The 72089-nt window shown below is 33.3% G+C and overlaps 3 protein-coding genes across 3 annotated transcripts in view; all 3 read right to left on the reverse strand.

The window, feature by feature from the left end:
- Nucleotides 1-10938: 10938 nt before the first annotated feature.
- On the reverse strand, nt 10939-24596 carry LOC142338197 (uncharacterized). The gene is made up of 5 exons (XM_075387843.1): nt 24221-24596; nt 16607-16736; nt 15940-16091; nt 11848-11978; nt 10939-11559 (listed from the first exon to the last, which is right to left on the reverse strand). The coding sequence occupies exons 1-5, from the start codon at nt 24285-24287 to the stop codon at nt 11290-11292; spliced, it is 750 nt and encodes a 249-aa protein (XP_075243958.1). The 5' UTR covers nt 24288-24596; the 3' UTR covers nt 10939-11289.
- Nucleotides 24597-28038: 3442 nt separating this feature from the next.
- Nucleotides 28039-30491, reverse strand: LOC142338198 (uncharacterized). The gene is made up of 3 exons (XM_075387844.1): nt 30326-30491; nt 29896-30026; nt 28039-28700 (listed from the first exon to the last, which is right to left on the reverse strand). The coding sequence occupies exons 1-3, from the start codon at nt 30459-30461 to the stop codon at nt 28401-28403; spliced, it is 567 nt and encodes a 188-aa protein (XP_075243959.1). The 5' UTR covers nt 30462-30491; the 3' UTR covers nt 28039-28400.
- Nucleotides 30492-66124: 35633 nt separating this feature from the next.
- Nucleotides 66125-72089, reverse strand: part of LOC142338199 (uncharacterized) — a 15286-nt gene continuing 9321 nt past the window's right edge. The window contains exons 3-5 of the mRNA XM_075387845.1: nt 71086-71237; nt 69996-70126; nt 66125-66594 (exon numbers count right to left, since the gene is read on the reverse strand). Coding sequence (XP_075243960.1) covers nt 66328-66594; nt 69996-70126; nt 71086-71237 — 550 coding nt within the window. The 3' untranslated portion in view covers nt 66125-66327. The remainder of the gene's footprint in view (nt 66595-69995; nt 70127-71085; nt 71238-72089) is intronic.

Raw genomic sequence — 72089 nt, forward strand, 5'->3', positions numbered from 1 at the left:
ACTGTTGGTCGTTGCGAAGAGAAAAATCATCCAAATTACCACTCAATAATCTGTACGCAGAGAGTCTGAAAATAACCCGTACGGAACACCAAGCGTAAATCAGTACGGGGCAATTGTAAATGCAAGTCCTCCATGTAATATATTTTGCTCGCTTTGTCGCTTGAAAATTGCTTCTTTCAAGCGTATATATTAACGGCCCAAAAGACTAACGTTTAAAGGTCTTGGTGGCACAGAAAGGAGAATAAAGGTCGAGGGAGCTGTAATACTGGATCCGTCGATATCTGAATATCATACGGTGCATTGAAGGGCACGTTGTTAACTTAACACCAGCTATTTAATCCTTACTACTATAGTGAATACTGACAATATTCTAAATGAGTGTACAAAATTGAGTGTCATTGAAATTGCAATTAAGACAGGTTCAGCATATAGTTGTCATTTAGAGGTATCACTAATAATTTAGACTGTGAATTATTTACTTACTGCAGTTTTTTATTGGACAAGAAATTAAGGAAAATTGGTTGGGGAGATTAGAAAGTTATAGAAATAATCTGTTTTGCTATATCAAACTGTACATGAAAATACGTCCATATCCTCACCTACGATGCAAACACTGTGCGCCTAATTTGTCTCCAGCGTCTGGCAGAACAAAGTCCAGAGATTGACGATCTGCTTCATTTCCGTGCAAAGCGATTAAAGAGTTTGAGATATCTGGAAAAATACGTCTCTTCAAATTGGATGTTTGACCGCCGTCGATTATATGAGATTATTTTATTGAATAAATAATTCACGTTTGAATGTGTGTGTGTGTGTGTGTGTGTGTGTGTATGTGTGTGTGTGTGTGTGTGTGTGTGTGTGTGTGTGTGTGTGTGTGTGTGTGTGTGTGTGTGTGTGTGTGTGTGTGTGGTATGTGTGTGTGTGTGTGTGTGTGTGTGTGTGTGTGTGTGTGGTATGTGTGTGTGTGTGTGTGTGTGTGTGTGTGTGTGTGTGGTATGTGTGTGTGTGTGTGTGTGTGTGTGGTATGTGTGTGTGTGTGTGTGTGTGTGTGTGTGGTATGTGTGTGTGTGTGTGTGTGTGTGTGGTATGTGTGTGTGTGTGTGTGTGTGTGTGTGTGTGTGTGTGTGGTATGTGTGTGTGTGTGTGTGTGTGGTATGTGTGTGTGTGTGTGTGTGTGTGTGTGTGTGTGTGTGTGTGTGTGTGTGTGTGTGTGGGGTATGTGTGTGTGTGTGGTATGTGTGTGTGTGTGTGTGTGTGTGTGGTATGTGTGTGTGTGTGTGTGTGTGTGTGTGGTATGTGTGTGTGTGTGTGTGTGTGTGTGTGTGTGTGTGTGTGTGTGTGTGTGTGTGTGTGTGTGTGTGTGTGTGTGTGTGTGTGTGTGTGTGTGTGTGTGTGTGGTATGTGTGTGTGTGTGTGTGTGTGTATGTGTGTGTGTGTGTGTGTGTGTGTGGTATGTGTGTGTGTGTGTGTGTGTGTGTGTGGTATGTGTGTGTGTGTGTGTGTGTGTGTGTGGTATGTGTGTGTGTGTGTGTGTGTGGTATGTGTGTGTGTGTGCGTGTGTGTGTGTGTGTGGTATGTGTGTGTGTGTGTGTGTGTGTGTGTGTGTGTGTGTGTGTGGTATGTGCGTGTGTGTGTGTGTGGTATGTGTGTGTGTGTGTGTGTGTGTGTGTGTGTGTGTGTGTGTGTGTGGTATGTGTGTGTGTGTGTGTGTGTGTGTGGTATGTGTGTGTGTGTGTGTGTGTGTGTGTGTGTGGTATGTGTGTGTGTGTGTGTGTGTGGTATGTGTGTGTGTGTGTGTGTGGTATGTGTGTGTGTGTGTGTGTGTGTCTGTGTGTGTCTGTGTCTGTGTCTGTGTCTGTGTCTGTGTCTGTGTCTGTGTCTGTGTCTGTGTCTGTGTCTGTGTCTGTGTCTGTGTCTGTGTTTGTATATGTTTGTAAGTGAGCGCGGAGGAATCATTGCTTCATTTAGTGGATGTTAAAACATTTTGCGCAGTTCAACTAAAAATGCTCAGCAATTATTGCAACAGACCCTGACACTGTTTTTGAAAAAAAAAATTATTTTTAAAATCATGAAACTGCACTTTGGTTCTTCCAATTTTTACCAAAACACTCAAAAAAAGAGCTAATAGGATAACGATAAGAGAAAGATTTTGCCAACAAAACTGATTGTTTGTGAACAACTTCACTTAATTGTGAAGACTTTCGCAATTTGCATTTTGTTCCAAAAAATAGATCGTCACGATACTGATACTTTTTGATAACAAAAATAAAGTAACAAATTTCATTTGTTTTAATAAATTTGTTGTTTTGAACATCAAGCACTCTCTGCAGATAATAGAAACACTTGATGAAATACTTTTGGTATAAATTTACTATAAATGCAAATTTTGATTGCCTCGAGTGCAGAATTTTTCAATTTTTCATGACAATTTTTTTTTGCGAAATATCAATCAGACTAAAAAAAAGCGGATCTTTTATCAGCGCATAACTATTTTCATATAACAGCATTTGAAAGTTTGAATGAATTGAATACGTAACAACATACACATAGATCAAAAATTACTGTTAAGAACAGATTTTTCTATCCTCATTGCTTTTTAGCATATCGGGAATGACCAAAAACACATTCTTTTGATGGCCGTAGAATGGAAGTTTTAATAACAATTTATTGTCATCCTGTACTGGCCGGGACTGTCTTAGGAACAACAAAACAAACAAAAATGAGCCACTTCATATTAAAAGTTGTTCCTAGCAAGTTAAACAATTTTAACACTTTTTGAAATTAGATATCAGAAAATTAGTATATATATATATATATATATATATATATATATATATATATATATCCCCAATGCTGGCTAAGATTCAAGCTTGGCCCCAATTCCAATTGTCCCCAATTCCTAGGAGAGCTTCTTTTTTTATTAGATTATATGCAGAAGCCAACTGGATCAAGTTGCGATCTTATGCAAATTTCGCAGACAATTGAAAAAATTGTAGGCATGAAAAAAGAGGCTTCTGAAAAACTTTGCGCAGTTTTTTGTTGTTGTGGGGATTTCAGTATTCGATCTTATTCTGCAAAATAGAAGTTTTTTTGTGTTCAGCTATATGTTGGCATTTTACAGACCATGACTCAAGAATAGCTAAATTGTCAAATATCCCTCATTTACCATACATAACTTCAACTGACAGTTAGAAACTCTTATTCTTCTGTAACAATCCTTTTTTGTTTTTATGTTATTAAGAAACTCCCAACTTCCTATTCGTGATAGAGTGTTCATTAGGTTACTGTTCACAATTTGGCATAATATTTGGTGATTTTGCGTAATTGAAGAAATGCAGAAAGAGGCAGGGCTGAGCTTGCTTTATTATATCATCTGAAAAACTCGATCTTAAAAACTTGAATTGTAAAAGTTCTTCTTTGTCTTTTTTTCAAAGTGATACAAACGATGTCTTTTTTTAAATATTTCATATGATTTCTCTTAATTTTTTTGAATATTAGATAACTTATTGGTAGAGGTTTCAGTTTTGCATCATGTTGGCAAAAAAGTTTTGCAAATCTTGAGCTTAGCTCGAGTGGTCCAATGAAACATTGGATACTACTGCTTTAAAATTGCTCATGTCCACAGATTAGAAGTTTTCGATTAGTTTATTTTTATAATTCACCAAAACACTCTTTTCCGTCTGGAAGTGTGCTAGTTTTTGTTGTAATCATGATTTAAATCTTTTTTATGATACTCAAATTAATGTGAACTGACGCCAAAGTTTGTAAATTAAGCACATTTGATCCAGAGCTTTGAACCTGAACACCCCAATTTCTTGGTCTTCGTATTTTTCGTAGTATAAAAGAGACAGTGTGCGAATGCGAGAGACAAATTTTGACTAGAAGTTGATATGAACTTCATGATTTCTATTGAAACTTAAGCATTCAAATTTTTGCACTTCAATTCTAATTAAGTAAAAATTGTTGGTGCAATGGTGCAATGTAGCAATATTGGTCGACGAGGGTTTAAGCCGACACAGAAAAGTGAGAAGCTTTACCGAGCGCTCAATTACGATTGATTGACAATTGTGATCGTCAGCAAATCTGATTGGTGGAAAAATCTGAAATAACCTAAGTATCGCAGTACTTCGTCCGGCCGGATTGTGTATGCTTAAATTCTCATTTTTTGGTTGTCGGCTAAACCCAAGGTCGCCCAATTCTGTTATTGCCTTTTTCTCGTGCATTAAGATAGGAGAACGGGTCGCACTTATTTATTGGGCTAGTTTACCTGCCGCAGTTTGGCGCCCCATCTGCTGAGATATGATTAAAGAATTGATTATTAAAATTAGTTATTTATGATTTTAGTTAAGCAGTCGGTCTTCTTTCAATCCATGGGGATTTCACCGGTGATTTAATCTAAACTGGCAGAGGAAAACTCACCGTATGCATTACAGCCATACTTCACCCCAGTAATAACAGCCAACAACTCGATAAACTTCATTTTTGTGTGAACAAAATTATTGTGTCTGAATTTATTGCTTCAGCAAGTATCAATAGGTTCCCAAGGATATGTTGATAATTCAATTGATTCGTTTTATAACTCAAGGTTTGCAAATATTTGTCGCAAAACCTGTCAAGATTTAATTTTAGATGTTTATTTTGCTCTTAGGTACACTTAACCTTGTCGAATAATTTATATTAAATTTATTATTGTTTGTGGAGAATATAGATCGCTGGTCCTTGCGTTTTGAATGTTCGTTAGGATATTAACCTATTGTCACAAGCTATCGAAATGTCAAGAAAAAAAACAGAGTTCCTAAAAATAAGCCACGATAACGCTCCTACAGATTATCCTTATCCAAATCCGACGGTTATTTTTCAAGATTTTACAAGTCTTACGAATATTGTCGCAATTCTGGTCTCACAAAATAACCGTATTCTTCCGATGTCTTGTCTTTATGCTAAACAGTTTTAGCAAGATTGTGCAGGATAAAATTTTGCGTGATAACTGTCATAGGCCGGAATCTTGCAAGATAAACGTCGGGGTTAGACTACGGCAGAGTTCGAATTTTTTTCTGACAGAAAGGTCAAGAACCCAGTGTGAACACTCACATTCACATTGTTCACGTCAATTCCACGCCGAATCTTTGTGTAAAGATGTCTCTGATATCTCACGAAGTACACTACAGATAAATTTTATATGGTAATGTTTTCTGCCGAACCACGGAATAGAATTCTTTTGTGAAAACCATTGACACTTTTGTCTTATATAATGATAGAGAGATGTTCGAAATAATTTCCGAGATTATTTGGACAACCGTCATCATGCATCTAGTGCAAAAAATGCTGAATTTTGCAGATTTTCCGGAGAATATACTCGTCAAAAAATTTTTTTAGAATCAAATGTTTTTGGGTGCAGCATTTGGGTGGAGCATTTTTGTTTGGTGTGCTCAGTCTCCGAAATCAAGAGTACATTTTTTAGCCCATACTGACATGTATTTCTGACTGCATTACTCGCCCGCTTTGCTCATAGTATCTTTACCAATTCATTTTAACCTCGGTAGTAACTTAATTGAACGAAATGCATCATTGCTTGGTACTTTTCAGGATCCCAGTTAAAAAACATTATTTGTTAATCTTGCCCAAAGAAGGCATTTAAACTCTAAAAGTTAAGCATGAAGAACTTGGACTTTAACAACATCTATACCATAGTCTTGGAACCCCCCAAAAAATCTCAACAAGCGCGAAAAACAGTTTGAAACTTTGCTATATATGGATCGCTTCATAGAACAAAAATGTCATTCTGAAGCTGCTCTGCAGCCCCAATAGAATAATTTAGACTCGTAAATAGAACAAGGCGGCTCGGTAGTGTGCGATGGCACATAAGGTTCCGACCCCGCCCATCCACAATTTTGGCATAATTGTCTACCAAATGAGGAACAGATAGATGAACCCAAAAATTATTTTTTGCGAATCCCAAAAAAGCCCAAGTCTTTTTCAAAAAGTTCTGTATGAACGATAAGATAACCTCCAAAACACATAACTCAGTGGAGTAAAAATTGATGCATATATGTCAATATTAAGAAAGCGAGTCAAGACCAACAGCAAAATCAAACAACAACAACAACAACAACAAACATTAATCACATCAAAAAAATTATGTCCCTCTTAAAAACTAAATTTAATAACAAAGTCAACATACCGTCAGATAAACCTGAAACTAAACAAAAATAACTTATAAATCACCAGAAAACATATGCGACCAGTCCATAAAAAGGTTTGGTAACAATTATACAAGAAAGAACAAAAACAGTAAAGTAAAAAAATTAATTTATTTTTTTGAAACAGTTAACTTCAAAGTAATAAATACCATTAGGAATCAATTAATATTACCACAAATTTACGATTACCACTGCTTCTATAGAAGGGCATTAGGACCTGCCCTTATTCATTTTTTAAAGCGTCTATAAAGAACAACAAAGAACAAACAAAATTTCAATTGAAACTTGCCAGAAAACGCTGTCAAATCCGTCAAGCCAAATTTTGGCACTCAAAATATATTTTGATTGCGCCTTGATTGCGCCTCCAACAGCTATTATGTAGTTCTTGGCCATTCATTAGTAAGACTAGGTAACAAGTAGGCAAAAAAGCGAAGTGCTAAAGTATGTAATACTTTTAATATTTTTTTCGAAACAAAATTACATTCAATGTCATGAAAGGCATTAATTACAAAAAAAGCTATTTAAATAGCGTCGTTTATTCATGAAAAGGAAACCCTCGAGACCTGTAATTATCTAAAATATTTCTTGCATCTACAAAAGAACGTCAAGTTTGACAAAAATCAAATTAATTTACTTTTTTTTTGTGAAAAAGCGGTGTCGAAGCCAGTAAGATCATAACAAATTCTTTAAAAAAAAGATTTTGGGACACCAATCCCTTTTATTCCCTTGACATACTTAATGTCATATTTGACCTGTAATTAACTAACGAGATTAGGTAACAAAAAGAAACATAAAAAGAACAAAATTGCGAAGTTAAAAAGTTTTTTTTTTAATTTTGGAAAACGATGGGTTTCAAAGTCATGAAAGCCATCAGCTATCTGCTAATATCAGAATATCGGTTCTTCTATTCTTCCATGAAAAGCCAATGAAAGCTATCACTTTACAGGAAGTTTCATACGACCAAAACGACAAATCATAAATGACAGTCAAGACAAAATTAAAAAATTCAATTGATTTCTTCAAGAAAGAGGCGTCGAGGCCGTTAAAACGATGATTTATATCTTTCAGGATTTTAATATGTTCAATTGTGCTTTATTTTGAATGCTAATAAGGTGACATGAGAACTGTCAATAATGTGATAATGTGACAAAGTTAGAAAACGTGAAAAACTGGCAAATATCAAAACAAACAAAAATCTAAAATCTTGTAGTATCAAAGCCAGAAAACAATAACTTCAGGCTTAAAACTGCAACCGAGAATAAATGTTAACTCAGTAGAAAGAAGAAGCAGTCTTTTTTTGCTGACACTAAGCTGGAAGTTGAACAAATTAAGAAAAAAATAGAGGAAAAGTTAATTAAGCCATTATTTATTGAAAAGTCAATTATTTTTAATAAAGAAACGACCATAAAATTTCAATTAAAAAACTAAATGCATTAGCCTCCTGGAGCTGCTTAGCAAGCAAATTGGTTGGACCTATCACTCCTGAGCTTTGATTTGATATGTTCTGTTCTTTATTATTAAAAAAAGTTCTTTTTTTTAAAAAAAAAAGACCGACTGATTACAACCCGATTTTTTTTGGATTGTAACAGTCCAGGAGTGGCCCAAAGCTAGCCCTGTTAATATTTTTTGTCCGTTAAGAACAATTGATTTTTCGAATGTTGTAGATATAGATAATTTGTGAGTTGAAACTCAAAATAAATTCTGCATTTTTGATAATCAACGAGTAAAGTTAGCAAAAACGGCAAAATTTTAACTACAGTGCACTCTCAGCGGACTCTGAAGTAAAAATAGCCCCCCCAGTGAGTCTACAAAGATTGTATGAGTGTTGTTTGGGGGTGTACTGTCGGCAAATTTAATAAAAGTGGACTAAAGTAGCTTATTTCGTGCTGTTTTCGATGAAAAAGGCTAAATTTTGAAATGTTTATCCAGATTTTTTGATCAAAAAAATTAAATCAAAACAATCAACAATGCTTGTTCGTCTTCAAAAATAAAATCAACGACACTATTCTTAAAAATTATAACAAATTTTAGCAAAATTGACGAAAATTTAGGCAAAAATTCCGGAAAATGTGAATAAAAACAACGTGAATTCACTTTTCTTTGCTCAGAAGTTTAAACCTCGATAACTCCCTGTAGAAAGCGAAAATGAAAAAAATCTTTTTAATTCCATATTCTACGCTGGACGAGCTTTCTAATGATACCAGTCTCAACTCTCTACGATGAATATATCGAGCGGCGAAAATTCACGGAACAAAAAAAAAACCAGTTGAGTATATAGTTCCCCTCCCCTCAAGAGGGTCGGAACAATAATTTCATGAGATTTCGGAAACCCATCTGTAGCATATCCAAGTTACTGTAAACCGTCAACACCTTTCGTCAAATCTTGGCCAGATGAGATATAATTTGATGTGGAGCTTTCCAAAATCCTGGAGAAGTTTCTTTATCTATTTGCTTTGATATGCCTCTAACACCAAACAAAATGTTTACATGAAATCCTGTAACATCAAGTCACGCAACATGTAAAACCTAATAAAATGTCTCGTTAAATGAAGAGAAATAACTGCATGTTCATGTGTTGAAAAGTGTATTTGTTATAGAATTACAATACCATAGAGATTTCGTATCTACAGCTTCTTTGTAATGAAAGCGGGACATATTCATGTAAAATTAAATGATAGATCAATTTGTCTGACAATTAGACATTAAATAATTAATTTTGAAATCAAAACAATAGATTCATTAATACAATTTTTATTTCATATCAGGTCAAATGAAGTATTAGACTTGAAAAGCTACTTGAAAAATATGTGATTATTGATAAATATGTAATGTTGTTAGAAGTTTTTCGAAGTTTTTATAATGTTCAGAAGCTATTTTGTAAAAAAATTTTATTTAGTATTTGAAACTTGTGCCATACATAACAACGTTTTCAAAAAACTTGCTTTGATTTTCGGAAATTACACAAAAAGAACTAATTTGCTCTATGTTTACTTTTTTACCTGTCGTACCTGTACTACCCCTTTTTTAGTTACAAATCCAAGGACTGATAAAATTGATGTTGATATGACAGGGGCAGCTTTTATGGAGGCAAATTAAAGCAAAAAAGTGAAACTCCAACAAATAATGTAAAAAACAAGAGAATTTTAAAAAAAATTTATTCCGATAAATGGATTTCGATTCTTCGATTCTGAGAGCTGACCTTGGTTTTAGACCATTTACTTCAGAACTATTGTACTGGTACATTGAAAAAGTGAATAATTTCATGTGGTTTGGCAAACGTTTTTCCTTTTCTAATTCTAAAACTTATAAAAATTTTATCAGACCTGATTGCCCCTTTTAGGGGGCCTCATTTTAAGTTTTGAATCACAACTAACAAGTTCGCATGCACCTTGCCACAAAATTTAGTCACAACCACGCACAGTTTAAGTTTTTGTTATTATTTTCTTCCTGATATGTGCCTAATATCTGTTTCTTCTATTCGCCCTAATTAAATGTAGTTTTAGTAAAATTATGTTAGACTGACAATTTTGGTTGTGTACAATATCAGCAAAGCAATTTTTATTTGGACATATTGAAACGTTAGTGTACTTCTCAGTTGATACTTGATGATACGCATTCATTTTTGCCACCTCTGGCAGCAGAATTTACGCCAAATTTTTTCACTTTTTTCAGTCCTTTTTAATTTATAATGCACTTACTTCACAAAATTTCTAAATGGACGCTTTATTCAATATATAATATGAAATTGCATAGAAAAATTGTGCCAATATTATGAAAACTTCATCAGCTGCTCACTCTGAAACCATCACACAACAATAAAATTTGAGTCACAAAAAATTTTAAAGACATACTCTTTAAAAAAGGACAAGAATTAATTTCCATCGAGGGTACTTAGGCATACTTTTTAAGAGAAAGATTACCTACAGCCCTAAGCGCATACGATTGTAGATAAAAGGATTTTTACTACTATGATATAGATTACTTTTCACAACTATTTATGAGTAAAATTAAAAGTAAACTTTTTATGATTCGTGCGCAATAGAAAATGAAGCTTAGCGTTTATAAATCAGTTTTGCTTTTGAAAATTGGAAACCGAATTTTTTGAGAACAAAACAAGCATTCATGCAAATCTTGTGTATAAATAAGGTCACCATTTTTGGTTAGGATCCCACCGAGTCGTTTAAGGAACCCACTTGTTTTAGGATTCAATTTTTGCAGCATTTTTTTTAGAACCGAAAACAAAAGCTCCTCAGTAGTTTTTTTGGTGTTTTTCAGGTTTAAACGCAAGAATTTCAAACAGCGCGCAAATTTCAGCTTTCTTCTGAAGGCAATGAATTTTGGATTTTAAACTGCGCACTATTTATGTGCAGCTCATTTCTTGTTTATATGGTTTGTTGCTATTGAGAAAAAAAATAAAAGAAATCGTTGCCGTGGTTGGTTGTATTTGGTTTCATATAAAATTTTGACATATTATATCATCAGTTATGAAGATTGAGCTGTCAGTTTTAGCACCTTTGGACTCAGCCTTTAGACATATAAAAGAACAAAAAAATTTCGAATATTTTAAAGTTTGTGCAAACTCTTCGTCAGACGTACAGACCAGTTGCAAATCTTCAGATATGATGACACAGAGACTCAGATATTTTTCAACTCTTACCGTTCATTGCAAGGTCATACTTCGTGCGTCGTGCGTTGCATAGGATGGAAGCTGCACAAAATTACATCCAAAAACATGCAGGATAGTCTGAACATGAATGCATGAAATTCTGAACATAGACCTTTTCCGTCGGGGAGGGTCTAGACATACTGGAGTCCGTCTGGCATATAAGCCTGGGCACCCCTCGTTGAGTTATTTTGATCTTACCATTCTATGTTCTGGCCCTGGTTCCGAGTTCAGCCGACTTGAGGTTCCAACACAATGACAGTTAATATTTAATTTTCGCTGTATTCAAAAATTTTAGTATTGAAATATCGTATACATTTGTCATTTTATGCCAAATAAAAACAGAGGAATTGAGCTTTGCTCCACATTACTACACATACCATAATGAAGAGCTGACTTTCATTTTTTTGTTTTTATTTTTGACTTTTATTAATTTCCACTACTGGTCGCACGTTTCTCAACAATCGGTTCACAAAGCTCTGGTTTTTCCAGACACAGAATGTTTATTATAAACCAGGAGAAAGTCAGTTTTGCCTCAATAGTTTCTCCGTAGAACACCGGCACTGCTGTACTGTTTCCTAGAGCTGGGAATGCAAATTTTCCTTTGATTCCGTTGCGAGATCCAATAATTTTGAGATCCCCATTTCCAAATCCGATTTGGCTGATGACATTCATGCACGTTGGCCGATGAAATCGGACCTGAAATTATTTTTTGAGAAAAAATTTGTTCGAAGTCAGAGCAATTAAAGGTATAGCTTAGTCATTTTCAATAATGCCATATTTTTGTTTAGTATTCTTCAATTTAGCTATCTATCATTTTAAAAACCGAACACTTTAACGTGTTTTGATCTGTGTCTTTACATACCTAGGGCAATAAAGCAAGCTTTCTCACCGATTTTCAATTTTTCATGATATCGAGTTATAAAAATTATTATAACGTCAAGATAGTTTATTATTAATCCCTTGATAACAAAATATTTTTGTCACCTTGAGGAACACCACTTTCTTGTCTCCGACTCTCTGAAACTTGAAGATCTTATCCAAATATTCTTCGGGAGATAGACCATTCTTTTGTCCATACTCGACGTAAAGCTTAGTCTGATATGTACAGCAGCCATCTAAACACATTAAACTCCATTAAAACCAATTTATAGCTTGTTTCAACTTTGCATCTCAATACATCGTACAATTTAACTCCCGGACTTTGGTCGCAGTGAGTTTCATTGCTGTATCATTGACTTTCAGTTTTAACCAGTACTGAACCAGACAAATAGAAGTATAAAACCTTTTGTCAGTCTGCCCAGACTACATTAAGAAACATCCCCCTCTGTCCCTCTTCTTCGCGGCCTCATTTACATTCTTGGTCAACACTGCACAGAATGTTTCACATTTCTCTCATCATCAGACTGTGCATACAAAGAACTGACAGACTCAATAATAAACTAAAAATTTATATTACATTTTTATAATTTGAATTGGTCTGTAAGGTGCAGCCACTTTCTTTTAAAGCAGTTTGGTCTATTTTGGCATACCGGTTGACTCTTATTAATAAATACTAAACGCTCTATGTGTATCGCCGCAGAACATGAGTGCTACAGTGGCCTGTTCTCGACTGTCCTTTTTCTTCTTATTCCACACATTTCATGTTCTTTTGATGAGCAGCATTGCAGTAATTATGGTGACTTTGACCCTTTTCGTAAGTCTGAAACTTTCACGTGGTATCATCATTGCTGCCAAGATTGGTCAGACTATGGTGAATATCACATAAACGGAGATTATTCGGTAAGTTGAAAATATATCATTAATGCAACCGGTTTTCCCTGATTTCACTACACCCTTTCACACTTACTACGTAGTGATGGAATGCTTCTCAAGGATTGAAACTAATTTTAAGTTTTCTCATCTAATTTAAATAGCACAAAACATTGAATATGTCGTGAATAATGTGATAGTGGTAATGTAAGATATTCATTTTTGCTCAAGATGATGGTTTAAGTTTGAGAGGTAAGAGGGAGAGAATAATGTGCAAGCAATAAGTTTTCATAAGGACCTCCGTTACCTTAAGGTGAAAAGTTGGCACTTTTCAGCGTACAAAATTTACATAATTATTCCCAAATTACTAAAACAAATTGATTTTCTCTTTAATTTTAATCGTGAAGATATGTGACTTCTCAACTTTGATTGTGAATATTTCACCACTTTTAGGAAGCCAGTTCTTTTCTAATAGAGCTAGTTGCAAAATAAACAAATGGTTATGGCTAATACCCTGGACATAAGTTTTAGAGCATTTCAACGCTGAATCAGCACATATCAAGTCTGAAATTTTAATTCAGTTCTGAAACATTGCATCTCCAGATAATTTTAATTTTTTATGTGCAGTTCTTCTTCATTGTGGTTATATTGATGTCATAGAAATGGACCAGGCTAAACTTATCCTGTTCAGTCTAAAAATTACTAAAACCCGAATATTAAGTCTGAGCAGAGCAATGTCATACTTTTGTAGTTTACAACTGGTAATTACTACATTAGTATAAACCTATTTATATATAAGCTGGTTTATAGGCAATTACCACAAAATCCACTTAGCTTAGTGGTTACAGCTTGCTAAGCAAATTTAAAGTTACAAGTATTCTCGCGGAAGTTCGAATCGCATATAAATCAAAACTTGAGGGCGGGAGTTAAGCTGAGCATATTATTTTTCATGAAGTAAGTTTTACTCAAAATCAAGACTAGCCAGTGTAATTTGGGACACGAACAGAGTACTGGCCATCCTAAAAAACAGAACGTCTCTATGCTGATTCAGCTCTGATTTACTCTGCCACCAACCTTCGGGACTGCTTAACACAGTCGATGAAGATTTTTGTTCCTACTTAGACATTGAGGTCTTCAGCTTGTTTTTTTTGTTGAACATGATCATGGTAAGTCTAGTAAGAAGTCACAAAAATCGTATATAACCTAGTTTAATTACTAGCAGTCATATATGGCCTAGTACTTAAATCAATAAAAGTCGTACGATGGGTAGGTAACCTGGTTTGATTTACCAATAAAACAAATTTGGGATCTGTTCTGTTCCCCCGTGCTTTTCATTATCCCCAAATACATTTTATTTGTTTTCATATAGCACGTTACTATGAAAGAATTGTAAGTGCACCGGGGGCGTAAAACATATGCCCACTAAGCTGTGAGGGGACGACAGAATTCATCCCAAATTTGTTTGCTGGTAAAGAAAGAAGAAAAATAGACGAGTAAAACAAAAATGAGCAACCGATACATGATGTCGGTAACATACTCCAACTTCGTTTTATTGTTTAAATATGGTTACACCATTGTATAGCATAATATGGTATCACATAACGGCTCTTTCCGAGTTGAAATCTCCAAGTTGAAACTACTTAGTATGAGAACAAAGAAATCAAACACCCTACTAGTATGATAACAAAGATTCATACATCTTGCTTGCTTTTAATTTACTCTTTTTTTACTTTATATTGGTAGGGATCACTTATTTAAATCCCCGGCATCACTATGCGATTCCATAAACGACTCCGAAGTGCAATTATAAAAATTCTGGGTCTCAAAATTTTTATGATTCCTGTATGGCTTCCGTGAAATCATGTATAATTTTGTATGAGTTTTAAGAAATCACACAGATCAAGTATGACTTAGTATGATTCTCAAGAATTATATATGATTTAGTTTGAAATCGAAAGTTGTACGATGCGTGACGCGGGTTTTACGTGACAAGTTGCTGTACAACAACAAAAAAATTGTAATGGGGATGTATTGTAATTAAGGTAATTGTAATTGTAATGGTAATTAAGGTTGTATTAAGTTTAAAATTTGTCTCGGAAAACTTTCTCGAAACAATCTAACCACAAGACGATATGTGGCACCATTTCTGCTGTTGATCCATTTACCTCGACTTGAGTCTCCGAGCATTTCAGCGCTGAACCAGCACGTTTCAAGAGTATTAACTTAATTCTGTTCTGAAGCATTGCACTTCCAGAACATTTCAAGTTTTTTTACGTGCAGTTTTCGTTAATTTTGATTATAATGAGGCCATAGAGTTGGGCCAGGCTAATCTTATCCTGTACAGCCTAAACGTTACTCATACCCCAATATTAAGTCTAAGCACAATAATGTCACACTTTTGTAGCCTATAACTGGTAACTACTGTAGAACTTTACACACTATTCATACATAAGCAAGTTTTTAGGCAATTACCACATAGCCCATTTAGCTTAGTGGTTACGACTTGCTACCCAAATTAAAAGTTACAAGTACCAACCCGGATGTTCGAATCTCATATAAAGCAAACGTTTTGGGCGTGAGTTAATCTGAACATATCATTTTTCATGAATCAAATTTAACTCAAAATTCAAGACCAGTGTAAATTATGAAATGAACAGAGTACTGGCCATTTTGAAAAACAAAATGTCTCTAGACTGATTCAGCGTTGATTTGCTCTGCCCCTAACCTCGGGGTCTATCTTGTTTTTCATAATGAATATGTAAAAGGAGATCTATGTGAGGAATTTTGTCTCCTTACAGTAGAAATCATGGTTTTTTGCCAGTTTTCTGTATGAATCCGAAGACAAATCATTTGAGAAGCTAACTAAAACTGATGGACGGGTAGCATACTTGTGTTTCCAGAAAACTATACTTTTCTCTCAAGTGATTTGAAATTGTGTTTCTTTTTTTCTTTTTGGGTCTATTTCAAAACTCAGTGCACAAAATGAATCTAATAAACCACACGATGGCCTATTTATTCAAAACAGTTTAAAATTTATAGCGAAATACCAGTAAAATGAGATAATAAAATCTTGAGAAAAAAAACTATCAGAGAAATATTTTGAAATTGTTTATAACTTGCGGATTTTTGTCACAAATTCCAAACTGTTGTTCTGTGAATTTTTCATTTTGTTTATCTTGAAATCAACAAGTTAGCTCAATTTTATTTAAAACCTCTTAGTGGGCGCGCTGACTCATAATCTCCGATATCCTCAAATCTGTCAATTTGACCCTGGTAACGGTCCGTATTATTGGCTCTCTTAGGCTCTAGGGTCGTTGTTCTACTTACGGTTTTTCTGGTCTTGTGGTTTGAACGAGTACCAATTGACCTCCTCAAACAGCAAATGAATGAAGTATCTGAATTTCTCTACGTCATCATTTTTTGGTTCACGGTCACTCTGCTTTGTGTTCAGCCAGTAACCCATCAGGCAGAAAACAGGGCTGGAAAAAATCAAAGCTGAAAAACTTTTTTCTTTAAAATTTTTACAGTAGTTTTAGATTAAAGTTGTAGATCGGTACAACTTAAAGCTCCAAAACGAAAACTATCTCTGTATAAAGTGACTTTTATATACTCTCAATACCTTTGTGGAATTCTTTGTGGAATTTTATGTTTTATTAAACGGAATTTGTGAGAGCACGACATTCTTATCTTTTGAATTTTTACATTTTAAACCGACGAAATCGAAAATGCTGGTGCTTCCTAGCAAACCTAACTTGAAAGCAAACCTAACGAATATTCAAAAAAGCTTTGTCATTTTTCTTCTTTGTTCTGTCTTCTCAACTAGGGGGTTTGATAAGTCAAGCGTCGAATTAGATTTTAATATTCGCTGATTAACCCAATTCCATCCCATCAGCTATGAGATCTGAATATAAAACTAACATTTTTTAACATTTACCTATATATCGAGTTTTATTATATTCTCGAGTTTTTTTTATCTTAAACCCTGGAATTTTACCTGTACTGTAGACATTTTAGTCCCAATTCTGTAAATCTGTCGGCAAGCAGAAAATCCAGAGATTCACGTGGTGCCACTGCCGAGCCGGTTGCATCACTCGAATTTCCGGCAGATCCAACATAGTCCAATTCTGAAAAATGATTTTCTTAGGGATAAAATTAGTTTCTGTCATTTTGCAAAGTCAACGAATTGATAATGACTTTTTCGTTTTCCATTGGCTCTATTTTTTTTGAAAGAAAGTAAGAAAGTTAGTATATTGCGTCATTTTGGGTATTTACAATTTAACAATTTTGATCGTTTTCACATAATAATAAAAATAATAAAAACAACAATTTGTTCGTAGTTCCATTATCATAAAATAGTAGCAAAAATTACATACATTGTACTGATACCATCGCTTACAATTTTCGACGTTACAAGGTCACCTCTTAACCTATCTGGTCTGTTTTCAGGCGCCTCACGGAAGAGTTGTGCAATTTTAGTTGAAATAAAAAAAAAGAAAAAAGATATTTAATATTGAAAAATTACCCCTTCTAGTAGAGGTTAACTATTGAAGAAACGATATTTTTAGCAACCGATTATTTTTTTCTCTAATGAACATGAAATAGTCTGTCTATCAACTCCTGTTAGCATCACAAAAAATTAACATATCAATGAATTACTATCGAACCTTTGTCAGCCAATTTGTACACACTGTCCACGATTTCTTTTTTTCAGGATTTCATTTAGGTCCGAATCCAATATTATGGTTGGAAAAATGTCGCTTACAGGTTGACTTTGTATTAGTTTTCCTAGTAGTTTGAATATTTCAAAAGCATGTAAATCTGAGGCATTGCTGATCGAAATGTGGACTTGTATTTGCTCGATTGACTCGTGCTTACGTTTCCGATTTTAACATGTTGAGTTGTCTTTAAAAAAATTTCATCATTAGATCCGTTGAATAAAAATCCGTGCTGCATTGTTCTTTTGAGATTAATTTTAAAACTCCTTAGAAGTTGTGTTCTCGTTAAAAAATAATGCGTAAAGAAAGGGGAACAGAATTTTAAAAGCTTCTCTTTGACGCAGTTTATAGAATCTTTGAATTTAAACTGGTTGTATAAAATTAATCCTAGCTACTTAAAAGAGCTAGTTTGTTCAATTTCGGTCCGATCTATTGTTAGAGTGTGCTGGTTTAGATTGCGTCCTTCTCCAAACACATGTGTTTTTTTGTTGTGTTAATTGTTAATTTATTTTTTCGATACCAGCTTGCAATTGCGGCTAGTGTAGTATCGTGTTTTACTCCTACAATCTCAGTACTACCTTTATAAAAACAACTGTATCGTCAACATAGAGAATAGTCTTAATTGCTTTTGATTTTTGAGATGGAACGTCATTTAGGTAGATAATGAAAACTAGTAGACCGAGAATTGAACCTTGTGGGACTCCACATTTTACTCAGACATTTTTTGCAGATTCAATTTTGCCTATTTGACTATATTGGGTTCTATCTTTCAGATAGGAATCAGCTATTTTCAGTACCATTACTTGAACTCTGTAGTGTTCACACTTTTTCAGCATTATCTCATGGTTCACTGTATTGAAAGCTTCATTTAGACCAATAAAAGTGCTTTTAGTTAAATGTTTTGATTTAAACCAATTTCCAGGATTTCTTCAGTTACTGAAGCAAATGCGTCAACAGTACTTAATTTGCTTCGCACACCAGATTTTCTGAAAACACGTTGTTTTTCTTCAAAAACGTGTAAATTTTTTTAAATAATTTTTCAAACTATTTGTCAATGGTTGGAAGTAATGAGATTGGTCTGTAGTTTGCGAGATTGTTAGAATTGCCAATTTTAAAAAAAAAAAACAAAACTTTGGCTACTTATAGAAATTTCTGCAAAAAACCATTTTTTAGCTGCTTATTATATAATGTTTCAAGTAATGGACTAACTGCCCGATATACTTTTTTTGAGAAAAATGTATTTTATGTTGTGTCAATCTAAACTGAACGGCAATGGAGGCAATGGCAGCATGCACATGATTCCGGTAGGGGTTATTGAAAAAAAGAACATGGTTTTTGTGTTAATTTCGATTTCATATCTCTGCTTTGTATGGAATGTTTTGCTAGCTCTACAAGAATTTCAAAAAAAATGGTAAATGTTTCCATGTTTTCTACATTTTCTTTATTGTGCTGAGCCAGTTTAATTTTGTCCGGTGATTCATTGATGAGATTGAAGAAATTTCTTTAGCCATCTGTTGCTTCTTTTCCAATCTTATTTTGGTAAAAATGTCTTAGTTTTTGTCTAACTAGACTTCTGAAAGTTTGCATTGCTCTTTGTAATAGTTTTGCAGAACATTATCAACGTGGTTATTCACGTGGTTATCTATCCACGTTTTTTGTGCTCCAGTTCTAGCTGAATCTAATATGTGTAGATTTTCGTCTAGGGTGTCAATCAAATTCTCATGCAATTTATCGAAAACCCTATCACAGAACAATTTGCTACCATTATCGGTTTTAATTTGTCCATTTATATATATATATATATATATATATATATATATATATATATATATATATATATATATATATATACAAATATTGTTAAGGTTTTCGACAAATATACAGCTTTTTAATTGGGCCCATTTTCTTGTAAATTTTCGTGGCCGTTGAAAATGATTTCCAGAGATTGTTCAAACGTTAGTTTTACTTTACGGTGGTCTGAAATACTTGAAACAGTAGTGTGGAAAGAAAGAAAAGTGTTGGAAAAAATGCATCCAGTGGTGATCTCGTGCTCGAGGTTTCGCGTGTTGATTTAAGGTTTTCAAGTATAGAGAGGTTATTTCCCGCAAGCAAAGTGACTTTTTTCCGGAAGTTTGCACTAATAACCAAAAAATTAATGTTGAAGTCTCCATATAGTGTGTGTTTAGATTCAGGTTCAATTGGTAAGATATCTAAATAATTTTTCAGCCTTTGAAAATTTCAAAATGTTGTTTTCTAGGTGTAACATATATCCAAGTAATAATCAAAAAAGCTGCCTATCTGCTATAATCTTTATTGTTAGGGCCGGCAAATTAATGTGATTGCATCGTTTCACTTCAACGAAATTCAAATTGTTCATGACAAAGACTCCTACGCCACCCCTATTTTCAATCTCCACAACAAGTTTTTCATTGTTTCCTTTTCAGCTCCGCAAAAATTGAAGAAAAAAACAGTGAAATTGAACATCATAGCTTGATCATAAGCATACTTAATCATGGAAATTTTTGCAAAAATCTTGACAAGTTACATGTCAAGATAATAGCAAGATATAAACGAAATTGCAGGATCTTATATCGGAAAGCATTTTTAATCAACTCTACCGTCTCTTATTAACACAGTTTTTCATGTCTCGATTTTTTTATTGTTTCCGCCCAAATAAAAAACAGAAAACGAAATGAAGTGAAACCAAAACCGTTGATTGTGAGTTTGAAAAGTTGTTTTCGTTGATATATGAAAGTCCGATAACAAAAACGTTTGTTTAAATGCAAAAATTCTTGAAGAGATCAATTTATAATTTTAGTGCAAAGGAAAAGAGCAATAATATCAGTCTGATTACTTACTACTCCCCTCATTTGAGCCAAATATTAAGTTTAGCAAGTTAGTAGGTCAAACCCAAACAAATTTCTTAGAAATTATAAATGTTATGAACAGATTTGAAATTTACAATTCTGCAGTTCTACTGATTGAATTAATTTTGAGTCTCGTCACGAGAATCGATTTGACTTGGGACTTATCTTGAATCATTGCATTTAAAAAGAACGCTTATAAAATCATTTATTATCGAAAAGCGTCTTTGATCCACCTCAACCGCTTACAGACTTTTACATATCACAATTTTTTCATTGCCTGTATCAGATTTTTATGGCTTGTTTTTACCATGATATTGGCCAGTTTAATCAAGACATTTTCATAATACAGCTTGACAAGATTTTGAAAGGATGTTATCACAATGTACCAAGAATTTTTGTCCTATCAAGTCTTGTTATAATAATCCATGTTTTGTCAGGACTGTCATGATCTTGCCAAGATCTTTCAGGTCTTGGCAAGGTGTATCAGGTTTCGTGTCACTGGGGTTTGACGTTAAAATTTTAAATGAAATATTTTAACTACGAAATAACAGCTTAGAAACTACCAACAGAAATCGTTGTAAACTTCAACAACAAAATGCATAAAAACGTTTTTCTGAAAAATTTCAATATTTTTTTCCTTTGGATCAAAGAAAGCAAGAAACAATTTTTTTTCGTAGATATAGCTCCAGCTACTCTAATGACAAAACTAAGGTCCGTATAATTTATGAACTCTTTGACCTTACAAGATGGGAACAAATCGTCATTGCGACTAATCAAACGTTACAGTAATAAAAAACAAAAAATCTACCGGTAATACTATCAGATCTTAAAGATGTTAGAAAAAGTACTATTGTGTGTTTCCTCCCAACGAATTCTAGCATAATCGTAATTTTAAACAACCGATACTAATGTGTTTATGGGCAATCCGATGCAAAAGTTAGTCAATAATTTTAAAGAACTAAAAATTGTTCAAGTCCTTTTTCATTTGTTGAATTTTATGTCCATGTCAGCACATTCCGATTACACTAATTGAATAACTTTAACCAATTCGAGCCACTTATCTCTAAATATTTTCAAATATTTCCTTTTTTATTGTGCTAACATTCATCTTCTATTTTGCGTTAAATTTTAAAAAGATGCAACCAATTTAAGGAGTCAAAAAAGTTGCCGCGAAGAAAAGTACATTAGCAATTTGATTTCTTCTACACACAAGACAAAATTTGCGGCAAAAAATTCTTATATTTTGTTTTTACAAAATGAACGTATAGTTTTTGGGGGAGGTAATGGAACCGAGTTTCTTTATTTTTGCGGGCTCAACAAAACACTTTTTTACAAAATGGCAAACAGACGTCACTTAATTCAATCCAATGCGTCCTCCTCCTTTGCTTTTGGATGTTCCTAAGTCATTTTTAATCTGGATTTTCCCATTGCGAAACGTCGTTTAGTTTTCTTTGTTAATGGCGCAGGTAATTCAACATAAATATTTTGTTCCAAATTTGTGACCCTGTTTCTACAAATATCTTATTCGTTTCTTCTGGCAACAAAAAAGCCTAGTTGTCTAGTCTATTATTCTATGCTCAAATTGAAAAACCATTTCCATAAAATACATTGACTTTTCCTTTTTGCCAGTAAACTCCGGAGAGCTTAAAATTTGCTTCTCATATTTTTCAATGAATTGATCTTTCTGTGCGTGCAAAATTATAAAACTTCACAAATTAGAATTTTTGATCTTTGAAAAAACAACAACGATCGCGCTCGAATACGCAACATGCAACATGGTTCTTGACTTCAGAAATTTTTGAGTAAATGCGGTTTCTAAAAATTATCTTACGTTTTTTGGGGTCCGGGTTTAGTATACGCACAGTTTTGTGTTTTATAAATCCAAAAATCTCTAACTGATTCAACAAATAAGTATTTCAAAATGTACTCAATCTCAAATTCTCCGGGAGTTTTTTATAAGCTCTGACGTCACGTTTAAATTCAACTAAATTTTTACCTGAAATGCACGTTCGCCGTTACGTTTTCATGATTTTGAATTACAATTACTGCGTTTCAGTTGCTATTTGATATTTTTTGCTCAATTTTTTGGTCAAGCTTTGTTTTAGAAAGTGTCATTCTAAGAAACTATTTTGATTTTTTGATATAAGATTTGAGACATTTTGTTATAATCTAACTGATATAATTTCGCAGACACTGCAGACTCATAACAGACTCCGATTTTTTGACTAAGGAATAAATTCAGTCAGATTAGTGGCGGTAATCATGATAGCAAAAATCTCACCAAAAAATAAGGAGTTACGTCTTTCAATTTTTTGGTTTAAATTTTCAGTTTTCAGTATAATTTCCAAATTTTCATTTTTTTCTTTAAAAATGCTTCTCAAGATTCGTCACTATTTCATAGAAATACAAAAAAAATATTATTTCTCTTTCTTTTTAAACATGTTTAAGAAGACAGAGACTATAACGTTTTGTTCTTGGTTCTGTGAAAACATTTCATCCCTATTTTACGTTAATATTACCTGAATTCAAGTCATCTGAGAATGATTTTGCATTATACACGTTTTTCGATACATGTAATCATAATTTCGAACAATATTTTTTGGAGGTATGCTTATTAATGTCATCAAATGATGTATATGATTACGGAAAAGATTAGTTTGCTTCTGTCCATTTACCTCCAGTCATTTCCCCGAGAATCTCGAATGGTTACCTTGCAAGATAACAATTCAACAGGTAAAAACACAAATTATATCGGTAAAAAAACACAAACGTGTTTTCCATTTCTTTTCTATATCAGGCGAGAGTAATCAATCAATATAATTTGGATTTTCATTTTTGTTTCCTTTGAGATTTTAATAAAAGCTACAAAGGCAAAAAATTATACATTAGAGTATATTGAGAGTGTAGAAGATAAAAGCTATGAGAAATGCAACAGTGCCGTCCGACACTAATTTCAAGTCTTGATGAGTACATCTCCAGTGAAATACACGTCTTGTCAAGTCTAAGTCAGATCTTGATCAAGACTTGTCAAATCTGCCAACATTTGGCAAGCCGTGAACCAAATCATGACCAAGACTTGACAAGTCTTGATTACTGCGCATTTAGGCAAAGTTGAGTTTAAAAAAGAAATAATTTATTATTAATGCATTTCAATATAAGCAGAATTTGGTAAAAATATTTTTACGAGAAGTTCTTCCATCTGAACAAGCTACTTCCTACTTGAGGATATAACAACACTTGAACATATTCACCAAAAATCAATTTGTTTTCAATGGTCAGAGAAAAGTGGCCATGACTGGTACCTTTGGGCAATATAAGAATTTTTTCATTCGCTTTCAAGTGAGTTTTGTGGAATTGCTCATGTTGCCTTGTGTTTTTTTTCTCTCAATTTGGAGAGTTTTTGAGGCAGGCCACGGTAAGCTACGGACTTTTTCTGTCGGTAACAAACGAAGTCAAACCATCAAAAACTTTGCTCAATACTCGACCCAAGACTTGTAAAGTCGTGGCCAAGACTTGTGCAAGACATGTCAAGTCTTGACCAAGACTTGACTCCACGCTTGCCAAGACTTAAGACTTGATTTAAGACGTGCCAAGTCTCAAAAAGCGACATTGGCAGAGCTCCAATACAGTACTGATCCAAGACTTGGCATTTCACTGAATCATTACTGATTAAGACTTGATGTTTTGTCTGGGCGTAGTCTTGCAAAACCTTGCAAAGTTTTCATTTTTTTGTCAGAATCTTGCGGGGCCCTGCAAGTTAGCCTTCTCGTCTTGCATATGGTTGCAATTAAATTTTAATTCTTTCTGTCTTTATGTCTCTGAACAATGTATTAGAGCATATTATTCATTATTCTAAGTATCGTCTCTAAAGAACTATCATGGTCAACAGTAGGTGTGTTCAATCCTCGTTTGACTAGCACTTCACAAAAAAATAAAAACTCTTATATAGTTCTACAATCATGAAAAAATTTGTATTCCTACAAAATCGGGAATCAAAGACTAAATTCACGTTTGTAGAGCACTAACCAATTAGCAGCCAACAAAACAGAGTTATCCAAAAATAGAACTTCGTGGGGAAATTGAAAACCATCATTTTAAATTGTGATCAGTTTAAATCTCAGCTCAGTTAACGTAGGGTGCTGTAATCAAAGTTTGTAGTCTTGTTGATTTGACATTTTGGGATTTAAACAAATGAGCAAAACTTGAAATACATCAACCAGTTTATCTATGTGTTGTTTCAATAAACAGAACCAAATTTAAGTGGAAGGCGTATATCTGTGGATTTAATTTTCGGGGCAAATATGCTCACCAAAATCATATATAGTAAACAATATTGTAAACTAATAAGCTTATGAAGCAATTAGTTCCCGGGCAAAAAATTGTTAATTACTGCAAAATAACTATGAAATTATTAAACACGGTCAATTCAATATTAAATATACAAAAATATTTTTCAGTCCTTTTTCAACTCAAAATTGTTAAAAATAGCAAAAAATGTGGCTGTGTAGAGCTGCTTACTCATGTAGCAAGCACTTAGGCGGCCCTTAAGATAGGGAAATAAATTGCTAATATAGCGAAAATTTCTACAAAACTGCGCATTAAAGATATTATCTTATAGATTATAATAGCGATTTAAAACACTGGCAAAGTTTCCTCTTCAAAATGGCTTCAGTGGAAAAAAACGTAAAAATTTTATTTTATTTTTTGTTCGGGGAAAAATCAATGCTAACTCAAAGCGTAGGAGTAAGACTGATCAGCTAGCTTATAACTTCTGCTAAAAAAGTAAAATTAACGTTTAAGGACGATTAGATTTTGTTCAATTATCTTAAGTTATCTGTTTTATCAGAGTAGCCTTAAAAGGAAAATCGCACAAAGCCACAAAGCCACAACGCACAAAAAATTTATATCATTTAATAAAATGTCTTCTTTTTTAATTTAGAATAAAATTCTAAATAAGAAACAGTGTTTTAGAATATGTCAAAAATAATTGAAATTATAAAGATCTGTTCTTCGAGAAGAAAGAGGTTTTTAAGCAGTCGAGTCGTTTAACTCAAATCCAATCGAATAGGCCAGATATGTTTTAAACATTTATGATAATATGTTTTTTAATCAAATGAGTTCTATGAGCCAATTTTTACTGCAGCCGATCAAAAGAGATCGGCTGCAGTAAAAAATTTTGCTTTGTTTCTCATAATTGTCTTATTGCAATGATGATTAAATCATCAGTTTTTTCTTATGTTGAATTTGCGCATTTTTTATGTTTATCAAATAAAAATGCTGTAGTTTTGCATTAAAACCATAAAATTTTTGTATCAATCAAAAGCTAACCAATAGAGTACAGCTGAACTCCCGTTTTCGGTATCTCATTTTCTTCTGATTGGTAAATTGGAAGTAATTAAACTGTTCTTTCAACAAAGCAATTCTGCTAAAAGCTCAACCATGATTATTCTTATCGCTATGTATAAGTTGCACTGTTTGTGTATTATGGTAGCTTTTTTATATATATGTCGGTTTGTTTGCAGGTATGTTTTGTAAAAAAAGGTTTTCACAATTAAAACTCATTAGTCACACAATGCTATCCAATGGACAAGTGGAAAGTTCCCCCCCCCCTTCGAATTTTCATTTGCTTAGTTTTTCCGAGTTTGCAGTTATTTGTCTGTTAATTGTGAAATAAAAACTTTTTGGAGAATTTCTTCGAAAATTGGATTTTTGTTTGTATATGATTTTGAATAAGCTTCTCCTGGCGCTCTATAAATAAACCTTTTAAAGTGTCTTTGTTCAATCATCTCAACCAAAAGAAGTGGAACTTCGTTTCTTTGTTCACTGCTGAACTTAAAAGCAAACGTTTTCAATCTTCAAAAACATTTAATTCAAAGCAGGTATATTCCAACCGCAGATTATGTTCAAAATAGAGCTTTCATTGAGAATGCTCATTGATTTGATACCAACAATGCGAAACATCAGCTTTAACTGTTTTTATTATTAAAAGAAAAGTTTAAAATTTGTGTTAATTTCTATTAAAAGATCGCCTCCGATGGAAAAATAACTGGCATATTAACGAGGAAATGCTATTTGCACAAAAAAGGAAGCAAAAAAGTAAGCTCCTACAGGTTTTTACTATGACTCCAAAGGTTTCATTCGACAAACTCATAAAATTAAATTGCCAATTAAAAAACAGAAAAATACAAGCTCAGTACAAAAATCGACATAAAAACATTGGGAAGTTTTACGAAAACAAGTTTCATTATGTTTCAATCGAATCTGAAAAAAACCAGCGGTTCGAAATTCGAAAAGGAAACCGTGTTAATCTAAAAAATGCTTTTTATAGGGGCCTCATAATTTCAATATTCAATGTAATTGTTGTCGCTTCATTGACAGATTTTTCTTCTTATAAACCATTAACTGTTTTTTGAGACAAAAGAGTTCATTCGGTGTCATTTTCTGAGACATCAAAAACAAGTTTTTTTGCAAAATTTTTACAGGTCAAAAGATTTAATTTGCGAAAACACGGTTAAAAAATGTTAGAAAAACAATCAATTGGACAGGGTGCTCAAAAGTTGCATTGAGACGAAACGAATAAGGGCGAAATACTTTTTCTTTTCAATTTCTTTCTTTAAAATTGAATCAGTAATTAGAGCTGTGCATATCAATTATGACCAAATCGTTGTTATTCTTTTTCAAAACATTTTTTCCATTTTTTTAATTTTTAAACATACAATCCAAAATTTGATTAAAACATTATGACGAATGAAAATTGTTACAAAATTGTTAAACCATTTGCAAATACGTGGATTTATTAAGTTAATGTGTATCAATTTTGCTATTTTTATGGCACTGAACTTTTTTGTTACGAGAAAATTGTTTTGAGTAGAAAAAAAGACTTTGTTTAAAAAATGGAGAGTATATCGCAGCAGAAAAGAATTCTTCGCGGAAGAGCAGAAGAATTGAGTTTCATCTTTGGTCTTTCAAGTTTTTTCATGCATTGGCTACGTCCAGGTTTTTTCATGCATTGGCTACGTCACAAAAATACAACACAGTTTTTTAACAAAATCTTTAACGGAACAAAATTTTATCGATATCTTCCCCTAATACTTCCTCGGGGCGATCAATGGTTTGTTTCTGGGTTTGCTTCTCAATTCATTTTTAATTAAATCATCTAGAGACTACGCAATCAGTTGGACATTTGGAACATTACATTAGAACCAAATATTTTTCATTTTTCAGAAAGAAAAGCTGTCAGCAAAATTGATAATAGATTCGCTATGGTCGCACAAAAATTGCGCATTTTAAATTCAAACAATTATGTTTCGACACTCAAAAGATCTTCCAGCACTATTTGTTTTTACTGTAGTCGATTGGTAACGTTTTAGGCTATCTAAGTTGGAATTAATTAAACATAAAACAAAAAATCGTGTGAAATCGAAAAAAAGTCTTTCAACTTTGTTTCCGAAAAAAATACAGCATCGTTTTGGAATCGTTACGTGTCGTTTGACCCTAAGCGAAATTAATATTCTTTGTTATGAACTCTGCTTTCTTATATTTGCTTATTTTTTCAATGGCAAGCGCTGTTCACAAGGGTTAGTTAAGAACACATTTATTAAGATTGGTTTTCGGTTTCACTAACGGATGAATTTGTATTTTCACCATACATTAAGGGTAAAACAACTCGTAATTTCAGAATTTCAAATCGTTCATGATTCCTTTAAGTTTCCGATTCCATTTTTACCCTAGTCCAAAAGACCATAATAATAAAAATATAATCGGTTTTTAAGGTAACAAATTGTCAGTATGGTCGGTCTGTTGGGTATGTTAGATTTCAAACGCTGGAATTCATTGGACTAGATTGCACGAAAGCAAAATTCACAAGCAGTTTCGCAAGATTGGTCATGTTTGGCTTTTAATCTCAAGAAACGTTTGGTTTGTTTGGTTTCTAGGAAATTTTCAGTTTGCTCGGTATCAAGCTTATTAAATTGTTCAGCTCACATTCACTTGGTTTTCCTATGATCATGAAAAATCACGCACATAAGTCGTTTTCTCATGATTTCGTCTTGTTTGAATCAAATAGACGAATGATTGCCTGCGTTTGATACCGAACAACACCAACAATGCCGAAGACGAAAAAGTGAGGTCCTTTGTTGTTTTCGCGTAACTCAAACCGAACATGCCACCAATTTTCCTACGTTTAAATAAGAGGACAATTTGTGGACTAGGGTACTGTCTTTTCTTCCAGTTTGCTTTCTTCCCATTGGAACATGTTATGTGGCTTCTTCATGAAAGGAGGACACAGATCTGGTTTCTCCACACACACTACGTGGACCAGGAACCAGGTGAACGACAGTCTGGTCTGAATTGTGGCACCTATGAATACGGGTACATCGTAGTTACCAGCAATTGGGGGGAACGCAAAGTTTGAATTCAGTCCCCGCTTTGCAACCACTTTCAGTTCTCCTTTCCCGAATCCAAGTTGGGTTACGATGTTGGCACAGAGCTGACGGTTCCAGCGAGCCTGGAAAAGCAAATAATATCCACAGTCGCAAAAAATTTGTAATTTAAAAGTTTCCTTTGTTTATGTCAAATACTTGAAAGGTTGCGACAACTGAAATTAAATGTTTGAAATACTTTAAGCCTTGAGGAACCAAAACGTCAGCAGAATCATTTTAGTTATCAAGATCTTTCACGACAACCAGCTGGTCTCGACTAGTATAATTTCTGCCAAAATTTACTTGCAGAATTGAGATATTGTGACTTGATGTTCAACAATGGGTATGAGGCAGTATAATTCTAACACAGTTGCTAACACTGCTTCTTGATTCAATCATTCATTAATTTTGAGAAAGAGATGCGCGGATATTAGTGACGCCAGTTTCCGGACACTAGAGAGACAAATCTATCCGCCTTTCTCGCGTGTCAGCAAATTTCGCAGTCGCGAACAACAGTGGGAAATGTTCCCAGTTTTGAGTAAATTTGCAATGATTTACATCACTGTCACTGTTGTCGTCCGCGAAAGCCTATAACGCCTAATTTTAAAACATGGCGGAGCGAACAATGCTGACATTAGCAACCCGGGTTGAGGTTTGGCGGTGAATTTTTGTAAGAAATGCGTTGAACTGCGCGGAAAAGATATAATTTTCACCGCGCATTTCTTAAATCTTTTTGCGGTGAATGCGGTGAATCGCGGTGAAATATTTATATTCACCGCGTTCTCAGTATTCGGCATGCCTTCAACTGCTTATTCCACTGCGCCAACCGTCACTTACTTGTTTGATATTTGTTGTGAACTTAAATCAGATTGAGTAAACGTTGGAATGCAAATGCTGTGAAATTTTGTAAGAAATATGTGGAATTTTGCAGTGAATATTTGTAAAAAAAATGCGGTGAAATGTGGTGAAATTTTTCTTTTCACCGTATTCACAGCTTTCACCGCATTTCATACATTAATTTGCCGCAAAAGTCGATGCGTTGAATTTTTGTAAAAAAGATATATTTATTTTCACCCCATTCACCGCAATCACCGCATTTCTTACAAAAATTCAACGCATTCACCATATTTCAAAAATTTACAAACCGTACAAAATTTCACCAAAAACCTCGATCCGGGAAGCAAATTTGCTTGCTCAAAAAGTAGGATTGGCGGCGTAATGACTTTTCTCAGTTTCTGAAATATTCCGTCAATTTTTAAAGATTTCTGACTCTTCCCTTACCTTTATGAGGACGAGTTTTTTCGCATCAATTATTTGGAACCCGAATATTTTGTTATAGTATTCTTCTGGTGATAGGCCTCTTCTCTGTCCGTTTTGGATGTACATAGCCGTCTGATGCGTACAGCAACCGTCTGAAAACCATAACAAGTTAATACGCCAGATTGAATTATCATTTTGGTTTATTCGAACTATTGAAAAATCATTTAAAAAAGTTTTCCTCCCTTATATGTTTTCAGCTTTTTGATGGAATTTAAATGATATTATTTTTTAAAGTATATTTCAATGCATTCAATAAAGATTGGTTGATTGTTTATTGTGTTCAAAAACAGTAATTTTGGTGGGGGTGAAATAAGATGAATCTTCCAAGGTCTTTCAAGATATCCATTCAAAGTCGGCTGGGGAAGACTGAAACAGAAGAAATTCTAAGTACCATTTTTCTGGTCTTGTGGTTTGAAGGAGTACCAATTGACAGACTTGTATGCCTTGTGAATTAAGTGTTTGAACACTTGAGTGTCATTCTGTTGTGGCTCCCTGTCGCCATAAGTCCCAATAATTGCGAAGCCCATCAGACAGAAGTACTGACTAAACAAAGCGTCATACCCCCCCCCCTTTGTGAATATTTCTTGTGACATTTTTCAAATCTTAAACATTCAAAACAATTTCTTCGTATTTACACCAAAATTTCCTACGAAATTTACAAATTTCTACAAAAAATAGGAGTGCAAATTGTTACAAAATTGCAGAAGCTAATGCATTAATGCGGGCAAATTTTGTCAAAATTATCTATTATATTTTTATTAGGGATAATGTACCTGATAAAAACCTTAAATCAGAATGACGTTACCCACAAGATTCCCATTTTCAAAAAAAAAATATGAAGGAAAAGAGGACTTTTTTCTTTTTCTACCTACTATTGTAACGGAAAGCTGAATGAAAACGTTAGTTTATGTTATTATTTTAGTTTTGAATAATCAAAACTAAAAGGAAAAATCCGAATTATAGACAAAGGCTGCAAAAGTTGACAAACTTGCCTTCGGAGTAGACATTTATGTCCCAATTCGTCAAATTTATCAGGCAGCAAAAAATCCATCGACTCCCGGGTAACATTTTCATTCAAGGGGACGTCCTTATGTGTTTCCATGTGTTTTTTCCTTTCGCACTCCCCGGATGTGGAGGCAGCACCCAAATCGGAACTTGAACTGGCTTTTGTTCTGATTCCACCTATTAACGATCAAGAATAGATTTGTTATAACCATCAGCTTCTATATAAACTCAACAGAATTTCAGAATTATCGCCCTTCGATTTCATGATTTCTAACACGGATCATGGATTTTTCGGCTGCATTCTGGGATCGTAGTGAGATTTCTGGGTCGAGATTTCAGCGCCGTTTCAGCGCAGTTCTTTTTCATAAAATGCGTGAATGCGCTGAAATGATGTCTTACATAACTTTGAGTCATAACGCATTCTTCTTACATAACTTTCTTCAGCGCATTTCTTACAAAACTTCAGCGCAGTTTCGGCGCATCCGTCTCAAACTTTCATTGCAATTAAGCGCATTTCGCACAACAATTTCAGCAATCGTATGAACTCAGATGGTCCATTCTGAAGTCGAAGAAACTTTAATGCTGTAAAGGTTAGCATGCTAGACCAGGGCTTTGGAGTTAGTTAATTCGAGTCCTGTCAGCCCGTAATATTTGTGGACAAGGAACTTGTTGTTAGGAATTGCTAGGCATAAATCTTTTGATGACTTTTGATAGCTGATGACTTCCCTTTTATATTTATGGGTCATCGGTACTGTATCGGAGCTCTGAACATGTCACTTTTTAGACTTGGCACCATTGTCAGAAAAAAGGTCATAAGTCTTAGCAAGCCCTGAGTCAAGTCTTGACCAAGGCTGGCCAAGTCTTGTGGAAGTCTTGGCCAGGTCTTGAAAAGTCTGGAGCAAGTTTTGGCCAAGACTTGAAAAGTCTAGAGCAAGTGTTGGCCAAGGCCTGGATAAAATATTGAGCACAGTTTTATTGTTAGTTTGCTTTCGTTTGGCAACGAAAGAAGGCGACAACTTACAGTGGCCTGCCTAAAAACTTTTCTAAATAAAAAAAGCACATGACCATACGAGCACTTCCAAAAAGTTTACTTGATATAGAATGAAAAAAAATTCTGATACCGACCAAAGTTACCAGTCATGGACAATTTTTCATGCCCATTGAAAAAAATTGAATTCAGGTTGAATATATTGGGCGTTTGAAGTCGCTATGTACTCAATTCAAGAATAGCTTGGTCAGATAAGCAATTTTTTGTAAAAAAAAGTTACCAAGTTTGTTTATTTTGAAATGCATAATTATTAAAATTTGCTTCAGAGGACCAGCACTGCTATTGCTATTCCTTATAACTGGCTTAATCTTCTTTCAGTTCAAATCTAGATTGATTGAAATGAAAAAAGAAAACGGAAGTTTCATCTAAATTTTTGTTCCATTTCAAAATGCAAAGACGTGTATTGAAGAAATGCAATTAAATTTGTTTGTCTAGAAGGAACGCCAGAACAACAAATGGCAGACAAAATAGCTTCTTTTGTTCATTTTGGTTAATTTGAAGCAACCAAAAAAAACAATTTGAAGAAACATATGAAATAGATATCCAGAAGGCAACTTTTTTCCTGTTTTCAGAGTAAAACAGATTTCTTGTATTTTTGGTGATTTTTTTAAAGCTGAAATGTCCTCCATTTCATCAAGATTTCAATTCTTGTTTTCATTAAAACGTTATATGTGTGTGCAGATGTCGGAAATGCCACATCAAATTGACACATTGTAAATACTACTTGCAAATGAACTCAAGGTGTTAGATCTAACAAAGTTGCTTTCAAACCATATCAAGCAACATATGCATAAAATTGTCGAAAAAAATGGAGTCAGTGTTGACTTCCAACAAAAGGATTTATAAACTTGTTTTACTTAATAAATAAATACTAAAATACTCAACCCTGATTGGTTGAAATTATGGAAATACCTTTCCCTTAAATGTTTATTTGTTATTCCCAGAGACAACAAGACAACTCTACCCTTTAGTCGGTACCAGTCAGACCTGATATAATAATAAAGTATATTTCTCTCTCTCTACTCCGCTCTTGTTTTGTATTGAGATATACGTTAGACTTTAGCATTGCGGCCGGTGCACTGTCTACTGAAGCTCAGATAGAAGAGTAACAGACTAGAGGAATAGAACTTTAGTTAGTCAGGTAAGCCTTAAGATATACTATATTCTTGAGACTCCATAAGACAGAGTTAGAGTAACCTCCCTAGGTAACCCTACCTCAGCACACGTCTTATCTGGTGCGACCAGTGCCGGACTAATTTTGAAATAACGAACAATTATTTTTCATTATCCGTAACGGAAAAATTAACAATTAAAACAGAATAACCTCTAAATTAAGAACACTACAGAGATAACAATGGCCAGTAATTACCATCAACAACTAGATGATAACAATTATAACAATTACTTAATACCATTTACAATCTCTGATGATTGTCCTTTAGAAAATCGCGAAACAATACACAAAATATTAATAAATTTGAAGAATAACTTCTTCAAAGAAACAAAACATATACAACAAATAAGTATCCATAGAAATCATTTAGCTCATTATCTTCCAGTAATACTACTAGGAAGAGACCAACTAAATAAAAACTATATATTTTCATTAACAAACGAAAACAAACAAAAACGAATATACTATAATTTCCAAAACGACATAAAGTTACCAGACATATTAAAAACATTTTTAAAACGACACGAAGAATCCCAAGATCGAACAAAAATAACAGCGATACCGACTTCAACATACGAATTACTACGAAATACATCTGAGTATCTAAATGAACATCAAAAACCGATACACTCAGTTAACGATAAACTTCGAAACGATATAACAAATTATAACAATTGGTTAACAAGGATTATTGAATTAAAAACAGAATTGAAATCAGCTACCTTAGATGTAGTACAAATAATTTCTGAGTTCACATTCTTATTCTGGTTAGATAATTTTGAACATATTAACGAAAAAAGAAAAGAATTTGGAATAGCATTCAGAACAGAAATTGAAAAACTCAATGAGGAACTAAAACAAATTTGGAACAGTGAGTATTATTCACCGTATTTTGAAAGCACATTAAAAGTATGCTCAGATAGCATAAATTACATACAAGGTTTAGAAAATTATATACAAATATTGGATCAGGGACAAATGGGTTCTACCACATTTAACCTATCGAAAACAGTAACAACAACTTCGACACCGAAAGATATTCAAATGAATACAAATCTTCAAACAAAACAAAAATCAACAATTAAACCAGATAAACTGCTAACATCAAATTTATTTGGACATCAACAATCAATTACAGATGAAATATTTATTTCGGATTCCGAAGAAAGAGAAAAAGAAATAAGATTTCACAATTGGATACCAAATACAGTGAACCAAAGAGTACGAAAGAAAACTCAATTGACAGAAAATAACAACTATAGAAATAATAATTATATAAATACTCTAATGGATAATAACGACCTAAATTGGGAACAAGAAGCACAAAACTATAATAACTTAAAAAACGAAATAACAGAACAAGTAACAAACCATACAAATAAATTAATAGATAACATAGAAAATAGATTTCGACAAATAAATGAGAACATGGAAAGAAAACAAGATGAAGCATTACAGTTTATGTTTGACAAACTAGAAAAATCTATAAATGACATGAACACACAAAACAATAGACCCTTAGAAAATAGAAACACAGAGAATAACTATTTAACAAATCATAGACACGAAACTAGAACAAGAGTATCAAATTCACAAACTACTAATTCTAATACAACGGAAGAAAGAGAAACAACAGTTACAGAACCTCCACTCCCATTTTATAAGCAATTGACATCAATGAGCATAAACGAAGAACCACTAATTGAACAAAACATAAGTAGCGGGTCAGTACCAACAACAATAAGACCATTCGATGGCACAGATCCAGCATATACTGTCGAAGAATATTTGAACAGTATAGTCGCAGCGATGATATTTAGCAGTGGCATAGAACCAGTTAACAAACCAGGTCACCATCAATGGAAAGTAAAACGAGCAGCCTTAATATTACATACATTACAAGGCCCAGCCCAAAAATGGTATTCAACTCTACCGAGTGAAACAAAATTAGATTGGGAAATATTCTGTAAAGAATTCTCAGACATGTTCGATTCAGAAAAATCAAAACAACAAGCAAAAATAGTATTACAACAATTACAAAAACATACTAACGAGTCACTACGCTCACTTGCACTAAGAATAGAAACACTTGTCAAAACAGCATATTCATTATATACAGAAGATTATCGAAACAGCGTAATGAACCAAACATTTATTAGGTGTTTGGATAACGAATTAAAAACAGCAGCACTGAAAAAACACGCAAACCATAATCAAACACCGAGAGAACCAGAAATGACATTCAAAAACTTAGTAGACAAAATAGACCAAATGGATTTGACAAGAACAATAACAAACAATCACAAACGATTATATGAAGTTAATCAAACAACAAATAGTATTCATGACGATCTTAAACAAATGAATATAGCATGTAACAATATAAACGATTTAAACCAAAACGATTTAGAACAGTTTGAAGGAACAATTTGTAATGTCCTTAATGGAATTAACAATACTTACGACAGAAAAAACTTTAAAGGACGACCAAAATTTGCATTATTTTGTAGTTACTGTAGCTCTCATGGTCATACAAAAGGCAGATGCTTTAAACGACCAAGAAGAGAAAGCATACCAAGACCAAAAGAAAAATCCTTTTACGGTCATATGAGAAACAACCAAAACTTACCAAATCGGAGAATTGACTCAAATAATGTTAATGGACGTCAATTACCATCGACGTCACCAGTCTATAACAGTTCTAGAAGCAGAACAACATATAGACCACAATCACGAAATAACTATAATACACCGAATGATCAACGAAACAAAAACTCTAACAATTATAACAACCGAAATTTAAGTTACAATAGAAATAACTATAACAGAAGCAGAACAAACAGCTACAACAGAAGCAATGATTATAACAGTCGAAACAACAGTAGGTCGAATTCAAGATATAACAGTCAAACAAGACCACAATCACCATATAATAACAATAATAACAGAAATAACAATTATAATAATAATTATGATAGACAGAGGTACAATAGTAGAGATTCAAGTAGAAGAGATAACTACAGAAATAGATCAATCAGCGATAGTAGGCATAATTCAACCAACTATAGCACAAATACTAATAGTAACAATGCTAGAAAAGACAGACGAAATTCATCAAATAGAGAATACAATAATAGAAATAGATCACAAGATCGCAGATTGAACGGACATAAATATAACAATAATAACAACAAAAATAGAATAAATAGCATAGAAGCTGAGAGACAAAACGAAGATCCACCAGGCATAGATGAATACGAATACACATCAGATTCATCGAATGAAGACCAGGAAATACTTGATAAATTCTACAATGCAAACGAAGAAACATGTAACAACATAGTGAATGCATTAGAAAACAACCCGACATGGATTCTACCAATGTATCAATGCAATAAATTTGAACAAGATTTCACAAAACAAAAACCAATACTAGAAATCGATTTCCTACTTGATTCTGGAGCAACATTAAATCTCATAAATGAGGACACTTGGAACGAGATACAATATAACAACCCAGAAATACATCTGGAAAGAGCAAACAAAACATTAACAGCAGCAAATAATACTACTATAGAAACACTTGGAACTATAACATTAAATCTTACAACAGATAGAGTATCAAACAACAGAAACAAACTACAACACAATTTCAATATTCATTTCTACATAACAAAATGTAACCACAATATTCTAGGAACACCATTTTTCAAGGAGTACATAGAAACAATAAACGTGAACACAAACAAACTAACAATAAACACTAGCACAATTCTAGATAATGATATAACATTTTTTATGAACAGTACAAAAGGATACCCATATTATTCTAGACTTTACCCAATTTTCAACAAAGAAACGATCTATCTAGATAGAGAACAAAATAAATGCATAACATTTCCAATACCAATATTTAAACAAATGGAAAATTCAAACGGAAAGAAACTTTACAGTTCCAACCACTATTTTGAACCGATAAACAAATATCAAAACATATCATTCACCGATATTAAAGATCTTACATCAGAAACCGAACATTTTATAGACATATTCCTAATAAACAAACAACAACATAAAATAACAATAAATGAAGGCCTAATTGGTTTCATGTATCAAAACATTACATTCATAAAACAAAACGAAGAGATGTATCAAACCAATTCGATAGACTTCTTTACAGCGTTATATTTTCTTACTTACGAAAACGAGAATGATATCAATGAGATATTAAACATACAACAAAACGAAACAATTGAACAAGTAGCAACATTCGAACGAAAACCGAACTTCAAATGTAAATTTAATATCCACAAATATACAGAATCCGAAAAAGAATTCATTCAAATGTTTGATTTTCAACACTCATATCTAACACAAGATGAATTTGAAAAAGTAGTAAAAATTATACTAGACTATAAACAAGTCTACGCAACAACAAAATTTGATGTGGGAAAAACAAAAGTCAAGCTGAACCTCCCTATAAAGAAAGATGCAATCTTCAAAAAACAACGAATAAGTAAAGTACCGATACATTTACGAGAAAGAATACAAAAATTACTCGATGTTTTGAAAAAATACGATATAATTGCACCAGTCAACAAAGAACAATTATCAACAGGAAATACATTCACAAATCCAGTAATAATATTACGAAAAGGGGAATCACTGAAGATAGTATTAGACGCGAGATACTTAAACAGTATGATTGACGAATCAAAATGTAATTGGCCGATCGAACCAGTTGACGTGGCACTAACACGCATAAATGGAACAATATTTACAACAGCAGATCTAAATAGCGCCTACAACCAAATACCTCTTGATGAAGAATCTATGAGATACACACACTTCACAATAGGCAATGAACAATATTGCTTCAAACGTTTATTTTACGGAATATCTATTGGACCAGCAGCTTTTGCTTCAATACTAACACATTTTCTCTATCCTTTAATACGAAAAGGAACAGTAATTACATACGTAGACGATATTTTCATTCAAACAAACTCATACGAACTCATGTACGAAACACTTATTGAATACCACAAAGTATTGTTAAAAGAAAACTTAAAAGCAGCACCCGATAAAACATACTTCATGTTAAAGAAAGTTAAATTTCTTGGACACATAATTGAAAATAAAACAATAAAACCCCTCAGTTCACGAATAGACGGTTTTCAAAAACTTGAACCTCCAAAAAGTATGAAAGCCTTACAGAGATATTTAGGAACAATAAACTTCCTTGCCAAATATGTTTATGGCATGCAGCCAATACTTCAACCATTTTATACTCTTTTACACAAAGAAACAGATTTCAAATGGACAAAAGAACATCAACAGATTTTTGAACAAATGAAAAAGACAATAACACATAACTTAGAATTAACAATGCCAGATACTACACAGCCATTCTACATTATAACAGACGCATCGAATACAGGAATTGGAGCAGCATTACTCCAACAACACCCTACTGAAAAGAAAATGAAACTAATATCAGCAAATTCTCGATTGTTCACACCTATCGAAATGCGACTCTCTACACTAATAAGAGAATGCTCTGCAATAATTTTTGCATTAACAGAATATGAATTCCTACTAACAGGGTCGAAGCATCCTATTGTACTATTTACAGATCATAAACCGATCATCTACCTGTTTACACAGAAAAATAAACCAAATCACAGAGTTTACAGATTCCAGTTAATACTGATGAAATTCCCAAACTTACACATAATCTGGACAGAAGGAAAAAACCTAGCACTCCCAGACCTGTTAAGCAGAACAATAGACGAAGAACATTTTACAAAAACAAGAGATATAACAGTAGAATTACCAGAAAACATTAAATTCTTCTTTGCAAAAACACCGTTCACAAATAACCTCGAATGCAAATACAGCGTTTGCAATAATCCGAACGATGAGAATACAGACCGAACACATTACCCAGTATTAGCAAACATACATAACAACTACTTTGAGATTAACATAGATAAAAATACATATAATCCGATCTCATACGAGAAATACAATACAGAAACAAAAACAAACCTAATACCAAAATACAAACCAAAAATAAGAGATTGGCAATCACCAACAATAGAAAAAGACGATCTTATTATTAACAAGAACCAAAAAGGACCGTACACAATTCATCACGACGATGATTACCTCAGACTGATTAATGTTATAAAACAAAATTCAGAATACGCAAATGCAAAAATATCAGATATCTTCTATGACGAAAAAACGAAGGTAACAGAACAACTTATTAAAGAAACACAAATATTAGATCCTGTACTACACAGAGTGAAAATGTGGAAAAAACACAATAACAAACCACACTCAGTAACATTGGAGATCCGTGGCAACAAAGGATTATTCGCTTACTTTCGGAAATATAAATCAATAATAATTGACGAAACAACAGAATTAATAAAAATTATAATAAATGTTCACAAAAAGTCATTACAACGAATTTGCTTACCATTAACATTATTGCTATGCGTATTTTACGAAAATCATTGCATAGATCTCGTAGGTCACACAGGACTCGAAAAAACAAAACGAAATATAATGGAAAAATTTTACTTCCCGAACCTCACAACATGGATAAAAATTCTTATTGCAGACTGTATCCCATGCCAAACAAACAAGGTATTCGCCAACACAAAAATAAAAAGTAAACAAGAACAATTAGCACCAACAAAAAAGTATTTTAATGAAATGATAATGATAGACACAAAAGGACCAATCTATCCTACATCAGAAGGAAACAACTATATATTCGTTATAGTTGACGCATTTTCTCACTATGTAACAATAATGTGTGCACCGAAAAATACAGCACACTATGCAGTTACCGCATTATTCGAACATTGGTTCATGAAATTCGGACTACCCGATGAAATACGATCTGATAATGGATCAGAATACATCAATACAGAGCTAACACACTTATGTAATTATTTCGAAATCAAATTTAAACCAAGTACAACATATGCACCTTGGACTAACGGTTTAGTAGAAGGAACAAATAGAATAATTGGACAATTTATAAGAACACTGCTGAACGAAAAATATAACAATTGGTCACGAAAAGCAAAATTTTTCCCTTATGCTTACAACACACAATATCAAACACGACTTGGAATGTCACCATACGAAGTTGTTTTTAATCAAAAACCAAGACAACCAACAAAGATTAAACTCGGAACAACAACAGATGAAATGGGCAATTGTAACCCATCAGATACAAGTGCATGTAACAAACAACCTACACATACACATTTAGAAAAACAATTTAATCACCCGAAAATTGCGAAATTACAGAAAGGAACATTCGCAAAATGGTTTTTAGACAAAGAAAAACACTATAATGATACATATCAAAGAATAACAAAGATTCTACAAAACAGAAAGAAACTAACAGACGAAATGAACATTCGATTTCGTACAGCGAAACCACTTGAAAAGAATACATTCGTATTACTTACAAATCAACAACAAATTGAAGGAGTATCGAAAAAACTACTACCACTGAAAACAGGACCATACATCATTATCGACAAACCAACAGATACAACCTACATCTTAAAAGATAATAATAAAGAACAAATAACAATACATAGAAATCACATTGTACCATACTACCCGAAAGAAAAACATATCAAATTAGAATTACAAAATTACTTATTAACAAACGAAATACCAACATTAAAGCAACCAAATTCATATACAGATGAAAATAAAATAAATAAAAATAATAACCATACAGAATCAAAACATACACACAAATACAACCTTCGCAAAAGAAAGGTCACAATGAAAAAATAATAAATAATCAGAAACAACAATAATAATAATAAATAAATAATATGAACATACATAAAAATAAATACATATTATAAATCGTGATATAAATATTAAGTATACAGTTCAACATGTAAGAATAAATATATTAACACATATTAATATGTATATCATCCAATTACACGCTTATAATAATATGCCTATAACTAACTATGATAACTTATAAGTTATTCTATTCAATGGACAGACATTACAAAAGTTGTAACGAATATTAGAAAATATCAAAATGAAACCTGTATTTCTACTACACCTAACCCTATTAATTCACTAATGAAACAAACATTTCAACTATAGATCTAGAATTCCAGTATTCCTACAAATAATATATCCAGTATTTCTACGTAACACACATCCTAACCCTAACCCGTGTGTATTTTCCCGTATATGTTCCCCCGAATAAACAAAACAAATGTATTTACGTTAACAAACGAACATTTCTATTAACAAACAAACATTTTTAACTAACAAAAGAACATTTCTATTAAAATTAGAACAAAAAATAATAAAACATCAAATACATATATAAAAACATCGGAAGGAATTAAAAACAAACATCAATATAAAATAAATGACACATGACGACTAAAAACCTTCACTCTTCTTCACATACAAACTTCCACTACATCTCCTTCATCAACAATTTTCTTCACTTCTTCCTTCAAATCTTCATCACAACTCTTCTCAAAATTGTCACAAATCTTCCTCCATCTCTTCAACAGCCAGTCCATCACAACCATTTTCTCATCCATCGTGAATACACCAACAATAGTAACACAAAATAAATAAAACAAATAATCCAAATAACAAATCGTATAAAACAAACTGATATTGATACTAGCCCCTGAACCTCTCACATTAAGTTTAACAAAAAGGTAAATTCTCATATAAACAATTCAAGCAAATAACAACAAAAACAAAAAACAAAAAGGTATTGATGTTCACAGGTTTAGAACTGGAATAGACGTTATTGTAGTTAAATTGAAGTAAAACAATAAACAAATGATCAAAATATTCAAAATTCAAATAACAAATCAGTTCAAATAACAAAGTATAAAAAATCCACGATTGATAAACTCGCGGAATGGAATAGATACTTTGTAGAAATTGATAAATCAGAATACAAAATACAAATTACACAAGTGGAACTGTAATACACAAATGGAAAGGATATACAACACACAAGATAACACTAACAGGATAAAACAAAAAACTAATACTAAAACAGATAAAACAGGAAATAATGAATAGATATACAGAAATAATGAACTCCGCAAATATAAGGAACAATATAGATAACAGTCCTCGCCATCATTGTCAAAGTTACTAAAACTAATAAACTATAACTTCCTCTTTTCCCGTAACGTGTAAGTTAACGTGAAATAATTGATATGTAAATGAACTCATAAGACAACTAGTTAATAAGGCAGAACACAATAACCCAAAACAAATTTTAACGTTAGATTAATCTCTTTATTGCCGTATAACAATGTAACAAATGCACATGTAAACGTTCTAGACAGTAACAATGAACTAACGCCTCATGAACACACTGGAACCACGGTGAAATTACGTCACATCTGAAACACATATTAAAACAATTAGTTCAACAACACACATTAATACAGCATTTGGTTTATGTGTACACCTGATCAAAACGATTTACTCCAACTTTGGTTTCATTCAACTTTGATTTAGTTCAACTTTAAACACGATTAAAACAATTTAGTTCAACTTTGAATATCATTCGGTCAAACGACCTTCGGCTAAATAGACATGACATTAACAAAACTGTACGTCATAAACTTACCTACGTCATTAACAAAAACGGACGTTAAAAATACGGATGTTAGTAAAACTAACGTAATTAGTAGCATTTGTAAAATGCCAACCTCATTAGGATCATCACTACAGAAATACATCGATTACTACAGATATGTAGAGAGATCATTAACAGAAGAAAAAAGGCACAAAGTGATATGTTCATTACGGACATAAGAGACTTGAAACATAGTGACGGGACAAACGACTCCCATGCAGACACAATCAGTAACAAATTAGAAAATGTCAACCCAATTAACATTTACAACCATTACAAAATGGTAATTACGAAATAGATCTGACACAGATCAAAGAAAATACTGAAATAGACACTTCAGTACTAATCACTACCAAAACCTAATGTTATACCATCCCCAACTTACACCATCCAATTAGACTATCTTACGAAATTGACATCTCACTAACATAAAAGCAAATTAGAAGACCAAGAAGTTGGCACCAACTAGATGGCACCTACTATAATGGCACCATCACTAATCATCAACTTGAAAGCTAATTGCTAGAAAAGAAGTAACAATTTAACGAATAACAAAATGGCAAATAACAAAATGGCAAATAAATGGCACCAACTTAATGGCACCAACAAATCATTAAAGAGACCCTTAAACTTACCAATATCGCAACCAAAGATACTAATTACCAACTAACATAATCATAAACACCAACTAATTATAAGAAGAAAGAATGGTAACAACAAAGCTAAAAGAATCTAAGAAAATACTCAAAAATCGAAAAAAGACCTATCCAAAAGCTAACAAGACCCAGTAATTGGCAACTCAAGAACCAAAAACGAAAAACGGAAGATATGCAAATGTCACAAACATTGTAGAGAACAAGAAACAAGAAAGTTAGAATCACAATTCCAATTTTGTTTTGCACAAACAACTTCTCTCCGAAAATTGAAAAATTTTCTAAAAATCAGCCAAGCTGATAACTCTAAAAAATTCTCATACAATTCAACCCAGTTGACGAATAACTCTAATTTCAATCACAGTTTCAGTAAAAATCTTTGAAAATATTCTCACAGATTCCTTTTTATAAATTCTTCAAAAATTTTCTCAATCATTTATAAACCTTTCCTCAATCATCTCTCTGTAAACCAAAACTTCAATAACTATTCCCAGTGAAAGAATATCAACATCTTTCACATTTTTATCAACCATTCACAACACAGTTCTACAATCACAGGTAAACTGAACTACCTTAATTTTATATCAGAAAGATTGATACATCATTACAACTATCATTGTAATGAAACTCCACCTATGTTGTCAGTATCAGAATTTCTAAATTCTCTTAACAAAAACCAACTTGTAATAAAAATTGCAATACAAACAGACGAGTTTACAGATATTGAATACCCAACTGGTAGTCATCTACATTTTGACGACGATTACGTTGTACTAACAAACTGCAAAGTTTCACCAAAAAACTTCCTCTTCATCTTTGAAGGTGTAACAAAAACAAAACAAGAAATAAAACTCTTTTGGGGAGAACACCATTTTGATATACTTAAGTATACGTTACCTTGTTCTGAAACAGTAACAGAATTCGAAACATTAAAACAACAGATAACCCAAACAAAGTGTGTTGATTTAAATCAACTAAAAACAGTTTTTATCGCAGTTTGCAAGAAAGAAGCTATACACCTTGTTGATGACAGAACAAAGAAATAACATGATACCTCTCATTGTTATAATATTATACAAATAAAAGTAACAGAAATTTGATAGTGCGGCACCGTTTAGTGTCAGTTACAATAGTAAATAACTGTCACTATTCAGTGTAGCATTGTATCTGATTTACACAGTGAACAAACAGTGAACAAACTAATATAAGTTTCAACCATTGATTTCACAGAGGCACTAGTTGCAATATATATATTATTATCTAAAGTACTATTTTTCTTAACAATCTTCTTAATACCGTGTATAATAGTTGTTTCAACATACCTAGCAGTGGTAACCATTACTGAAGTTATACGTAACCGTAGAGTTATATATGCTAGCCCACCAGTTCAATAAAAAATAAAAACATCACACCACCTAACTCACACCACCTTATGCAGGAATTACACTCAGACATATTTCACATTTGTAAATCAAATATTGATATTATTGAACTCGAAATATTTAAATTCATCAAAATAGCACTAATAATATACTTTTTCATTCGAATGTGTTTAAGTTTAGCAGAATATTTTTTTAACCCATAAAAATTGATCCACTTCCAGATATAGAAGAATCTATCTATTACACATTACATTCACAAAGATTCTACCTACAAATAGGATTTCCCGAAAACTCACCGTTATACGGTAACGTCATAATTTACCAACTACAGTTACATTTTGCAAATAGAGAAATTTGGATATCAAACCTAGGAGCACAAACACATACACCAGAACAAGAATTTATACCACTACTAATATTAGCACCACCATATACACACATACCACAACACGGACCTGAGACCGGCGCATAAAAGCATAAAACAGCAAAAATTGCGTCGTCTAGTAATAATAACAGTAACAATAACTCCGAAAGACCACACCATAACGAAGTTACAGATCTAACAAATATACCAACCTCACCAGAAAATGAAGATACTGTAAGTATAGATACTGAAAATCCCTACACAGTACGACGAGAACGGCCGGATAGACGAGAACTTCTTAGAGCAAGACGTAGATCATCTCTATCCTTCCCCACACAAGAATCTACACTAGTTTCTTACGGTTCAACAGACATAGAATCTAATATCATTAGACCAATAGAAACAATAAATTCAGAACCACCAAGTAGAACGGGCACACCCACACTACACAACTTTAGTATAAGCTCACCAAGCGAACACTCAAGTGTAAACACAGATCATACACCAACACCTTCTGAATTACGAGCAAACCCTTTCCTACCCCCAACGTTTCAACAAAGACAAGATTTTAACTTTGTGCAAGAACATTTCCGTGCACAACCATTGCAATCACCCAACAGTTCACTTTGGTCAGCAACATCCCCCCAATCAGCTAGTACAAGCACAACACCATTACGAACAAACCAGACATCATCCAACACATCTATAAGTATACCCAGAGTTGACATCCCGAACTCCCTACAACCACCTAGAAACACAGCGCTATCTCCAGCATCATTCATACCCGAAATTAGATTACCATCCAGCCATCCCGGAAGAACTAGATCAACCCCCATACTCAATCCTAACCCCCCAACCAAGAGCAGAACCAATGAACATACCTATTTATTCCCATTAGACCATAAAACTTGGAACCCACCTCCTCCTTTATACGGACCTACAAATCTTGGAGATACACTTACAAATTGGGCAAGAAATAGACTTATTAACACACTCAATCTCACAGCACGACAACGCAATACAGCACTAGAGGTTCTAGCAACACCATCTCTCGAATTGAAATTTAATACTACAATCAAATATAACACTATATTTAACCACCCATTTCATGCTACAACACCTTCAATTGTAACAACCACAACACCAGCACCCTTCATTTGTATAGACTTCGTATATAAATTTGACAGATATACAAAACAAACACTTGGATTCGCCACATTCTATAATCCACATACAGGTTTGACATACACATGTCGCTTCAACTAAAAGCAATTATATGTATATTATTATTATTAATATTCTATATATGTATGAAAATAGAAACAAAACTTCAACTTGAACAAAGACTTAAAGACAACGCAAAACACAGAATAAAAGACCTAATTAACGAACGAATGAATATACACATTGAACAACTTAAACAGAAAAACAGAACACGAAATGGAACAAACACCTTCACAAACAAGTTTAAACACATTAATAAATATAAACATTATATTAATATCGACAATATAACAAATATAAACGATACAGATTATGAAGCAATATGGGAAACAGCTATAGACCAATGGACAAGAAACTGGAATTTCTACACAGAAAGACTAACAGATAGCATTCTAAATAAATTTAACTTGAATACCAAACGACAGAAACGACAGACAAATATAGACTTTATTGAATTAACAGGACAGAACATTAATGGTTCCGCAACAGGACCACAGGATATATTCATAGAGCATTACGACTGTGATGCAGAAGAAATCACAAACGTAAAATACTACGAACTAAATAAAATCAGCACATGTAAATTCAAACCACTAGATCTTGACATGACAAAGACAGAAGTACAACTTTTATCAAAAGCACAAGCAGTAGAAATCAAAGCATACGCAGTTGCAGGAACAATCAAAGAACGTGTAGAATGGTGTTCACAACACACCAACTACATAAGAGCAAATAGACCTAGCTATTACGTTTCCGACGCACAACGAACAAAAATATTAGATGCAGACGAAGTTCGTAACGAACTCGCTACAATAAACTTACTAAAGAACACACAATATAAACCTACAAGATACAATATATCATTCAACTTTATTGCAAATCCACCATTACAGAAAAAGATTGAAGATCTGCAAGGCAGAATACAATTCGATATGAACATTCCACTAGTACCACCATACGGACGAATTGTATACGATTACACAAACCCACTTTGGATACCTAGCGCAATTAAAAACGCACAGTCCAACTGTATGAAAGGACCACGTAAACAGAACAGAATAGACATCTTAGATTGGACACTCGAAATACGAGAAGTCTCACTAATATTAAATTTAGATACCGAAGAAATATCATACATGGGAACAAAATTACCATGCGATCTCCGCAAGGGAGAATGTTTACCCACACCACTAACAAAAGCAACAATTGTGTGGGAACCACAGACACACTGTCAACTATTCGAACTAATACGATTTGACGCATATATGGTAAAATATCAAGATAGATATTGGATAGAAACAAATGCAGAATGGACCACAGTCCAACAACCAGACACCACAAAGAAAATAAAATTAAATCAAACAGACACAATAGCAACACGATTCGAAGTATACCCACTAGTCGAACGTGAATGCGGTTCACCACAACCACTACACAAAACAGAATACGACGATATATACATAATATATGAATATGGATTTGACATGCACACAGGACAAAAAGTAACAAAGAAAAAAGACAAATTTGATGATGAAAAATTTATTAAAATAAAACCAGAACAAATAATATCGGAACGTACACGATACGAAGACAAAGAAAACCAACAATACTATTATGGTTTTGTAAACGAAGAAACTCACCTTAATATGAAAATGGACCTATATATGAGTAACATTTATTCTAGAATTAGCTTACAAGCAATAGAATTCTATTCACAAATTTGCGAACAAACTCGAAACCTCAGACAATTAACATTGACTCAAGTACAAAAGAACACTCCACTCTTAGGATACATTCTTACTGGAGACAGATCCATTTTTGTGAAACAAGAAGGCGTAAACGTCATGAAAATGTATAAATGTGCGAAGAAATCATCACCTCTTTATGTACCACAAACACGCGAATGTTACGATAAAATTCCTATTCTATACAAGAACAGAGTACAATATGTACACCAACTAACAAGACAGACATACTTATGGGCAAAAACAGTACCCTGTTCACACAGTAACTTTGATCAACTCATCTCAATAGACACTGAAGGAACAGCACGATATAGAGTAACACCCTACCCAGTAAAAGTAGAAACGATATTGAACACTATATCACCCGAGGAAATAGTTTTAGATAACATGTTTAGTAAAGCAAGTTTAATAGAAAGTGGCATTTATAGTAAAGAACAACTAATACAAGAACGCAAAAGAGATCTACTCCACGAATATATGAGAGATCGTGAAAAACCACTACAAGAAGCTACATCAGCAAATGCACAAAAATTATTAGAACTCGAACAACTTGGACTTTTACAAACATACAAAAATTATGAACAATCCTTAAAATGGTTAAAAGATCTTAACATAAATGGATATAACTTCCAAATAGATCAACCAAGCGTAAACTGGAAAGAAATTTTTGATGGAGAATGGCTCAAAGACCAAATATTATCAATATTTGGTTGGCCATGTTATATTCTCGAAAAGATGGCAATTATATACGCAATGATCAGTATGATATTATTTACAACTAACCTAGTAATTAAATTTTACAACGCATTTGCAATCCATAAAGCGATTGGTAAACAAGCAAGTATTACTAAAATACTACTAACAGGAATATTTGGTATATTCTCACAAACTTTAACACAGCTAGTTGCACAGATACAAGAAGATGACACTAGTCATGATAGCCATGATAGTGATAACAACTACTCACACTATACTAAACACAATAAAAATAGGAAACACACTTTCCGCCGTCATTCATCCGGCGTTACTCATTTAACACGTCATGAAAACAACCCACCAGAACAAACATATATTGACACAAACTACAAACATTATAACACAACCATTCGTAGAACAGATCAAGGACTAGAATTGAGAACACTAGAATCACCACCTAAGAAACAAAAACCACCACTACCAGAACGGAAATACAAACAACCCGAACCATTAAAAATCGAGCCCCTTGAAACAATAACTGAAAACAAAATGACTACCTTACCTCCACAACTCATTACCCCTCCACCAGCGTATCAATGTTTAGGAAATAACATACCAGTGAGTACAACACACAATTCACCCCCCCACATGTCACCAACCCCAAGTGCACCCAATATACAACAAACTTCAACATTTCACGGAACATCATATGAACCACAATTAGGAATCAATAAGACAACACCGTATGAAATACCACAACCATCACAAGTAAACACTCAAAATAATCTCATCCCATCAGTGAAGCTTATAGAAATACAAAATCCACCACCAATTGATTTCACCCAATTGAAACTAGCAGCAAATAAAATGAATAACCGCAGCCATAGTTTAGACATATTGAACGATGACGATCAACCACACACGAATGAAGTTACATATTTCGACACTCATTCAGCAAATACATATGAAGTGTAACCGTGAATCTTGCTAAGAACAACTAACATACTATTAATCCAATTTTGTACGAAACTTAACACTTACCGAGTATGTCCAACGCCAAATAAAACAGTAACACTGAATTGTTGACAATAGTAACGATATTAGATAACAAACAAATTCGTAACAATAAAACACCTATAACATTGTAAATCAGTAACAATTTGTACTAATGTATAGTAACACTCTTCAGTAATAACAACTGTAACACTCTTCAGTAATAACAAATGTAAATGAGTAACATATTAATTGCAATTTTAGCTAACCATTAATAATGGCACATAAGATGGACTTTGAGTACGAATCTGCATACAGAGCAGATTCGCCCCTCAGCTACGACGTTGAGGAGGGCGAACTCAGCTCTGGATCTGGACGTTCCTCACCAGGAACAGTTCGTGATAACGCCTCTACATGTAGTACACAAACTGACGATCGTATAACAACCATGCGAGTTGAGATCGATGGAGACACCAACGATCAACAGACACAGACCTCACTGCAACCAACGCCAAAAGAAATTGCACAAATGATCAAGGAAAAGGTAACTCATAAGCGATTAACAAGTAAAAATAACAATCAGGAAGCGTTTTCGAATAGAACACCGAACAATCGGAATGAACAAGGAACTAGTACACACGTACATAGTTATCAACATACTAGACCAAGTAACAATGGTAATAGAAACATACAAACGGTATACCAACCGAATACAGAGTTTCAATCGCCACCACTTCCTAACTATCCTCCACCAGTGCAACCACCCCCTCCTACAGATCGTGTATATGAACGAACAATATATAACAATCAACAGTTTACATTTAATAAATCTTTTATACGACCACATAATTTGAGATTTCCTTATGCGATAACACCACGAAGTAACAATCATAAATCTTTCTTTCATCAATCAACGAACGAACAATCCCCAACAGCCACAGTGATGGAAACCATTTGGTTCCAGGATAACTATCCTAGATTATTAACAAACCCTCACAGCAGTAACTATAACCCCCTACTTAGTTACAGAAATTGGTCCAATATGCCATTTGACTCCCGCGATTATTGTTTTATAATGGCTCCATTACATAACTTAAAGGACCGCATATCGGAATATTTTCCCCCACTACCCTCCGAAAATACAAATACTGTCAAACGCAGTACCAAAAACATGGGACGAGATAAACTACATCAAACATGCTACCCAATACTTAAACAATTCTATAGTCTTACAGAACGATTTCTGTACGACTATGATTATGAGTTCAAACTGCCAACCGTATGCACATTTGACCTTCTCGTTGCAAAGGCATCCCAAGACCTTTCCGCTTACAGCGTTTTTGACCACCAAATTTTCCAGCTTAGTTTTAACTTTTTACATCCAACGGCTAAAGATGTACAGAACAATAACTACAGAGTTCACGAGACTAAACTTGTTCATAACCTCATTTACTACACATTTTTACGAGACAAAAATAAAAACACAACAAAAAGTTATATTCATATTAACGACCAACTTACGTCACCATACTTCCTGAATTACGGATATAAGTTAAAATGGGAATACACTATAGGAACACTCCGAAACTTCGATCCCGTAAAGAACTATTATATATTTCAACCGAACGAATCTCCCGAACGGCCACTGATGGTACCTATTGAAGCACTCGAACCGTGTGAAGAGTATCACACGTACCATCTTGAAGGCAGCGTAACAAATAGAGCTGTCATAAATCGTATCCAATTCAATAACGAACGTAAAACTACAGACTTAGAAAAACAAATACGAAAATCGGTTAAAGCTTCTATAACGGAAGTCTCACTGGACGAACTAACAAATCTGATCGCATTCTATTTGGCAAACGACGATCACTTCGTCAAAGAATATGAACAATATAATTCTCGAACGAATCATCCGAAACAAACTGAAAAGTTATAACAACTTTCCTCTATGTCGTAACACATAAATGTAATGAATGTACTTAGTAACAATAATGTATTTAGTAACAATACATCCAACCATGGATGACTCAGTGCATATTTGTTTATTCTTTAACCTTTTTAGATAACCTTTCACTTTTAATATCCCCCATTTATACGACTAGTTATACCCTTTGGTATAACACTGAAAGTGAAATAAAATATGATAAATTCCAAAAAATACTTTTCTACTTTACCCCTAAATTAGTCATATGTATACATGTAAATATGCAAAGCCTTCCATAGTTAGATATATGCAATTTTGTAAATAGAATGGAAAAGACAATAAAAAGGAACACAATAGTTTTATGAGTAACACTAATACATGCAAAGAATAACACAATGTATAAGCCGGACATGTCAAATTTTCAAAACACTTTACATATATATATATATATATATATATATATATATATATATATATTACTCATAACGAGTTAAGACATGATCATTTAATTTACAAACAAAACACATACTTTAGGGTAATATGTACATTTATACATGCAAACTTTAATTCATTGTACAAAAATGATTCTGTAACAACACATAACAAAATACATAGCACTTAGTATTACACTTGTACCAAACAGAATGAAAGAATTTCTCAAATATTTTGAAATTCGAAAATTTCACAATCCAAACTTAACACTCGAAATATGCAATGTAACAATTCTGAACAAAACAAATATGTACCTTAAAGAAAATAATACATATGTATGTCAGCACATATAGACACATGTAACCCATTCGTAACAACTAACATCTTATTTGTAACAATTACTAAATGCTTTTTCCTCAAAAAGGAAAATTCGGTTATTGGATATAAGCGCGCGGACAGGCAACATTTTACATCATTTGAAATACCCGTTAATGGAAATCAAACAATTGGGAAATTGGGTCATATCCATTACAATCTTTAAAATGCTAAGCACCTTTTAGGCATTATAACAAAATATACAGATACGAAAAGCGCAGTCATATAATTTGACGTTGTAGAAGTATAACAAAACCATTGTAAACAGACAGACATCAGAATGACTCTTGATCTCGAATAGATTCAAGAAGTAATACATGTTCATCTCAATTACAAAATCCAACATGGCAAAGAAAGCCACAAAAAGTCTACTACCCTCAATTTCTCCATGGAATTCCATAACAAAAAACATTCAAACACAGGAGTTAACCAGGAAATCTACGCGATTGAAATCAAACGATTTCTAAATATAAACGGAACAAAATACATTATTTTTCTTTTTCCCACCGGAAGGGATACTACGTAATAACAAAGAACATTTACATAGAGAAAAATAATAAACACTTTAACAGCTAACACATACAAATCAGGTAAGTCAGGTAAGTCACTGGACAACAGGAGCACCACATCCATCAACACTGGAGCGGCACAAAAGGATCTTCACCCACTGGAAGTGTGGTGGTGGAATAGATACTTTTGTGGTTGTTGATGTTCATCCTTGCTATGTGGGCAACCTGCGTCCAGGGATCTATTACCTGAAAACCACGACTACAAAGCAACACCTTCAACCAAAAAAGAAGAAAAACCTTTCAGAGAGAATGAAGAGAAATTAATTCGTTTTGATATACAGTAAAGAAGACTTTCAAAAAAACAAAAACTCTAAAACCCCGAAAGATGGAGTCAGTGTTGACTTCCAACAAAAGGATTTATAAACTTGTTTTACTTAATAAATAAATACTAAAATACTCAACCCTGATTGGTTGAAATTATGGAAATACCTTTCCCTTAAATGTTTATTTGTTATTCCCAGAGACAACAAGACAACTCTACCCTTTAGTCGGTACCAGTCAGACCTGATATAATAATAAAGTATATTTCTCTCTCTCTCTACTCCGCTCTTGTTTTGTATTGAGATATACGTTAGACTTTAGCATTGCGGCCGGTGCACTGTCTACTGAAGCTCAGATAGAAGAGTAACAGACTAGAGGAATAGAACTTTAGTTAGTCAGGTAAGCCTTAAGATATACTATATTCTTGAGACTCCATAAGACAGAGTTAGAGTAACCTCCCTAGGTAACCCTACCTCAGCACACGTCTTAAAAAGAACACCGAATTTTGCGGTGATTTCTGGCTCTAAACATTGTAAATTAATGTACAACCTTATAATTTTTTCTATTGAAAAAAATGCAAGTGACAAACAAAAAAAACGTTTTAGGAGAATCATTAATTTGACGAAAAAATAACAAAGAAACTATAACAATTAGTTATAAAGACATCCTCGTTAACTGAAGCAGCCAAGACATGACATAAGGACACTATTTAAGAAAATTATATTGCCAACGAAAAAAATTTCAAACAAATGACAAAAAATCGACTAAAAAATGTGAGTTGCATAACTTTTTTCGGAAAATTCCAAAAAATTTAGACAAAACTTAAGAACCTTAACTTGTCCAAAATTTTATCACCTTAGAGAGAAAACCTGTCTTGATGCTAATGATCAAAATTGATAAGACCATAGGAAAAAAACGTATTTCAAATCCCAAAGTTTTCGAAAAGTGTTTGAATCCAAAAAAGTATTCGAATCCAAAAGTATTCAAATCCCAAAAACAATCCAAACTTTGACTAAATAAACTGTACCCAATCATACATACAAAATTAACTATCATCTGAGTAATAAAAAAATTTTTTAACTATGAAGATTTTAATTATTGAGGTCAATGGGCAGGATGGCAAAAAGTACAAAAACCGTCAAAACATAAAACAGACACAATCTATTTTGAAACGATTGGTGATGATGGAATCATAGAAAACCTAGTTACGTAGTCGAACTATAAATTAATCTAATTTACAAGACTAGAGCAATTAAGGATATTTGTCATTTCTCAGGCTGTAAAGCTCTGATAAAACTTCGGAAAAGAATGCAATTATAGTCAAAACTCAAAAAAATGAATAAAAATTTAGCAACAACATCACAACATTCAGAACAATAAAATAATATATGAAATGGGTACATATGTGTTTTTAGACCTAGTTAGAATTTTAATGAGATTCAAATGTGCCAAATGAAATAAATATTAATTTATTCGAATTAAGTTTCCAGACGACAGTATCTGTGCAGCTTTAAAGCATGCATATCTTTATTTGTACTTTGTCGCAAAAAGTGACCGGGCGAGAAAAAATAGCTCAAAAAATCGAAAAACTTATGTTCAATTTCATAACTGCTTAATTTTTATAAATTACTAGAAGACGAATAATAGCAAGTTAATCACCTCAGCGTTACTAATACACAACAGTGAGTGTTGAAAACAGAAACGTAATTGAGCAAAAAAAACCTAACCAAAATTAATCGAAGATAACCCTAAGATTCTACAAAATCATACCGTAATGTCCAACGTTCAAAAATTTTTAAGCATTGATAACTCCTTGAAAAAGACAAAAATTTTATTTTGAAAAACGCGTTTTCTAGTGCTTCTACAAATAAAATTATCAGTAAAAAGTATATGAACAAAAAAGCGGATCGTTTTATAGTTCACCCTCCTGCATTAAGAGTGACGGGCCTAACATAAATTATAGAAAACAAAATATCGTGGCTTTATCTGAGATTTTTTTCATTAAATCTCCCCAAAGTCTGGAAGCGATATTATCTGAAATCTTAGGAAGAAATCAGAATAGGTTTAGACCTTCAGTATCATTTTCAGACTTCTGGTAGCAAGCTTTTCAAGTAGCAGCTAAAATCTAATTTTTATTTCCATTGGTTAACATTCTGATGAAAGTGCACAGTATACCTCACACACTTTGCAGAGAAAACCACCATTCTCGGATTCAGTGTAAGTAATAGTGTTATGGGCTCACAGGCACGGAGGAGGAGGGGGGGCATATTTACTAAATCAGTCACATGGCGACATATTAACAATTTTAACTAAATGAAACTAAATCAAATCAACTTGCGACTGATGTAGTAAATATGCTCCTCCTCCTCCCCTGTGCCTGTAAGCCCATAACATCATTACTATTGCACTACCCTTAAGATTGATCCAATGAAGACAAACATAGTCATTGAAAGTTGATACTAAGCAGGCGCCTTCAGGCCCCTGAATTTTTTTGTTTTCTCGTACGCCCCTGTTAGTCAATGTTATGATTCTTAAATTTATGTATTCGTTCATATACTGTCAATTGTTTTTCCTGAAAAATTCATTCTGTCAAGTAAAAAGATTTTCGCCCACTCTACCCCCCCCCCCCACCCCACCCCAGAGCGGTAAACATTTTTTTTGTTTCCATTAGCTACATGCTTAGAAATCAATTCGTGTTTTTGCATTGCAGTGTTTTTGCACTCTATGATAACTATTATAGACGACCATAGACCATATATGTACAGGGGTCGTTTATGAGTCTGTGGATGAGGAGGGTGGGGGGGGCTTTGGAGTAAACGTGGTTTCCGCAAACACAATTAACACAAAACCTCTTGCAAGACGCAAATATGTAAAGGAAAGATTGTCCATTTTCCTCGTTACAATGGATACAATGGATTTTTTTGGGAAAAAAGAACTCACCATATATACCACACAAAATAAGAGCCAAAATAACCCTTTTTCCTAAAGTCAGTTGAACTGATCTGTTCATTGCAATCATTTCTGATGTCAATAAAAGCAACTTAACTGCTAGTTTTGATTTGATATTAACTTAAAGCCTTCGATCAAGGTTCATTGTTAATTCTATATTGACGACCGAAAGTTCAAGTTCAACACAAATTGAGCAGCAGAATTGCCAAGCTGTCCTCAGGTTTCGGTTATTGTTCCGACCCTCTTGAGGGGGGAGGAACTATATACTCAAATGGGTTTTTTTTTTTTGTTCAGTGAATTTTCGCCGATCGATACATTCATCGTAGAGAGTTGAGAGTGGTATCATTAGAAAGCTCGTCCAGCGTAGAATATGGAATTAAAAAGATTTTTTTAATTTTCGTTTTCTACAGGGAGTTATCGAGGTTTAAAGTTTTGTGAAAATAGTGTGAATTCCGTTGATTTTTATTCACATTTTACGGAATTTTCGCTAATTTTTGACCAAAATTTCGCCAATTTTGCTAAAATTTGTCAACATTTTTTAAAAACTTGTTGTTGATTTTATTTTTAAATATAAAAATTCTTCTCGGCTTTTCTTATTTTGAATTTCTTCTGAGAACTTCAGAGAAGTAGAGTGAATTCCCGTTGTTTTTATTCACATTTTCCGGAATTTTTGCCTAAATTTTCGTCAATTTTGCTAAAATTTGTTATAATTTTTAAGAATAGTGTCGTTGATTTTATTTTTGAAGACGAACAAGCATTGTTCATTGTTTTGATTTAATTTTTTTGGTCAAAAAATGTGGATAAATATTTCAAAATTTAGCCTTTTTCAACAAAAACAGCACGAAATAAGCTACTTTAGTCCGTTTTGATTAAGTTTGCCGACAGTACACCTCCAAACAACACTCATACAATCTTTGTAGACTCAGAGGGGGGCTATTTCTACTTCAGAGTACGCTGAGAGTGCTCTGTAGTTAAAACTTTGCCTTTTTTTGCTAACTTTACTCGTTGATTATCAAAAATGCAGAACTTATTTTGAGTTTTCAACTAACAAATTATCTATATCTGCAACATTCGAAAATCAAATGTTCCTAACGGACAATAAGCAATAGCAGGGCTTGTTTTGGGCCATTCTTGGACTGCTACCACCCAAAGAAATCGGGTTGTAATCAGTCGGTCTTTTTTTTAAAAAAAAAGGACCCTTTCTTTAAAAATAAAAAACAGAACATATCGAATCAATGCTCAGGAGTGATAGGTCCAACCAGTTTGCTTACTAAAAAGCTCCAAGCTAATTCATTTAAATTTTAACTTGAAAGTTTATGGTCGTTTCTTTTAAAAATAATTGACTTTTCAATAAATAATGGCTTAATTAAGTTTTCCTCTATTTTTTTCTTAATTTGTTCAACTTCCAGCTTAGTGTCTGCAAAAAAAGAATGCTTCTTCTTTCTACTAATTTAACATTTCTTCTCGGTTGCAGTTTTAAGCCTGAAGTTATTGTTTTCTGGCTTTGATACTACAAGATTTCAGATTTTTGTTTGTTTCGATATTTGCCAGTTTTTCACGTTTCCGAATTTTGTCACATTATCACATTATTGACAGTTCTCTTGTCACATTATTAGCGTTAAAAATAAAGCACAATTGAACATATTGAAATCCTGAATGATATACATAATCGTTTTAACGGCCTCGACGCCTCTTTCTTGAAGAAATCAATTGAATTTTTTAATTTTGTTTTTAACTGTCATTTATACTTTGTCGTTTCGGTCGTATGAAATTTCCTGCATAGTGATAACTTTCATTGGCTTTTCGTGGAAGAATAGAAGAACCGATATCCTGATATTAGTAAATAGCTGATGGCTTTCATGACTTTGAAAACAATCGTTTTCCCAAATTAAAAAAAAAAAACTTTTTAACTTCGCAATTTTGTTCTTTTTATGTTTCTTTTTGTTAGCTAATCTCGTTATTTCATTACAGGTCAAATATGAAATTATGGGTGTCAAGGGAATAAAAGGGATTGGTGTCCCAAAATCTTTTTTTTTAATGAATTTGCTATGACCTTAGTGGCTTCGACACCGGTTTTTCACAAAAATGTAAATTAATTTGATTTTTGTCTTATTTGACGTTCTTTTTGTAGATGCGAGAAATATTCTGGGTAACTGCAGGTCTCGAGGGCTTCCTTTTTTTTGAATAAACGACCCTATTCAAATAGTTCTGTTTGTAATTAATGCCTTTTATGACATTGAATGTAATTTTTATTCGAAAAAAAAATTGAAATTATTTCATACTTTAGCACTTCGCTTTTTTGTCTACTTGTTACCTAGTCTTACTAATGAATGGCCACGTACTACTTTATAGCTGTTTGATGAAGGCGCAATCGAATATATTTTGAGGGACAAAATATGGCTCGAGGGTTTTGGCAGCGTTTTCTGGCAAGTTTCAATTGAAATTTTGTTTGTTTTTAGCCGCTTTAAAAAATGAAGAAGGTTAGGTCCTAATGCCCTTCTCTAGAAACAGTGGTAATTGTAAATTTGTGGTAATGTTAATTGATTCCTAATGGTATTTATTACTTTGAAGTTAACTGTTTCAAAAAAATAAGTTATATTTTTCACTTTAATGTTTTTGTTCTTTTTTGTATAATTGTTACCAAACCTTTTTATGGACTGGTCGCATATGGTTTCTGGTGATTTATTAGTTATTTTTGTTTAGTTTTAGGTTTATCTGACGGTATGTTGACTTTGTTATTAAATTTAGTTTTTAAGAGGGAAAAAAATTTTTTGATGTAAATAATGTTTGTTGCTGTTGTTGTTGTTTGTTTTTGACGTTCATCTTGACTCGCTTTCTTAATATTGACATATTACATCAAGCTAATGCATCAATTTTTAACTCCACTGAGTTATTTGCTTTGGAGGCTATCTTATCGTTCATACAGAATTTTTTGAAAAAGACTTTTCGCAAAAAATAATTTTTGGGTTTTTCTATCTGTTCCTCATTTGCTAGACAATTATGCCAAAATTGTGGATGGGCGGGGTCGGAACTTTATGTGCCATCGCACATTACCGAGCCGCCTTGTTAGATTATAAAGATCATGTTTAAAAACTATTTCGACAATTTGTGCATACCCGGGCGTTCAGCCGTATTCCACCCTCATTAAGCGACAATAATGGTGTGAAGCCAATTCCTCTCTTAATTAGTAAAGAAAAGATTGTAAGATTGTAAACTTAAGAAAATTACAATTTTTTGTACACTCTTTAAACTAATTAGTCCACTCCTAATACATTTTTAAAAATATACTATACTTACGCTCTTTTCTGTGGGTGAAGTCTCCGAGGTGTCCCAGTTCGTGCAAGTTGAGAAATTATGTACGACAACAACTAAATATTTAAAAATTATTTTTTAAAAAGCTGGCTGAGCTGCAATATTCAAAAAAATACTCAAGAGACAGAGGAAATTGAAGCAAAAAATTAACAACTATTTTGCCAAAATTATGTTTGCATTGTCATCCAAGTTTCGTTCCATAAACAGATTTTGTAGTATAGCACAGCAAAATTTAATGAACAGTCAATGCGCCAATAGCAACAATTTCTAAATCTTTAAAAATTAATCAATGTTTTTTGAGTTGTCTCAAAAATCTGAGCGAAAATTGGAAGAAATTTGAAGTAAATGTTACAATTTAGTACGTTTAGGTTCGAAAAGGTTTTGCATGGCACACAAAACTCGAAAGCATTCATTTTTTGGACCAATTAGCAGCTCATAATTATTTTCTGACGAGAATTTGAAAAAAAAAACATGATTCATAATCCGGCGAGTTTATGACCTAATAATTTTCAAGAAACAAAAAGGAGTCTCGATGTTGTGAAATTTCGGATGGTGCCTCATTCCGAAAATTAATGAAATTATCATGAAAAGATCTGCCAGACATAAATATCTGGCAAAGGAACTGATATCGAAAAAATGTGAAAAAAACTTCCCCCATGCCGCAAGCACTTTGCCTTAAACTTTTTTGCGAGATCTGCTTATAATGCGAGATCTGCTTTTAACAACAAAAGTAATATTAACTGGGCACCAAATTTTAATAATCTGGCCGAATTATAGGAAAAGAAGTTAGTTTCAGTGGTCATGACTTCTTTAATACAGTTTTGCAAACAAACGGCTCATCTGTATCTATGTGCTCAAAATACGAATTAGTGCGATATAAAATTAGTTATAGGATTTACTATTTAATTTGATTTTGCTTCAGTCTTTTTGATTCTGATCACTTTTCTTAATATCATCCTGTTTTACAGCTATATTTCTTTTTTTTACAATTTTCGCACCATAAAAATATCACTAAATACTACAAATCACGAATTGATATTTAATACCTAAAACTGTTAGCGAAAGCATACACATCTTTATTTTGAAAGATGAGGATTTTGTTTCGCAGATAAACGAATCCTTGAAATAAAGTGATGTTGCAAAAAATGTGGTAAGATATGAAACATTACAATGTCCTAGACAGCTAACGTTAAAAACCCTTGAAATTTCATATATAAATGATATTGACAATGTTTCCTCGGTCAACAACAAAATTAGGATTAAGATTTTGGGTCGCTGAAACCCCAGTGAAATGTTTTCTAATTTTTTAATTGGATTAGTTTTTCCTTTGTCGAATTGTGTTGAGTAATTGCATCTGAGAGACAATCAAGTCAAAAATGAAGAACTTGTAACGAAACTATTTCAGTTTCGAAAAAAGATCAATAAAAAGCATTAGGACTGCAGAAAACATAAAATGTAAGAAAACTTAATAAAAACATCTGATTCTAAGCAATTCGTTGTAAAAATTGAAAAAGATGCATATGGGACAAAATTTTGCTGTTGTTGACTGGTTTTTAATTTGGGTAAAATTTGCTTAAAGTTTCAAAAAAGATAAAAATAAGATAAACAAAACTTAAAAGGACACACTTAAAATTGTTTATCAACAAAACTAATTACTTAAGAAATAATAGAAAACGCACCTTTAAAGTCACTTCAATTTCAATAGCTTTTGTTGTAAAATTTGATGCAAGTTGTATTACACTTATGCACAATCGTGCATACAACTGAATCGCAGAACTTTTCTAAGCTTTGTCCATATTAATCAGTTTAACCATCTATTCCACTCTCTAATGCTTTTGTTTTATGGCATCATTGTCTTTAATCTCATGGAAGCAAAGTAATAGTATTGTTAAATTGTAACAAAGAGCTTGCATGGAGTTTTTTTTGCGCCGAAGAAGTAAATCATTATAAAAATATTCAGTTGTGAAGACCAGCTCCAATATTACAATTGAAATCACAGACCAAATTGCCATTTTAATTAAACTAACTTAACAAACCTTATTCAATAAAAAAAACTACCCGTTACAAATATAGTATATGCAAATATGTTGTCGAAATACGGATAAAAATCTGAAATACGATCTTAAATTTCTTACATAATGGGCTTTTTTGATTTTTTTAGTCACTTCGTTACAGCTCACATCCAATTTATTATCAGCATCCATTTTTACTACTATAATATTTCACCTTTAAAAGTTTCCATCCCAAAAATAATCACGAAACACTTGATATTGCGAATTGAGTTTTAAACCCTAAAAATGTTTCCCAAAGCCTAAGCGTCATTATTTTGATGCAAATTAATTTAGCAATTAAATTTGCATCAAAATAAGCGTCATTAATTTACAAATTAATTTAGGTATTAGTTTTAGTGTGATATCAATTGATTGATTCATAACTTAATGTTAGTCAAGATCAGAGTTTCTTAGTGAACTATTCGTATTCATTGCTTATTCGTCAAAAATATAACAAGGCGGCTTGGTAATGCGCGTTTGCACACGAAATTCCGACCCCGCTCATCCACATTTTTGGCATAAATGACTACCAATTGAGGAACAGATAAAAAAAACCATGAAAAATCAAGTAATTTTCAAGAAAAATGTGTATGAACAAAGATCGCCTCCATCGCAAATATTTCAAAGGAGTAAATAGAGCCGCATTAGACTCATGAAAACAGTCGTATCAAGAAAGCAAGTAAAAAGGAACAACATAATCAAACAACAATAACAACAAACATTAATTACATCCAAACTTTTGTCCATTAAAAAAAATTACTAACAAGCTCAAAATAGCGTCGGATGAAATTGAAGCTAAGCAAAATAATAAAATAACTTGCACTTCACTCAAAAATAAATGAGACCGCTTTATAAAATAGCTCGGTAACAATTAGACAAAAAAGAACAAAAAAGGCAGAGATAACAAAAATTGGCTCATATTCTTAAAAACAAATAATTTCAAAAAAAAGAAAACCATTAGATAGCAATTGAAAAAATCTAAATTGTTTACGACCACTTACGCCTCAATAGGAGGTCATTAAGACCTATCATCAATCAGTTTTTTCTGCGGTTACAAAAAGAACAACAAATAGAGTCAACAAATTCAATTAAAACTTGCGAGAAAATTCGGTCGAAGCGAAAAAGCCATATTTGGCCACACAAATTATGTTCAATTGAGACTTCCCGGAAGGCCCAAATTGTGCTATAAGCCCTCTCAATGATGAGAATAGGTGAGAAGTAGACCAAAAAAGAGAAAAAGGAAAATATAATCAACACTTTCGTTTTTTGTTTGAGTACATTTATTTTCAAACACATGGAAGCCAACAGCTACAAAATAAAATAATTACGTCTACAAAAAAAACGCTAAAACTATCCAAAAATCCAAAAATTAGTTTACTTTTTGTGCAAAAAAACCCGTGTCGAAGCCAGTAAGTTGATACCGAATTCATTGAAAAAAAACATTAGATATTGTATACTTGCACCTTCCCTCGACGAAAAAAAAAATATCATATTTGAACTGTAATTAATGAGACTAGTTAACAAATGGACAAAAAAGGAACAAAAATGGGAAGTTAAACGACGTTGAAACATTTTCTTTTCCTTTTTGAAAACAATTGTTTTTGAAGTCATGAAAGCCGTCAGCTATCCACTCAATGCAGGAAAAAAGCGCAATCATTCTTTCATGAAATGCCAATGAGCCTTCTTGTAATCCTGGTAGTTTTACACGATTGAAAGACAAATTAAAAACGACAGTTAGAAGCAATTGAAAAAAAAATCGATAAAATTCTTCGAAAAAGGGTTGTCAAAGCCGTTAAAACCAAAATCTGTGCCTTTCAAGACTTTTATATGTTCAATTGTGCCTTAATTCGAACGCGAATAGAATAATGTAACATCTGAACTGTCAATAATGTGATCAAGTGATTAAACGAGAAAAAAACGTAAAAAACATCCAATACCTTAAAATAAAAAAAAATGCGAAATCTAGTAGTATCAAAGACAGAAAACCATAACTTAACGCGTAAAACCACAAAAGATAAAAATTTAACTCATTAAAAAGAAGAAGAAAGGGAAGAGCATTTTTTTCTTGCTGACACCAAGCTACAAAATGACCAAATTGAGAGAAAGTTAAAGGCGAAAGTTCAATAAACCATTGTTTGTTTAAAAAGCAAACATTTTTAAAAGTCAAAATGGCCATAATGTTTCAAGTAAAGAAAATAGATGCATTAATTTGGAATTGTTTACGAAACCCTATAGACATATCAACAGTGAGCTTTGATGTGAATTATTCTGTTCTTTAATTGACATAAAAAAGCTCGAATTTAAAAAAAGACCGACTGATTACAATCCGAATTATTTTTCGATTGTAATAGTTCAAGATTCGAAAGATTCGACCAAAACCAAATTCGCACTTGCTGTTTGTCCATTTTGAACACTCAATTTTTTCAAATGCTTTAGATCTAGACAATTTGTTAGTTAAAAGATCAAAACTAAATGCTGCGTTTTTGATAATCATAGAGTAAAGTTAACAAAAAATGTTGAAACTTTGACTTTCGATGGAAATGGAAGTGTAAAACTAGCTCCCTTTGTAGTTTAGAAAAAATTGATTTGTTATTTCCAGGGTGATTACTTCCTGCAAATGTAATCAAAATGGACTAAAGAAGCATTTTTCCGGCAACTTTTGATGAAAAAGGCTGAGTTTTGAAAAATTTACCCAAAATTTTAGACACAGCAATTAAATCAAAATAGTTAACAATACTTTTCTCTCTCTAAAATTATAATCAACAGGACTATTGTTATAAATTTTTTCAATTTTAGCAAAATTCACGAGATTTTAAGCGAAATTCCGGAAAATGTAAATAAAAACATCGGAAATGCGTCTATTATTCAAACCTTGCAAACCTCGATAACTCCCTGTAAAACACGAAATTCGAAAAATCTTTTTAATTCTTTTTTCTACGCCAATTGCAAACCTCGATAACTCCCTATAAAACACGAAATTCGAAAAATCTTTTAAATTCTTTTTTCTACGCTGGAGTGGCTTTTTAATGATACCACTCATAACTCTGTACAATGAATATATCGATCGGCGAAAATTATCTGAAGAAAAAAAATCCATTTGAGTATATAGTTCCCCCCCCCCCTCAAGAGAGTTCGGAACAATTAACTTGTCTTGGCGGGAACTTTTAACGATAGAAAATAAATGTTACCTGAAATAAATGTTAAGGACTGAAAACAGCAATTGTACGCAGTTCCTAAATTGAGAAATCAAATGTAATCATCAATGTACGTTATGTACAAAAAAAAACAGATTTTATCATTACCGGGGTTCAAAAAGGTAACTTGAGCTGCTAAAGAAGGCGTTGACGGTGATAATTATTTAAGGAGAACACAATCAATTCAATTTGTCCTTTAGGAGGCCTTCAGAATCACCGTTTTTGATATTCATCGTTTTTGTTGGGTTAGTTGTACTAGTGTCTATTATAAGCCGTTATAGATGATGATAATTTTTGATATTACGCTCAAATGCAGGAAAATCCACTAATAGTCCTGAAACTTTCAGAAGATTTAAACTTGGTTCCCTCAGTTCCAGCAAACATAATGTTCAAGTCAATTGTCGGATTTCTCGTGCAAATTTTTTTCGTAAAAATTTTCATCTCGTAATAAAAAAATGGGTGTTGAGTTCTCCAAAGTTATACCTTGTAGAAAATGGCTTTCGTTGTTTTGTTTATTACTCGTGCTGAAGGAAAAACCTACTTCCAGTCAACGAGCGCATTCATTGCAGTCTGCTTTTTGATCTGTCTTTCTTCTTTGGAATTACCATAAGGAATGACTTTAAACCTATAAATTGTTTTATTTTCAGTCAGCAATTCTTCTTTTAGTTCTTTAATTTTCGAGATTTTGAATAAATTTTTTTTGTTATGTCTGGCTTATTAGGAACTAGATTTGTATTAGGAGTTAATGTTTAGAGCGTCTAGTTAAAGACGTAGGAAATCGGCGCTCTTTTTGCACAATTTTCCGTATTCAAAATTAAACGTGATCTTTTGACTTTTTATCCTTAAATTGTTGTAAATATTGAGTTTTTAATAAATACTCAATCTTGACAGGGTTTTTAGAAAAGTTGAGATAACCTGAAACAGAAACCTGAGATAAAGCATAAGATTTTTAAAAAGGTGCTGCATATTCCAGTCCAATCAGCTCGTTTCTTGCATTAATTTCTACAGTTGACACATTCCCACTCTCTTTCTAGTCTATTGACGGACTCTTCTTCCACTGTCTCACTGATGCTCGAGTTTTCTCAAGATTTATTTGATCTAATAATAACTTGTAACATAATTTTAACTTGTTGCAAAAGGGCTGAAAACACGTGAAATTCATTGAATATATGCAACCAGTGCATCGACATTTTAGCGCATTTAAGCGTTTTATAATGTTGGCTTTTGAAATAACTTTATTGAAAACTTCATATTATTCTTTTATTTTTTTCCTGTCATCAATATGCGCTGAAATTCGATTGTGGCGCTAACACTTCGACCCGGGAGGAGTTTTGTTTCTGTGTTTTGGAGTTCATCGATGTCCACTGCTTCCAGCCATATCAGCAAAAACCGGACATAATTCTGGTTTCTCTTTGCAGACCACGTTGTGTAGAAAATAGGCGAAGGTGAGTCTTTCCCTAATTGTCTTCCCATGAAAAACAGGAACGTTCGAGTCTCCTCCTAATGGAGGGAAGGCAAAGTCAGAGTTCAATTTCCGTTTCGCGGCAACCGTCAAGTCACCTTTTCCAAAACCAAGTTGAGTAATGACGTTGACACAGAATTGCTTGATCCAGATCGCCTAAAACTCAGTAGCCTAAAAATCTGTCCCAATAATAGCTGCTATCTAATCACGTTTTGTCTAAAATTGGCGATGGGAATGGCGTGGATTTTTCGAAAAAAAGAGCAAGAAGACATATTTAATTTTTGAAGATATCCCAGGTTGAGGTCCAGACCCAAATTGACTTCTGATCAGACCCAGTCGAGCGCACGCCCGTGTGTTCCCAGACCGAAATTACAGGGTCTTTTCGGAAGTTCGAGCGCACTACGGTCTGATCATGGTCTGGAGATGGTCTGATCAGAGGTCATTTTGGTCTGAAAAGTCTGATCATAGGCGGATTCGAGCGCACTTGGGTCTGATCAGAGGCAATTTCGAGCGCAATTGGGTCTGATCATAGGCAGATTCGAGCGCACTTTTGTCTGATCAGAGGCGACTTCGAGCGCAATTGGATCTGATCATAAATGTCTTCAAACGCAATTCGGTCTGATCAGGGACCATTTCGAGCGCATTATTTTTTTCATTTTTTTTGTTTTTTTACTGAAAGATGTTGGCTCTGCCAAGAGGCAGCCAAAAAGCAGTTTTCTGATCAGAGACTCATCTAAAGTCCGATAGCTCTGATCAGAAAAAAAGAGTCCAGCAGATAGCTGAGGCCGGTCCCCTATAGAAGAAATTTTGATCAACCGGAGACCACGACGTTTCTTATGGAAAGCTGTCTTAACTCATCCATTGAGTCAGAATTATAAACTAATCGGTACACTAAATAAAAGTTGTTCTCAACAGTTGGGTTTTGTTTTCTTTAGCAATACTTTTAAAATTGATTTTTCCTTAGATGAATTAAATACTGCAAACATCAGTTTTTATGAAATGAATATATTATAGCAAAATTAGGAGATTTTTTCATAAGTAAAATCTGTCTCTGATCAGACTATTTCGAGCGCACTTGAGTCTGATCAGAACCGGTTTGGAGCGCACTTCAGTCTGATCATAAATAGCTGCAAGCGCAACTGGGTCTGATCATAACTGCTTCGAGCGCAACTGGGTCTGACCATAACCTGTTCGAGCGCATTTGAGTCTGATCATAGTCTGATTAAGGTCTGGGCAATGCTCTGAATTTGAGTCTGGACCATGGTCTGAACATGGTCTGATCAGTACACCTTCGGTCTGAAAAGTCTGGTCAGAGACCTTCTGTGTCTGGAAAGTCTGATCAGAGGTCACTTGGGTCTGGAAAGTCTGATCAGGGTGAATTTCCGTCTGGAAATTCTGATCAGAGATAATTTCGGTCTGGAAAGTCTGATCAGAAGCAAATTTGGGTCTGGACCTCAACCTGGGATACTATAGATATCAAATTGGAAATTTTTGCTTTTTGGAATTTATATATTTTAATTTCTAATGCGCGCAATTTTGGTTCCTCGGAAACTTAAAGTTCAGTTACAACACACAGCCGTATTGTTTGCAGAAAAAATATGTATCATGCATCTTTTTGGCTTGATACTATAAAGTAAATAACTGGAGTTTTATTATCATCTGTAAAGACCTCACATATTGTTATACAGATAAAACGTGAATCCGATTACAAATTCTAACCCTATTGGAAACGAATGTGGCGGTATCAATAACAATGCGAACTAATTTCTTGTAATTTTCAAAAAAAATTTAGACCAATATTTATATGGAAAAAAATGACCACAACAATCCAGAAGACTTGGATAATGATCTTAATGGAAAAAAATGAATGCAATTACTGGCGAAACTCTGCTGATCCCAGCATTCAAATTTTTTCGATTTAGATTAGAACAAAGGGAAACACGGTTTACAAAATCAACCAAGAAAATATGTTTCCTCTAAGCAATTTTTTAGCAGGTTGAAAAATAGATTTGGTTCTATAATTATTTTGTTAAAACAACAGATAATTTTTGAGATTACAGTCGAATAAATTCAAAAAATTCTTGGAAATACAAAGAAAAAAGTGTTTTATAATGATCATTATTGTCGACCAATCAATTTAATAGCTTGAACCCGTGAAACTAATTAAAGCATCGAACTTTAAAAATCAGCTATTTGAAGGCAATTTGACAAAGCCTAAAGAAATCTGTCCCATCACGGAAAAAAAGGAATTCCAATCTTAGAAATACTTTATGTTATTTGTGCTCGATACTGCTTGCCTTCAATTTTTTTTATTCTTTCATGAAGTATCAGGAAAGACAATTTCACAAAGAAAAATAAATTCTGTATTTTTCTATTTCATCAAAATCTTTTTTAGCAAAAAACCTGGAAAAATTATTTCCGGTTAGATATTCGTATGTCCTCCGAGGCTCAACTAATTTTTCCATGAAGTAAGGCGAGAAAATAGGTTTCGCATTTTTTTCAACAACAAAAATAATTGAACCGAGACAGCAATCAGAATAGCTTTAAATTGCAGCTAAAAAGTTTCAGATTTCACAGAAAAGTCTTAAAAGTATGTAAACACTACCAGCTAACTGCTAAAATGAACCTGACTATAGTTTTAGATAAAAAGATAGGTATTGCTATGCTTGAGTGCATTGCTTCATTATTATTTGATATGAAGAGTTTCAAATATTTTGTATCGTTTTCAATTAAAAGTGATTCCAGTCAAAAAAAATGAAACAACAGCTGCCTCGTGAATTTGTGCAGACTGTTTGCAAAATTTTGTACGACTTGCAATCAAATTGAGTGAACAAATGCGTTGGCGTGCACAACGCATTCAGTGCTATCTGCATTTTTTGGATTGTCAAACAATGCCGATAAAACGTCGACCTAAGGAATATTTACTGTGTTAATTTTGGCGATTATTGTCGGAAAAAATTGACTTTTTGTTCTTTTTTAGCAGGTTCTTGGGTAAAATAAAAACTAATTTAAGAAATAAGATGAACAACATGAAAAGAAAATAAAGTTTTTGCTGTAAAGCGCGCGCTTCCTTCAGCGATGAATGCTGTGAAAGTGGGCACTTTTGTAAGATTTTTGCGTTCTTAGTGTTTTTTATAAGATTTGGGAACTTTAGCGGTGAAATTTTTATTTTCACTGCATTAACCTGACTTCTTACTAAAAGAACCGCCATATAAGGGTTCGAACGTGGAGCTTCATCTGTGTGAGCTACTTCTTCGTCCCCTTCGCCAACTGTCACTTATTTTTAGGCTACTTCTTCTCATCTTAAGTCAGATTCACTCCACTGAAGGGAAATTATATTCGTTGAATTTTTGTGAGAATTGCGATTTTAGCGGTGAAATTCTTATTTTCACCACTTTCACCGCATTCACTGCTAAAAACCGCAATATTTGTAAATTTACAATTTGTAAATTTCTTAGCAAAAAAAAATTTAAGTTGACATCTCGACCAGGGTTGATATCTCGACCAGGGTGATCAATTTTTGATACAAATGATTATTGTTAAGATTCTCGATATACCTTGATAAAGACCAATTCTTTTTCTTGGATAATCTGGTATCCGAAGATCTTGTTGTAATATTCATCTGGTGACAAACCATTCCGCTGTCCGTACTTGACATACGTTGCTACTTGGTGTGTGCAGCAGCCATCTACAGAAAAAAAAACTGATTTTTTTGTGTGTTGAAACTACTTAAACTCTGAAGCTACTATTTTTGATTCTAAATTGATCATCGTGATCTTCTCAAATTTTATTTTAAAAATCTGTTGCGCAAAGCGTAGATTGATTAAGTCATCGGTTGTCATAGTAAGAGAAGTACTGGGCCCTCAGTCATGATTTTCAGCTCTTGCAGTGTTTTAAAATCTGATATTCTTCAGTTAGAAGAATGCCAGATACCCGTTTTTATGCCGCAACAAGACTAGATTTTACAACACCGCTCAACAAGGTAACCGGCACTCAGTTGCAAGATTTTGCACAGATCTTGTGTGTGTGTGTGTGTGTGTGGGGGGGGGGGGGTAATCAGAATGTGTTTCGGAGCGATAGTCCGAAAAACTTTGGCAATTAGATGTTTCTATCTAATATTTATAATTGCACTGGTCATTTTTCGCCATGCTAGTTAAGGGGGTTCCAAAGTGTCAGCAATGAAAGAGAACTTGATTGAATGAGAGTTACGGATTACTTTTTGAGGATTCAAACAACAATTATTCTCAGATTAGCTGTTGATTCAATCTGGGCTCTTTAAAGATTTGGTATGCAAATTATGTCTTAAATATTTAATAATAAATCATGATGTCGGTTATTTGAAAAAATTTGGCACAGAAAGATAGGGACAAAAGATTGGTCTGCTAAAACAGATATATTCTGTCACATAAAGTTGAAATAAACGAACGTTCAAAAACGGCAAAAACAGGCAATTGAGCATCAAATTGGTCATTTGATTGTCAACGTTTTATTCCGTTAAACTTCCGTTAAGCGTTAAACTTTGACCTTCGAAATTTGTCCAGCGGCTTTTGAAACGTTCGCTTTTTTCAACTTTATTGAACACGCTATATTTGCTAAGTTGTATAGAAATAAGCGAAATGAGCGGTAGAAAAAAATGAACATACTTACCATTCTTTTGGTCTTGCGGCTTAAAAGAGTACCAGTTGATGACCTTGAAGAACTTAAGAGCAATATGATGAAAAAAATCAGTGTCGTTCTCTAGAGCTTTTCTGTCACTCAGCTTTGCAGTAATTGTGTACCCCATCAAACAGAAGTACGAACTAAACAAAATCAAAGTTTATTTCTTAATACGTTCAAATCAAATTTCATATATCAAACCATGACTAAACTTTGATAAATTTTTTGACAAAAAAATTGTTGGTTGGCCATTTTGATAAGTGGAACCTGCTCACATTAAAATCTATGAACTGCTATCAAACACTCTGTAATTCTTCTCTGAAGTTCTCATTTTGTTTTGGAAATCTTGGATATGCGGTGCTCTCTCGTACAGTCAATGTATTACATATAAACCCACAAAATCGTCTACTTGCGATAGTACTCCCCAAGTCGAGGTGTGCGTTAATGATCAGACAATTAAAAACGCACAGGGGGGGGGGGGGGAGTGCGTTTTTGATTACATGGACGAGCGTCATAATAAAGTCTGCCTACATGAACGAGCTTCCTAGTCAAAGTCTGCCTAAATTCTGATCATTAACGAGCTAAAGTCTGATCATTAACGAGCTAAAGTCTGATCATTAACGAGCTAAAGTCATCATTAACGAGCTAAAATCAATACTATTTACAGACGAAATTGGTCAAAGCAATACTTTTCTGATATAGAGCATCTTGCAGAGCAAATGAAAAAACTGAGACTACCAAAAGGAAAATAGCGGCTACTACAATGTATGAACCCGAAATATGACCAGTCTTTATTTCTCATAGTATTGTGATTATATTGAGAATTTGAGGCAGCTGATATAGACAAAAAGAAGATTAACAGTTGCTACTGTTTCAAGTTAGATAACACCTCAAGAGTAATTAGTTGGTCAGTAAATTAAAAAAAACGAGTTCCTACATGCACGTTTGCGGTAGTACAAACAACTAAAACAGTGATTCTTCTAGGCGTGCTGTCA

Source organism: Convolutriloba macropyga, chromosome 4 (assembly GCF_964194025.1).
Source record: "Convolutriloba macropyga chromosome 4, txConMacr16.3, whole genome shotgun sequence".
Taxonomy (NCBI): Eukaryota; Metazoa; Xenacoelomorpha; order Acoela; family Convolutidae; genus Convolutriloba; species Convolutriloba macropyga.

Coding starts and splice junctions, on each gene's coding strand:
- LOC142338198 (XM_075387844.1), bottom strand. CDS start 30,461: ATGGGCTTCGCAATTATTGGGACTTATGGCGACAGGGAGCCACAACAG. Junction 30,027..30,325: donor ACCACAAGACCAGAAAAATG/GTACTTAGAATT, acceptor TATGGTTTTCAG/ACGGTTGCTGTACGCATCAG. Junction 28,701..29,895: donor AAAAACTCGTCCTCATAAAG/GTAAGGGAAGAG, acceptor TTGCTTTTCCAG/GCTCGCTGGAACCGTCAGCT.
- LOC142338197 (XM_075387843.1), bottom strand. CDS start 24,287: ATGATGGTTTTCAATTTCCCCACGAAGTTCTATTTTTGGATAACTCTG. Junction 16,092..16,606: donor CTAAAATGTCTACAGTACAG/GTAAAATTCCAG, acceptor GATTTTTTCCAG/CCCTGTTTTCTGCCTGATGG. Junction 11,560..11,847: donor AGAAAGTGGTGTTCCTCAAG/GTGACAAAAATA, acceptor AAATAATTTCAG/GTCCGATTTCATCGGCCAAC.